General features: G+C 46.0%; 1 protein-coding gene across 1 annotated transcript; it reads left to right on the forward strand.

The window, feature by feature from the left end:
* The first annotated feature begins 2,224 nt into the window (after positions 1-2,224).
* PDGFB (platelet derived growth factor subunit B) lies at positions 2,225-43,296 on the forward strand. Its single transcript, XM_029590189.1, has 7 exons — positions 2,225-2,855; positions 10,472-10,568; positions 29,956-30,048; positions 31,265-31,464; positions 37,645-37,786; positions 39,235-39,420; positions 41,193-43,296. Exons 1-6 carry the CDS (start codon positions 2,781-2,783, stop codon positions 39,387-39,389), a joined length of 762 nt encoding a protein of 253 aa, XP_029446049.1. The 5' UTR covers positions 2,225-2,780; the 3' UTR covers positions 39,390-39,420; positions 41,193-43,296.
* Positions 43,297-72,089: the final 28,793 nt, after the last annotated feature.

Below are 72,089 nucleotides of genomic sequence, written 5' to 3' on the forward strand. Positions count from 1 at the left end.
TATAAAAACCTATAAATAAAATAAAAATAAATAAATTCATAGCCAATCCATGTCCACCTGATTCAACCCTCAAGCTCCTCCTGCATTAGATCCCTCCTTTCAAACTGTGTCCTCCTCCATACATCCCCCTGGTTAAGAGTCAGCAGCAACATTTTCCTATGGGCCCTGGGCCAAAGGTGTATGACAACTGTTGGGAAGAGAAGGGAGGCTGATAAAAGGGGCAATGTTTTCCTCATGGGTAGATTCAGTGACGAGCGAGAAGAGCAGTGGCAATTTCCACCGGCCCATGCTTACTGAGCCTTCCTCTCCCCCTCATGGCAACAGTGATCTGCAAGCGAGAGCAGCATTAATAATGAAAGTCAGTGTAGAGCCTCCGAGCCAGTCATGTTCACAGGACTTGTAATGGTCCCAATCTCCCCTCACACACGGTTTTGTGAAGGCAGGACCACTGCAGGGCCTGTGAATGTTTGCTGTCTCACAGGCTCCATGCTGATATCCACTAATGTTGCTGTTGGTGTCGGAAGAGCGCTCTTGATTGAGGTATCTGTGCCCCCCCCCCCCCCCAGCTGAAATTTTTGTGACCCCATTTGCAGTCCCAACCCACAGTTTGGGAAGTCCTGGTTGAAATGCTGAAGTGAATAAACAGAGTATGTGAAAACAGTGCCTTTCACCAGAGAACCAAGCAGCTTTTCACACATTTCATTTTCACCCACCAGAGGGAAGTTTCAGATCCTGCCTGGAGCCTAAAAGCTCCATCCAACGGGGGATGGGGAAACTAATTTTGAGATGCAAATCCTAAGTGAAGATTCAGCAAGGTTTGCATAGCATAACTATCCACAGGACGTTTGTGAATAAAATTGCAAATGTACATTATTTTCATTGAATGATTGTTGAATCGAAACACGATGTCATTCCTGCGCGATAGCTGGCTTGATGGGTTTATTTTTCTGTACCCGAAGGCACCATCTACCGCCACTGGTGGAGTTTATCTCGGTCAGATAGTATTTTGGCATGGAACTCTCTGCAGCTTTTATTACCGAGGAGGGCGATTCTCGGTGAGCCCCACCTTGCTCACCGCAATTTCCCTTTGGATACTGCAGCAGGGGGTCTTTTCCCCGACGTGTTTTGCGGACACAGGGTTTTCAAAACATCTTCCCCTCCTTGCTTTTCTGTAGCCTGTCGAAAACTGCCCCTCCGATGACCGATGGAAAGCAGGCTCGGGTTTCCATAGCATGTGTACCTATGACCAGGTTAAAGAGCAACAGCATTTCGAGTTGTGCATTTAATTTGGTGTTGTGTGTGGGGGGGGGGGGAGACAACGCGTGCACCAGCCATTTGCAAAAATGCACGCGCTAGGTCGCCCCCTTCCCTTGCACAAACAGCAGGTGCAAAGCAGACACGTGCTCTTTACCTTCACGAGTTGAAAGAGAAAATGCCTGGCTAGGTTGTTGAAAATTAGCTACAAAGAACTGGAGGAGAAGCAGCATGTACTCGTGGGATATTCCAAATTGCTCCCCTCCCCTCCATAAAAAAAAACTCGGGCTCCACGGGACTTCGGATGCCGACAGCCTTTCGGTGACGTCCCGGCAGTGCCCCATAATCTGCCCCGCTCCTAGCACTGCCGGCAGGGCCACGCCAAGGCCGTCCGGACTTCCTACCCATGCCACCTCTCGCCGGGCAGGGGCTCGGTCAGTGCCCGGTTCCCCGGAGGGTGCAGGAGCTGGGTGGGGGTGGGACCCCTCCGCTGGCCGGGCGGCACAGTCACTGCTGTCCCCGGCTTTCCTGCTCCCTCTCCTCCCGCTCCCTCCCGGGAACTCGCTCGCGGCCTCACCCCTCTCCTCTCTCACTCCGGGCGGCGGCAAAGGGCGTTTTGCAGACTCGAGGGAGGAGGAGAAGGCCCGGGCCCGCCGAAACCCCCTAGCAAAGCTGGCACTCATCTCCCCCCGCACTTCTCTTTCCCCACTACCTGTTTCTCTTGCCCTCTGCCTTTCAGTAGCCTGCAGCTCGGCTCCTCTCCCTCCCCTCCCCTCCCGGGACAGATAAGGTTGCCCGCCCTTTGATACGCGGCCAGCAGCTCCGGTCCGCCCCATGCCATCCCGCCGCTCGCCCTTTAATAAGCTCCGGGCTCTCCCCTCCCTCCACGCTGCCTGCCGCTCCTCCCTTCCCCCCCCCCCCCCCCCACACACCCCCTTACCTTGGCTCGCCCTCCCTCCCAGCCGCTCTATAAAAAGAGGCGAAGCGCCGATCGCGAGGAGTAGTAAACAATAATAATAATAATAAAAGAGAGAGAGAGAAAATAAGCCGCAGTATGAGCCAGCGGCAGGCCGGCAGCCCCCCTCGCTGCAGCGCGCTGACTTCAGAAAGGGACGAGGACGCGGCATAGCCACCGCCCCCCCCCCCCTCCTCAGAAAGGGGGCATCGGGGACCCCCCTCTCCAGGGCACAGGGACACCGCGCCGGCTCGCAGGAATTTCTCTGGCTCGCCGCCACAGCCGAGGATCTTATGTGAAGCAGCAGCAGCAGCAGCCCCGCCGATCCCAGTTACATGTCTGTTCCCTGCCCCCCCCCCTGGCACGTTCCCTGCCCGCCCGAGTGCCCCCCGCGGGAGACCACCCAAGGTGTCTATGAGGCGAGCCGCCTCCCGTCTGGCTGAAGAGCCGGCCCGCGCCTCCTCCTCCTCCTCCGGCCGCTGACCCCCACCCTTCTTTCATCCGACTGGAAACTTTCAGCCCGGCTCTCGGTGAATGCGCCAGAAACCGAGGGGGGCGAATCGGAGCCAGTATGAATCGGGGGGCGCTCGTCTTCTCCCTGTGGTGGTGGTGGTGGTGGTGGCACCTGCCTCTGCTTGCTGCTGAGGTGAGTTTTTTCGTTTGCTGGGTTTCCCCTTTTAAAAAACTTCAAACTCCGAGACCCGAAAACAGATCCCCTTGCCTCTTATCACGCCCGGCTTGGGTGCCAAGGGCAAGCCTTGGATTTCATCCGCCCTGCGCACCGGGGGCTTCAGCTGGCTTCAACTTTGCAAATGCAATTTATTTGACTTTGCTCCAGGGAGCATGGTGGCTGCAACAGCTTACCCGTTCTGCGCTGGATTTAGGTCGCCGGTGACAAGTAGTTATTTGCCAACAGGAGAAGTTTGTGAGCTGCCCTGGGGAATAGATCGGGCAGGGCTTGATTTACCAGCTGTTTATGCTCAACCTGCTGTTGCGAAATTGGGTTTTATTTAACGTTTTTCAAACAGCTCAGGTAGAATTTGTTCTGGTGCGGGAAAGGTTCTTTGAATTTAACAGAGGGTTGCTAGAATGTTTTTTAGATATATAGGTGTCTATATATGTTGTGTGTGTGCATGTCCCTAAAATCAATGCATGGATATATCAAGAATATCTATAATTTATCAGCATATGCTAAATATACCTTATGCACTCAGGGCCAGATTTAAGATCATGTTGCCTATAGGCAGAGGATTAGGGGTGGGAGATTTTGCCTGCAGAAATCAGACAGCAGCAAATGCAGTCTCAGTTTTTGGGCGCCTTCAGAATTTGGCACCTATGTTGCCTAGGCCTAAATCTGGACCTGAATGCAATGAGTTATAGTATTTATACCTTGTGATCTCACTTGTCACCATAGACGAACTTTTATCAGTCATTCAGTTAACTTGGTGGAGCTATAAACACCTTTTTTGGATCTGGAATATACAGCTAAGCTCTACAGAGAAGGGACCGTCTTTTATGGGTTTTTGTACAGCGCTGCACAGATTGAGCGCCGCTATAGTAGCTGCAGCCACCCAGTCCCGAGTGATCAATGTCACAGAGAAAGAAGGTGGGTCTGGAGAGCAGTGCCCTCGGTGCCCGTCACTTCACAAAGGCATTCCCGAAACAGCCTAGTACATTCGGAGGAGCACTGAATTCACTGTGTTAAGACAGCTTCACTCTGGGATGGGGGGGCCTCTGCTACCTGTCGCGTCCAGTGAGGAGGGAGGCTTCAGAAAGCAGCTCCTCCTTGAGCATGAGGATGAAATCTGGCCTCTAATGGTCAGTCATAGCGCTTCCATTCCAAGCACGCACACAATATCTGTATTTCAGTGCATGCAGAGTATGTAATTCTGTGTGGGTGTGCAGGCACACCTTCATACTATACATGAATCTGCATTTACCCACGCGTAGGGAAGACCTTGCACTTATCCCTGGTGCAGGCAAGGCACTGTTTCCAGAGAAGCAGAGACTAGAGTCGCTGGATTAGTCAATATGTGTGGCTCCAGGGCATGGTAATAAAAATGCCTGCGCAGAGCAGGTTGGATCACTTGGTGCTCTCCAGGAGGCAGAGGTAACTGGCGGCACTAGGGACCAGTGCCAGAGCCTGAGTGAAGGAGAAGGGTGGGGAGGGTGAGAGAGAGACACAGGAGCCTGACAGAGGAAAGCAACCTGGGAGAGAGTTAAAAGTCGAGGTTTGACTTGGCAGGCTCAGAAAACGAGGGGGTGTGAAGGAGCCAGGTCGCCGGTGCAGGTGGCTCTGGACTGTGATTCCGGGGAGAGAATTGTCCCTTTGTTCTTTGTGATCTTGGTGCACGTTTAGAAGTTTTCCTGTGGTCCCAGCTCTGCCCCCATACAGTGACAGGGGCAGAAAAATATGCCTCAGCACCATCTATAGGCAACTTTCCTCCATTCCTTCCTCTTCCCCTCGTTTTTTGTTGGGTTTTTTTGCCTTTTTCAGTTCCTTCTTTCTTCACCTGCCTCCATTTTCCCTCCTTTTATTCTCTTTCTCGCATTCTTTCTTTTGCCTCCCTCCCTGCTCCACCAGCACTCCTGTTTCCCATGCCCTCCCTCTTCCTGGCCTGTCCAGGAGCCCTAGCCAGCCTAAACTCCGGTCTCCTCAGCCAGGTCCCACCTTACATCTGCCTGTCCCTCGATGTCCTGCTCGTGCTACCTCTAATGTCCCTCAGTCCCGCGGTACCTGGTGGTGCACGCACAAGGCCCCCCCACCAGATTTATCCTCCCCTCGGCTGCGTTTTGGCAGCTCCTCCTGCACTGGATTCCCCTCTCTCCTTTCTGTTTGCTGCAGAGGTTGCCATCTGTTTCCAAGAATTTAGTGAAAAGATGGCCTGGCTCCCTTCCAGACTGCTCCAGGTGCCCAAGCCCTGGAGAGCAGACAAATCCGCATTCTGATGGCAGCGTAGAGAGGTCAGAGAAAGGAGTAAAGTATGGAGGAGGTACGGGATTGGTTTGAAAGGTAAAAATGCACACAGCGCTGTCCTGTGCCACGCCGACCAGCACAGCAGGGCAGTCGTCAATTCATACCGAAGCCGCCCCACTTCCACAGAGTTTTCTGGTGCTTCCTTTCAGCTAAGACCACTGCCTGCCTGCCTCACAACCCCTCTTCCTGGTGACCCATAAGGATTTGCCAGTCTTGGTAAAGGTGGCTTTCTTTTTATGTACGTGACTGCCATTGATTGCTGCTACCTCTTTCTTTTGTAAAGTTGCAGTGTTCTGTGACAGCACCTTTTAATGGCAGCAGTGATGATAATTGAGACAGAGGCAGCATAAACTGCATGGCACATCTGCTTTCTCCAAAAACACAAGAGACCTACCTGCAAGGACACACCCATCGTTAGAGTGACATATGTGCTGCTCATCGTCTTACTGACACTTGCATTTTGTAGGTTAGGTTTTCCCAGCACACCCAGGTACAGGTTGTTAGTGAAACAAGTGGATGGGGATGGGGAAGAACCAGATTGCTACAGAAATGCTTTTGATTTCTCTCCCTGCCTGAGGGAGATGTATGAGAACACTGTGTGGGGAAGGTAGTTATTAGCTGATTGTGCTGGACAAAATTGCATTGAACGTTTTGTGGAGCATCCCGATCAATTTGCGTTGGGGTGGGGGTGAGGGGCAGCTGAATGACACATGGGGCTGATATGGGCGCTTTGTCTTGCTGGGGGGGACGACGACGACAAAGTAGTGATCAGATTGGATGGAAGGGATGCTATTGCACCATCCTCACATTAACCTCACAGAGGGTGCAGGGCATGTTCTCAGTAGCTGTAGTGGGACATGGAACAATTTGAATGGCTATGACGGAGCGTTTTCGATGGGTGACTGGAGCTATCCGATTGGCTGGCATGGGAGATGGTGTGGTCCTGCCGGAAAAGAGAATGGAAAGATATAGCTAGCGAGCATGGAGAATCATGATTTCCAAGAAAGCCTCTTTTCAGATGCCACCGGATCAGGGTGTCTTGAGAAGTGAGCGGGCCGTGACGCATTTTCAGCACCTTCCTCATTTAAGGATTTCCACTCTTCACTTCCCTAATTTTAAGTAGCTGGTTGTCAAATGTTTTGCTTTTTGAAAAATCCCCAAAAAAAATCCTCTCTCCTTCAGACACAATAGTGAAACATTTCCTTGCCGGGGCGTTACGCAAGATGGGGGTGACTGGATCTGAGCAGGGCCAGTAGGCAGTTAGCAAACACCCCAGAGCGGTATCCTGCTAGGGACTATGCAGACATACCTGCAGCTCTGCTTTTGTGCCATTTAAGATAGGCGGCACTAATACTGCTCAAATTCCCCTCACCAAAAGCCCTGAGGATAAAGGCCTTGCTCACCTGTACGGACCGAAATCTTTTCATTTTTCAGTGTTGCCAGGGCTCTCCTTGGAGAGGGGTGGGGGTGCAAATAAATGTGACTGCCCTGGGCCCTGCACCACCATGGTTAGCCCCATCCCCCAACACTATAATTTCAGAGTTCCAAAACCCCTCTGCAGGTTGATTTGGCCTGGGCCCTGCACCCTCCTAAGGTGAGCTCTGAGTGCTGCAGTGGCTGAAGTTTCTAGATTAGTGCACAACACAGGGGATCATGTGGAGAGAGCCAGCTGTTTGGGGTGTGGGTATTTTGGGGGGGAGGGGGGGAGGAGGGGGAGAGAGAGGGAGGATGAAGCTCCTGGATAGGATAGGATCTGGCATGCATGAATAAGGTGGCAGAGGAAGGCCACTGATCCCATCCGGTTTTGCCTATTTATCCTTCCCTGCTGTAATACTGCACGGTGTACTTGATCTCTGTCTTTAACATCGTTTCCTTTCAACTAAGAAGCCTCTAGATTTCTTGAATTCTGTGATTGTTTTTTGCCTCCACCATCTCCCCTGGAAGGCCTTTTTGTGCATCCACCACCTCCCTTTGACGTGAAGAAATATTTTCTGATGTTGCTCCCGACTCTACCCGCTTGGAGCCTCATCCCGGGGTCCTGTTCTAGAACTTCCCTTGTGCTGGAAAAAAGGTTTTGCTTCTTGTGTTAAGGTACTGGAATGTCTTACTCGTCACATCTTCCCCTCCGCTAGGGTATCACACATTTAGGCCTTAGAATCTTATCCTTGATATCGTACTGGTGAATAAAGAAATCCGAGCTCTGGCTCTCTCCTGCTGCCTCTTTGGAGACGGCAGCCATGCCCCTCGTGATCCTCATGGAATAGCTTGGCTATTCAAGCCTGCAGAAATGAATGAATTCCATCGCTCCGGGTAAAGGTCCAGGCGCGTTGCCCGAGGCTGTCGGATAAGGTAGCAGAATTTTTGTCAGTAACCATCTGATGACGTCTGAAATAAGAGCCAGAACACATCCTTGCGCTTGAGCAATTCATTCTCGGCAGGCAGCCGCAGCCAGCACACTCATGCAATGGCACGCAGGTGGACCGAGGCTCTTTTTGTTGCAAAGCGTGGGGGTGAAACAGGGGTGCCCTGAGAAAAATGCAGGCTCTGTCCCTTCCCCCTCCCTTTCTCACTTGGAAGCCAGCAGAGCGGTGGGGGAGGAGGGGGTGGGTGTCACATGCCAGTTGCAGGCATGGAGCAGTTCAGCGAGCAGAAACCCGTGAGCAGAGCTCAGTTGGATGTAGAAGCGAGAAGCCAGGGAGTGAGCTGTGATCTCCAGCAACGGGACAGATCAGCTTTGCAACATAGGGGGAAGAGGGGAGGTAGAAAGCTAAGGGGAGGAGGAGGCCAGGCTTTTAGGCCTAGTTTTTCTTGTGACTGAAATTGAGAATTTTTACAATATTGGGGGCGGGGGCAGGAGGAGCAGGCCATGGTTTAATGCCCTGCCACCTGATTCCATTAGTGGACATGAAACAAACTGCGAGGATTAAATCTCCCGTAAAACCCATCCCCCAACCACAAAACATCGGATACGGGACTTTATCCACTTCTGCTGAGCACAGCCTACAGCATTACTAGGGTTATAAACAGGTGCAGTTAATGCTGGATTTTTGCCCCACTGCCTGCAATGGAGAGGCAGTTCTGCCTTTCTCAGACTTATCAGACCTACAGCGCCGTGCATACTGTGGGCAAGACCAGGGCGGGATTGGTCTAAACAGCAAAAAGGGAGCCAACCGGCAATCCTAATCATTTCTCAGATGAAGGGGGCCCCTGAGTGAGCTACCTTGGGTGTAAGGCCTACAGGACTGCTGGGCCACACAGCGCTGTGGAGGTTAGGGAGGGGGGTAAGAGACCGAGCTAGGAAGGCCTGGAAGATGCAACGTTTGATTAACTTAGGTCAAGGAATGCCTCAGCTTCCCCTTCCACCCTCTCTCTCTGTCACCCCGTTCATGTCTCTCCCTTACTCTTTCCTAACAGGCTTCACTCTGTGGGAAGGAGGAGGGAGAGGGCCTTGGGGACACGTGGGAGAGCATGTGTTGGTGCTAGGTACTGTCATTGCATCTTCCCTCATGGGTTTTGTTTTTTTTTTTTCCTTTCTTTCCTTCCAATGACACATTTCCCCACCTCCTCCTCCTCCTCTGTCTCTTTCGCTGCTTCTCCCTTCCTCTTCTCACTGCTCTCTTCACTGATCCTTCTCTTCTCCCTCCCGCTGCAGCTGATGAGAAAGTCCCTTGACCTCCCTTCTTCGTCCTGGCTGAGGAATTCGGAGCGTGTGGTGCGTGTTCCCTCATTCCAGCGCTCTGGAGAAGGGCCTTGGCTGCCGTTCAGCAGCAGGGAAGGCTCGGTGCTTTCAGACTGAGGGGGAGGCTTGGGCTAGGAGGCTGAGGAATTTCACAGGTCCATCCTTTCCCTGGGGCGGCCCGGCAGTTCAGCATCTGGAAAGACATCCAGCCTACACTGCCACTCCCCCCCCCCCTCACTCCACCACCTTCCCTCCAGTGAGCCAGAAACTTGTGTGCGTGTGTGCACGTGCATAACCCAATACTCCACCGTGACACGGGAATCTTCCTCTGAAAAGCAACTCTGTGATCTGTGTTGTTCTGTCTGTGTGGCCCTGGTCCTGCATCGAGCTTAGTAGCAACCTGCAGCGTGGGTGCACCACTTTGGCACGTGAACACATATTCAGAGCCAGAGGGGCAAGGCAATGCCTGTAACCTCAGACTGAAGTTTGCTTCTTTCCAGTCTGTATTTGGGTTTGGGTTTTTTTTGTTTTGTTTTATTTTACTACTTTTGTATAGGTTTTAAAGTTTCAGATCCTGCACAGCTTTGGAAGATTTTCTCTTTCCCTTCCATGGTTTTTGCATTGCAACCAGTGAAAAACAAAAAAATCAATAATAAGTCCTCTCAGATTTGCGGGTCTTCTTTAGTTTTCTTTACAGTGGACTTGCTAAATCCAGATGGTGTGTGTGGCAGATTTGCTGAGGAATTTATTTTATTTTGTGTCTGTGGTAAAAAGACCTTGGGTGAATCTCTCTTTGTGTATCTAAACAACATTACCTGCTCCTGCCTGTACTATGAAACCTGGGAGCCTTGTGCATGGGGCAACATTTGGATATGGATTAGCAACTAACATTGCTATTACTAAATGAGCTGTCATTTAAGAGAACTGGGCAAAATAAGGAGGACACTTGGCTAGGCCTCACATGACAATGATATGTTACAGATCGATCACCTACTTTTGTAAGAATGGCTCCTGCCCAAAAGGTGGCGAGTGCTGGAATAGCAGGGGGGTGCTGAAAGTTAGGCCTGAGGAGCACTGGCAAAGCTGCATGTTGGGGCTCCAGTACTGGAATAGCAGGGCGGGGGACGGTAGCAGCAGGGCAGGATTGAGGTGCCCTGATAAACCTTTACAGCCACCTCTGCTGGAAAATCTGGTTTACTTCTCAAGAGTTTTAGTCATTGTGTAGTGATAAATTTGCTCATGCCCCTCCGAATGTTTCTTTCCCTGGTGGTGGTGGTGGTTTGATTACTACCGAAACGAAGCCCAGCCTTCCCAATGTGACACTGCGCTAGGAGGTGCCGAGACTTATAGTCCTGCCTCTTTTGGGAAACCAGGCCTACAGATCCCATAATGCACTGGTACTAAAGAAAAAAACAAACAAACCCCCCCTCTCCCCACCAGGCTGTGCTCAGGCGCCAGACGCCTGAAGACGTCGCCTTCTCCACACAAGCCCTCCTCCTGAGTCACCATGGCGCGCTGGATACAGAGGGATGATTTCATAACATGGCTTCCTCCATGGGCATCTTTAACACCTGTTTATTTTTTTTTTTTTTTCCTTCTTTGGCAGGGTGATCCTATCCCCCAGGAAGTTTACACGAAGCTGGGGGGCAGTTCAATCCGTTCCATCGCTGACCTCCAGCGCCTCCTGCAGATAGACTCCGTAGGTAAATCTATGCTAAGCGACCTTTTCTCTCTTTGCCAGGCTCCCTGCTCCTCACAGCCACAGCGCCCGTGCACTTGGGTCCATATGTCTCACCTGGGGAAAGGGGTGTGGGGGTGTGGGTGGTCTCCTGGCTCCGGCACGCCTGTTCTGTCACAGGAGCCGTCTCGCAGCACGCAAGCGTGATGCCAAGTCACACACCTGTGCGAGACAGCATCCTAGGGCCAGACGGGACTCATGTAATATTTCCGGGGGACAGTTTTTGTCCCCCTAGTTATGTGGTTTGTAGAGAAACGGTGGTAAGAAGGGGGGTTGTGGGGGGGGGGGGTTGTGAGATGGATCAATCCTGAAGCAGAGGGACAGAAGAAAGCCTTTGGCGGTTTTGTTCGATGACTCATAAGTTGTGACACGAATGCCCAGGGCGCTCGCAGGCCCCCCCCCCCCCCCCCCCCCCCCCGGCCTCTGCTTGCCTCTGGACCTGGCATCTGTGACGGGGACCGTCCCTGGCGTGTGGGAAGCGTGTACATGTGCAGATGTTAACACGCGCCGAGCCAACAGGCCGGGTCAAAGACTTATTTTTAATGCTGCTCGCAGGGACTTCTATTCTTTTCTGACCCTTGCAGCGCTCTCCCCCTTTTGTTTTGTCTGTTGGTTTGCTTTGTCGATGGCTGCCGATGTGCTATCTGTGAAGGAACAGAGCTTCCTGCCTTTGTTTCCTCTGCCAGTTGGGCCACTGGGCTTGTTCTCTGAAGCATTCCTGCTCCCTCCCCAGCCCCCACCGAGTGAATTTTGAAAACCGCCGTTTCCATCCTTGGAGCTGAAGTTGTATTTTGTCCGCAGCACCAGCTGCATCGGTTGTTGTTCCCTTGAGAAGAGAACCACGCAGAGTGTGGGCCCCCCTGTCATCCACATAACCGAGCAGCTTCCAAAATTAACTGCTCCGAATTATGCAGGTTTTTCCTTTGGATGCTCTTCCCAGTCCCTCCTCCAGCCCACCTCAGCTATCGTGCCCCCCACCCAGTTTTTAGGAAGAATAGCATAGTGGTTGGAGGGTGGAGGGGAACTGGAGGGTCCGGGAGCTCAGTGCTGTGCTTGTTTCTCACTGGCACTGTTTCTCCCTCTGACCGACTTGACCTTCAGCTGGCGGAGCATTGGGGAGTGGAAGAGGGTCATGAGGAAACTGCAAGGTGACCAAACAATGGTGAGGTTTCTTGGTTTCCAGGCAGTGGTACAATAGTAAGCATTTCAAATTTAGCTGTGGAATGCGTTCCCACGCCCAGCTGTTAGGGACCAAAGAGCCACACCTGCTCCTCCTTCCAGAGCTGCCAAGTGTCCCAGGTTCTGGAGGGAAAGTTTGGGTCCGTCCTGGTTTGTTTGTTTTTCGGTTTGTTTAAATGCCCGCCCCAGTGCACCGTGGTGTTTGCATTCTGTTGTTGCTTGCATTTGAAATCGGCACTACAGGTACCAAACTCCATCAGAGAGGGTGTTGAAAAATCTCAGACTGGTTCACAGCACCTGGGGGATGGGAGGCTCAGTCGTTGCGCTCAACGGCTCGGGAATACAATTTCGCCAGGTTTTGGAGGGAACAGCAGCCAGTGCCTCTTGGTTAGCGACCGGCTGCTTTGATGGCTGGTATAAGTAGGAGGAAAGGAAAAGGAAAAAAAAACAGGGAAACCCTCCTCCTCCAAATTGTGGTGAGCGCAGGCTCATCTGGCTGGGGCTGCCGCAGCAGGATCTGATTGAGCCAGGACCAGGAAAGGAACCTCTGATTTTTTCTTCAGAAGCTGCCACTTGGCCCCATCCGCTCCCCTAGGTGATGGTTTCATTACCTGCCATTACAGGTGAGGCCCGGCCCGTGGGCTCATGCTGTATAAAGCACGGGGGTAACCTGCATGGAGCGACAGTTACTGCTACCCTAAGCCACTTACTGGGCCGACCGGATGTACCATTTGGTCTTTGTCTGCCATCATTTACTGTGTCAGGCTCACAAGATGTATTGTAATGGGTAAAGCATGCAACTCCCTGCAATGCCCTAATGCTCATTTTGGGGAAGTGTAGGGGGGAGATGCAATTTGTGAGCTATCCATGTCAGGACAAAAAACCGCACACGTACTTTGTGCCAGTTTTTAAAATAAAAAAAATACCAAGCACGCTTTTGCCTTCCGGCATCCCACGGGCACAAAGCTTTCACTGGCGCCTGCTTTTCTTTTAATTTCCCGTGGGTGGAAATTTTGCGAAGATTTCAAAATGCTCAGCCACATGCATATCGCCCCCCCCTCGATCCCACCCCAGGAATAAGTCCTCACAGTGCGGCGAAAAGCGTACGCGCTGTGGAGCTGCAGTGAGTGGGGGCAATATTCAGATAGCCTATTAATGCGGGCAAAACTTTTTCGTTTTTTTTACCTACTCGAATGGCTTTGAAAATTACCCTCCCTCAGTAAAAAATTGAGAACCGGCAGGTTTCCAGAACAGGGCTGATTCCTGCCGGCAAGCGTTCTCCTAACATCCTGCTGGTGAGCTGCCACTGAACACCAGCCCAGCCTTTATTTGATCAGTCACAGTGCCTGGTCTGGGCCCCTCCCCCCCCCGGGGCTGCAGCCTAGGTGACACATGTTCCTGTCTCTTGCACGTGGAGAGGAGGAGCCTACTGCTGCAAGGACGCCCCCTGCTGGCCCTGGCAAGATCAGGCTTGGAAGCGACCGAGCCAGCTTTCGGTCAGCCAGGGAGGGTGGGGGGATCCGTTTCATCGGGGAGCTAGAGTAGGCGCAGAGGGATTAGAGGGAATAAAAATAAGACTCTTCCTCCCAGTGCTTGCTCTGAATCCTGCTGGTACCGTCCCTTGCCATCCCCACATGCTGCCTCTCCCTTCTAAACGTAGACTGCCAGAGAGTCAAGGGCTGGCCTTGCTGTGCGCTACGTTATGGCTTGAAGGAGCATCGTCCCATGCTTCCAGGCGCTTTCTTTGACGTCACCTGCTGTCACGTCGCGGCCCCTGGATCTTTTCAGCTGTCTCGCGCAGGCGGCTCAGCTGAGAAGGAGTACGTGCAGCTTTCTGTTCTGTTTTCCACCAGTGCAGAAACCGAGTTTTAAAAAAGTGAGGGTGGGAAAAGAGATTTTTTTTTTTTTTAAACTTGAAATCCAAAGAGAGGCGTCAGCTGAACGACAGGGAGGGCTCCGGACAGAGCAGAGACGAGTCTGTGGCTCAGAATCTCCCAGAGCAGCTTCTCCTCAGAGGGGGCCGTTGGGTGTATACTTAGCTTTCAAGAAATGTTATCATTCCAAGGCCAGCACACCATTGGTTTCACTCCCTGGACCTGTGGGAAATTCCCAAAGCATGGTGAGGGATGGAGGCTGGGAAATTAGAAGCAACTAAGAACCCCACCCCAAGCTTCTGCAGCTCCCCGCCTCCCTCCATGTGTCCATATATGCATGTGTGCATCATGGAAGCCATGCAAATTACTATACATGTCCTTCCTCTGCTTCGCTAAAAGTATACAAGGGCTTCCATAGCGCATGTCCTTTCAGGCAGATTAAAAAGAGGCATTTCCGAGGTTGTTTGTATGTCGGGGGTGGGAGAGAGGAAGTACAATAGCGCACATAGGTGGCATTTTCAAAACTACGCACGCTATTTTGCCCCTTCTTGGCCATCTGCACAAATAGCCTGTGCGAAGTATTCGTCCATTTCTAGCCTGTGAGCTCTGCAGCTGGTAATACTCAAACATCCAACCCAATGGGTGTTGGTTTTCCTTTAAAAAAAAAAAAAAGTGATGGCAATGGCTGCCAGCTAAATGTTCCCCCATACACTGCAGAGAACGCAGGCTATTCAGAATTACCCCCTGATGGTACACGGTCCTGAACTGGTGCAGAGCTGACAAATGCACCTTCACAGATAGCGTTGCTATGCCACATTCAATGGTGAGGATTACTTTTTTAAAAAAAATCCTACTGAATCTGCAGACCTGTTTTTTCCCTGGCTGTGTAATATTACTAAAAAGCAAGGAAGATAGTGCTCTGGTTGCCACACTGCTGTTTGGTTATATGGAGCAGACACTGGGAGAACTTGACCTTTGAGTTTCCTCCCCGCACCACCACACCCTCCCAAGGGTGCACACGTGCTACAAATGTGGCACTGAGAAATTCACCTTTCCTGAAGTGTCTTGGAACATCTTGACATTACTGCTTTACAAATGCCCGCCTGCCTGCCAGTCAAAAGATTACTTTAATATTTATTGTCCAACTACAGTAGACAAGATATTTAATGCCCTCAGAAACCCGGCAGAATTGACATAGTAACATAATAAATGACGGCAGATAAAGATCCAGATGGTCCATCCCCAGTCTGCCCAGTCAGTTGCTCATAGTAGTAATTGCTGCACTATGCAGATTACTCCCTATGTCTTCTGTTAAAGATAGTAACTGCCCCTCTGTGCAGGTCATCCTCATTCAGGAATGCTACATCTACATTTAATGAAAGATTACCCCTTTTCTTCATTTCCATCCTCTAGCCATTAGGGATCCTCTGTGTTTATCCCTCGCCCTTTAGCATTCCTTTACCATTCTTGTCCTCACCATCTCTTCTGGCAGGCATCTGTAAAGCTCTGTCTGCATTGTCCTGTCCAGTCCTATTTTAGCACTCCCATCCCAATGCAATGTGCAAGATGCACTGGGATGTCAAGTAGAAAACCAGGACTGGGTTCACATTCCATAGCACATGGAGTTAGTTAAGCCAGCAACCTGGCCTATGGGATGTGAGCCCAGCCCTGGTTTAATACGTGACATCCCAGAGTAATACATTCTTTATTTCCTTGCAAAATGCATTAAGAGAGGAGTTATAAAGATTGGACTAATATTGCATGAGGTCCTAGTGGCTGGTTGGCAGCTCAGTGAGGGGTTGCAGGCTAGAGGCAAGACTCCTTCCTGCTACAGGGCCCTCCCATCGCATGCGGGCAGTAGCAGTGGAGGAGAGACATCAGCTCATCCATCCTGTCTGCTGAGAAGACCTTTTTGCTTGATGCATTGCCGCTTGTACCGGGTGGACATCTGAATGCAGCAGGAAGGAGTGCCAAATTGTTGCTGGTACTTATTTATTTTAAAATGTATATTATACTCCACCTGCAGTGTCTGATACTTAGTGGCTTGCTAGCAGGAGTGTCCAAAATGGGTCCCTTCATCTGGCAGTGCGACAAGCCTGATTTAATATGGCAATAGGAGATGTGCTTTAAAAAGGTCACAGACCCTCAGAGTTGCATACATTTCTTCTCTCCTGGCTTCCATTTCCATACTTGCAGTATGGCTTTCATCAGTCTTCGGAGCCAATCCAATAGAGAGAGCGTGGCTTGGCTTCTTTCTCCTTTCTTGCTTGTTTCATTCGAAATCAGTAAAACTGCTGATGATCTCCTTGGGCTGTACTGCAGCAGTTCGCAACATGGTCCTTGAGGATCACCCAGCCAGTCTGGTTTTTCAGGATATCCATAAAGAATAGATGTCAGATATTTGCATTCAGTGCCTCTATTATATGCAAATGTATCTCATGCATATTCTTTGTGGATATCCTAAAAAAAACTAACTGGCTGGGTGGTCCCTAAGGATTGGGTCGAGAGCCGCTGCTGTAAAGGATTTGATGGAGCATTACAAATCTGCTTTGGTTTTACAATAGTTACCTTTTTCTTAATTTTTTTTTAATTTTTAAAGACAATACTGTTCACATAGTAACATAATAAATGATGACAGTTAAAGACCTAAATGGTCCCATCTAATCTGCCCAGGAAGTTCTTTAGGGTAGTAACTAATGCATTCAGAACAGTATCTCAGCAAACAAGTCTTTAAGATTTGAAAATATTCTGCAAATAAAATATCTTGCCTAGCATGACATTGTTAATAGAGGCGAAACTTAAATATTTTTAAATAATTCTTGAACGCAATACTCCTAGTTAGCCCTTGGTAAAGATGCTGTCACTTTTCTGCGCCATGCCCAATAGGGGGCTTGCATGGCTTCTTATAAGAGTCCAATTCTTTCTTTAAAGCTTGGGTGAGTTTCTCCAAGGGGCGCTCTCTGCCACTTTTCCTTTCAAAATATCAGGTTGTGAGTCAGGTTTCCAGAAGCAGGCGATGGTTCATCTTGCTGCAGGGAGCAAGGTATTTGGGGGGGGGGGGGAGAGAGAGGTCACCAGCTTTTTAGTACCATGAGATAAGGACATCGCTACCCAGTGTCAAAAGCAGACCAAGAGAAGAATTTAAGGCAGAGCTTAAGTGGCGGTGGGAGGGATAAGCAGGGCAATTGCCCAGGACCGCAGTGCCATGAGAAACTGAGTGGATGTCACTGAGGCAATTTCAGAACGCCCGGCATTGACTGGGCTGCACACTCCTTAGTTTCTGCCTTAGTGAAAGGCCCAGAGTCAAAATATTATCCCATTTCACAACTTTCCCCAAAATTGTGAACTAGAATACAGTTCTACCACATTTGAATGTAAGAACACTCTCCTACAGCCCCTTTAGCACAAAGCAGTGGTAGGCAACTCCGGTCCTGGAGGGCCACAAACAGGCCTGGTTTACAGGAAATACACAATGAATATGCATGAGAGAGATTTGTGTGCACTGACTCCATAGAATTGCTCACCCTGGCCTAGAATTACCGAATTTAGAAAAGACAAAAGGGTAGCTATAAGTTAAGATGAAGAGATTGATATATTAACTCTATGATGTTTTCCAGAGAAGTTGCCAGTCAGCAATGTATAACTCAGTGTAATCTATGAGTTAGTGCAAGTTGGATTTCAGTATTCAGTCTCATACTTGGGAACTCTCTGGATTGTACTCAGAGGTTCCAGGATTCTGTATAGTAACATAATGTCCAGCGTTATTACTGACTAAGGGACCAATATTCAAAAAAAGCTGAACTAAATTTAGGGGACTAATAGGGTCATTCATCAAAATGCAAATTTTTTGAAGGGGTAATATGCATGCCATTGTGGGGAGGGGGGGAGTGGGAGAGGGAGAGGACCTCTGGGGAGAGTGTTACAGTATTCAACTATTTATATCTCTATAGGAAGGCCAGCTAATAGCTCAAGATGAGGTGTTGGTGGTGGTTTAGGGTCCAGTTTTACATGCAGAGTGAGACGTACGAACAGCACAGTACACCTCGGTGAAGATTTGATATCATTTGGAGTGAGAAAAGTCTCACAAAGTTGAAATTTCAATTATGTTCTCTCGTCCTAGCTTGATGGACTCTATAACAGGGTACTATCAAGCTAGGGTGAGACAACATAGTTGAAATCTCAACTTTGTGAGACTTTCTTCACTCCAAATGATGTCAAATCTTCACCAAGGTGTACTGTGCTGTTCGTACGTCTCACTCTGCATGTAAAACTGGCCCCTAAACCTCCACCAACACCTCATCTTGAGCTATTAGCTGGCCTTCCTATAGAGATATAAATAGTTGAGTACTATGAAGTGCATATAAATAGTCTCTTTCTCTCTCTCTCCTTTTTATTATAGCATTTGATGAATCTAGGGGTATGAACTTTGGAGCCTAGGTTTTCTTCTGAAAAATCACCGAAATTTAGGAACATAAATGAAAAGAAGTGCTAAACTCCTAACTTTATCTCCCTGCCCAAACTCTGCCTCCCCCAACTTGTAGCCATCCACTTTTTAAACTCCTAAATTTAGGTCCTAAATTCTGAAAATTGGCCCCTAAGAATAATATATTAAAGAGTCTTCTAGTGTTATTAATTGAAGATCTTCCTTTCACAATGAGAATCTGTAACAGAGAGTATAATGTTCATTCTGAGACTATTAAAAAGGGTATAATGTTTTCTAGTCAAAGCTATAAATTTTGACAAAGAATTAAATGTTCAATGTAGGAACTACATTGAGTAATGTCTTTATCCCAGTGTTTCCCAACCGTCTCCTGGAGGCGAACCGAATCAGTTGGTTTTTCAGGATATCCATAATGAATATGCATGAGATAGATTTGCTTACAGTGAAGACCTATCATATGCAAATTTATCTCATGCATATTCATTGTGGCAAACCTGAAAATCTGACTGAATAGGTATACCTCCAGGAAAGCTTTGGGAATCACTGCTTTATCCTTTATGAGGGTATTTTCCAGCAGTCCACATAAGGTTAAGTTTGTGAGTACAAAGTATCAGCAGACTTCAGCTCAAATTTTCAAAGTGGACTTAAGCACTTAAATATACTTTGAAAATTTCCGGATTGTGCCAGTACACACATGCACATACTCGCAGGAAGTTACACCTGCTCCTGAGCAAGTATAAGTTTCTGCCTGTATGTTTACTCACCAACTTTCAAAAATCGAAAATATGCACGTAACTGCTTTCCCTTCTCCAATTCCGCCCCCTGGAACACCTACCACAAGTGGAGGGAAAAATACGTGTAGTTGAGTTACATATGTATTTTTCTCCACACAACCCCATGTATAAGTTTCAAAAGACGATTTACATGCATAAACTGGATTTAAGCACATAAAATGTTTTAAAAATTACCCCTTTTAAATATTAAAATTATTATGGCATCTGCTGGTGAACTGGAAGAACCCAGTTGCTGAGGCAATTTAATAATTTGCTGAGGATAGGTGAAGTCTCAGATATACATTTTCTATAAAAATCTAAGTGAAATCCATCAGGACCCAGAGCCTTTCCCAATGGATAAGGCTTGAATTGCCCTATGCACTTCAGGTATTGCAATAGGGGCTATCAGAGCATCTTGGAGGGCTGGTGGTACAACAAGTTGATCCAGTTGATTATGAAATAAATCTGGGAACCAACCTATCTTGTCATCATGAGCATAGTGGAGAGAAGAAAACTTTTTAGAAATAAAGCAACATCGGGCAGATGGCATTTCATATTACTAAACATAGTAACATAGTAAATGTTGGCAGATATGGACCAAAATGGTCCATTTAGTCTGCCCAGCAAGTTTTTATTTAGAGTAGTAACTGCTGCTCCATGCAAGTTATTTCCATACCTTCTGTTTAGGGTAGTAATTGCTGCTCCGTGCAGGTAACCCCCAAGCCTTCTGTTAAGGGTAGTAACTGCCTCTTCATGCAAATTACCTCCAAGCCTTCTGTTAACTTGTCTCTGATCCCACAAATTGAAAAACTCAAGATATCTTTCTTCACAGCACATGCCAAAAGGGACCCAGTTGTATTACCATGTGCATAAAATTTCGGCCATGTCAACACAATTGAAAAAGCAATCTGAGACATCTGAACAGTTATTCTATCTAGCAAGCATTAAAGCTGTTAGTGTATTATTTTTTGTGTTTGACTTCAATTTCCAAGATAAGGGGAATCAAGGAATGCTGGCTGTTTTCTAAGTTTTGGAAGCTGATTCATATGGCCTATAAACATTCCTCTTATAATTGCCTTCTGAGTATCCCATTTTAGGTTGGGATTACATTCAGAAGAAGGGTTGGGATTACATTCAGAAGAAGGGATTGGCCACTTTTGGAAGCAGAATGCTGGGCTTGATGGACCCTTGGTCTGACCCAGTATGGCATTTTCTTATGTTCTTATGTATATACCGAAGTCAAGACAGTATTCTCAAGAATCCCATGAAGAATTATCATAGTTGGACAGCACTGTAAAAAAAGTTATGAAAAAAGCTATTCTGGCCTGTATTGGATCCATACATATTGATTGGCATAAACTGTCTTGCTGAGAAGAATGGCCATGCTAGAAGGCAAAAGTAATAGAAAGACTTGTGAATCATTAGACTGACTCATAGGAGTATAAGATGCAGAGCAAATTTGGCCTATGCAATTTGTATGTAAATTGAGAGTGCTATGCTTGAAATAAGAGCATTTCTTGTAAACCGCGACTTGATGCCTTTTTGTTTTCAGAATAACCTAGTTCTTTTCAGAAGAAATGCTGTGCACATTTAAGCAGATAATATTCGACCTAGAAGTTGTATCAACCTAGGCTGTGCAGGGAAGAGGGATTCAGTTTTGTAAGGAACTGGTCAATCTTTTGGAGATAGGGGAGTCTTTTCCAAAAGGACAAGGCTACACCTTAAACGTGTTGGAACTAGGCTGCTGTCGCTAACCTTTAAAAAGGTGATAGAGCAACTTTTAAACTAGAACAAGGGGGAAAGCTGACAGTCACTCAGTAGCTCATGATTCGGAGGGAGGTATCTTCAAAGGATATTAACGAAATGGTAGCGATAGGGCACCCCAACACAGAGGTTCCAATAAAAGCAAAAGTAGTCCTTGTGCCTATAAATAAAAAATCACCTGAGTTAAAAGATTCCAAATTATCCCTGTCATCTGAAAAACAGGTTGTTAATACAAATAAAAAAAAACCATACTTTAAAATGTCTGAATGCCAATGTCAGAAATCTAAGAAGATGGGAGAGTTAGAGTGTATGGCACTGAATGAAGAGGTAGATATAATTGGCATTTCATGGACTTGTTGGAAGGAGGATAACCAATGGGCAATTTGTACCCTATACCAGGGTACAAAATATGCCACAATGATAGGGTTAATCAACTTGGGGGTGGGGTGGCACTTTATATTAGGGATGGCATAGAGACCAACAGGATAAAGATCCTGCATGAGACTAAATGCACAGTAGAATCTTTATGGGTAGAAAACCCATGCGGGTTGGAGATGATTCTGGAGCATCTATCCTCATCCATCAAACCACTCCAGATGCTCATCCATCAAACCACTCCAGATGCTCCAGAATGTGGCAGCCAGAATCTTGACTAATTCCAGAAGAAGAGACCACATCTCTCCCATTCTAATAAATCTTCACTGGCTGCCAATACACTACAGAATCCTACACAAGTCATTCACTATCATCCATAAATCCATCCACTCCCTAGCCCCCCTCAACCTCCAAATCCCCCTCAGACTTCATTCATCATCCAGACCCATCAGAGAAGCATACAAAGGTTCACTGACTGTTCCCCCAATTAAAGCGACACACCCTATCACACTCAGAGACCGGGCCTTCTGTACAGCGGGCCCTGCTCTTTGGAATTCCTTACAACCTGATCTCAGACTTGAACCTTGCCTGCTAACGTTCAGAAAAAGGCTTAAGACTTGGCTATTTAAACAAGCCTTTCCCGAGTCTAATATCCAAGGAGAGATCCTACGACACGCGAACCCTAAAGACTCTACCACCCATTGAGACCTAACGGGACAATGTAAATATTAACCACAAAGAGACATTACTGCACAATGTTAATAATCTACCTCTGTAAAGTTTATATTTATTCCTATCTATTCTTATCTCCTTCATTCCCCAGTTTCAACGACCTTGTTATATTGTAACTTTTTTGCTTCTTCTGCACTGGTTAAATGAACAAAGTTTTCACTCCCCTGTTATCTGTAAACCGGCATGATATGATTGTATCATGAATGCCGGTATAGAAAAGCCTTAAATAATAATAATAATAATAATGATGATTCTAGCAACAGAATTATACTACTGTCCACCTAGTCAAAATGATAAGACAGGTGATGCTAAGAGAAATAAGGGAAGCTAACCAATTTGGTAGTGCAGTAATAATGGGAGATTTCAATTACCCCATTATTGACTGGGTGAATGTAACATCAGGACATGCTAGAGACATAAAATTCCTGGATGGAATAAACGACTGCTTCATGGAGCAATTTGTTCAAGAACCAACGAGAGAGGGAGCTATTTTAGATCTAATTCTTAGTGAAATGCAGGATGTGGTGAAAGAGATAACAGTGGTGGGGCCACTTGACAATAGTGATTATAACACAAAACTTTCAAAAGGGAGACTTTGATAAAATGAGGAAAATAGAAAAAAAACTGAAAGGTGCAGCTACAAAGGTTAAGAGTATACAACAGGCATGGACATTGTTAAAATATACCGTCTTAGAAGTGCAGTCCAGATGTATTCCACGCATTAAGAAAGGTAGAAGGAAGGCCAAACAACTGCCGGCTTGGTTAAAAGGTGAAGTAAAGATGCTATTTTAGCCAAAAAAAAGTCCTTAAAAAATTGGAAGAAGGATCCATCTGAAGAAAACAGGAAAAAGCATAAGCATGGGCAAGTTAAATGTAAACATTGATAAGACAGATTAAGAGAGAATTTGAAAAGAAGCTGGCTGTAAAGACAAAAACTCATAATAAAAACTTTAAAAAATATATCCAAAGCAGGAAGCCTGCTAAGGTCCATTAGATGATCAAGGGGTTAAAGGGGCACTTAAGGAAGTAAGGCCATCATGGAAAGACTAAATTAATTCTTTGCTTCGGTGTTTACAAATGAAGGTGTTGGGGAGATACCGGTTCCAGAGATGGTTTTCAAGGGTGACGTTTCAGATGAACTGAGCCAAATCACGGTGAATGTGAAAGATGTAGGAGGCCAGATTGACAAACTGAAGAGTAGCAAATTGCCTGGACCAGATGGTATATGCCCCAGGGTTCTGAAAGAACTGAAACATGAAATTTCAGATTTATTACTAGCAATTTGTAACCTATCATTAAAACCATCTATTGTATCTGAAGACTGGAAGGTGGCCAGTGTAACCCTGATATTTAAAAAGGGCTCCAAGGGTGATCCAGGAAACTATAGACCTGTGAGCCTGACTTCAGTGCTGGGAAAAATTGGAGAAAATATTTTAAAGAACAAAATCACAGAATATATAGATAGACATGGTTTAATAGGACACAGCCAGCATGGATTTATCCAAGGGAAGTCTTGCCTCACAAATCTGCTACATTTTTGTGAAGAGTTTAATAAACATGAGGATTAAGATGAGCCAGAAAATGTAATATATTTCGATTTTCAAAAGGAGTTTGACAAAGTCTCTCATGAGAGGCTCCTAAGAAAATTGTAAAAAGTCATGGAATAGGAGGCAATGTACTTTTGTGTATTGCTGACTGGTTAAAATATAGGAAACAGAGAGTAGGATTAAATAGTCAGTTTTTTCAGTGGAGAGAGGTAAACTGTGGCATGAATATAGGGAAAACTAACCCATGTTGTAGTTACACAATGTTAGGTTTCATGTTATGAATTACCACCCACGATAGAAATCTAGGCGTCATAGTGGATAACACATTGAAATCATCAGTTCAGTGTGCTGCGGCAGTCAAAAAAGCAAACAGAATGTTAGGAATTATTAGAAAGGGAATGGTGAATAAAACGGAAAATGTCATAATGCCTCTGTATCGCACCTTGAATACTGTGTACAGTTCTGGTCGCTGCATCTCAAAAAAGATTTAGTTGCACTGGAGAAGGTACAGAGAAGAGCAACCAAAATGATAAAAGGGCATAGAACGGCTCCCCTATGAGGAAAGGCTAAAGAGGTTAGGATAGTTCAACGTGGAGAGCATATAGCTGAAGAGGGATATGATGGACATCTACAAAATCATAAGAGGACTAGAACGGGTAGATGTGAATCGGTTATTTACTCTTTCAGATAATACAAGAACTAGGGGGCATTCCATGAAATTAGCAAGTAGCAAATTTAAAACTAATCGGAGAAAGTTCTTTTTCACACAATGCACAATGAAGCTCTGGAATTCGTTGCCAGAGGGTGTAGTTAGGGCAGTTAGCTTAACTGGGTTTGTAAAAGGTTTGGATAAGTTCCTGGAGGAGAAGTCCATAAACTGCTATTAGTCAGGTTGGCACCTATATTGTGTCTAGTTTGATATAGCCCTTAAAACTCTGTAGCAGGTAATAAAAATGTATTGCTTATAATGTGATGGCAGTACAGGGCTGGTGCCATAGGAAAACCTATGGTCATGCACTCTCCTCCCCCAACTTACCTCCAGCCCAGTGCTCCCTTCATTGCTGGTATTGGCTCTGGCACAGCACTCCCTTGGGCCTCGTGCTGGTGGGATTTTGCCGCCCCCAGCATTCTGGTGCTCTAGGCCAGTGGTTCTCAACCTTTTTTTGGCCGGGACACACCTGACAGATGATTCTCACATGCGTGACACACTGAACACGTGACCAACACGGGGCTAAAAGTAAACATGCACTCTGCATCCACAGGAATCCCCTCAACCCCCAGCAATGAGTGCAGAGCAGATCTAGGGCATTACCCTGTACAACTCGCCATACAAAAAAGATATTCTGGTTCTGATGACATCCCAGTAAAAGCAAAACAAACTCCTTTTACTACCAGGCACAATAGTCTTCCTTATGAAAAGGCAATAATTTACCACTAATGCATATCCTATTGAGAAAGCACAACAAATAAGAGTGATACAAATGCCTACATGCTAGTAAAATACCTCCCCTCGGTCACACACCCAGAACTGACCTTCACCAAGTACAGAAAAACCACCAATTATAAATATGGAGACAGAAACTGGAATGGAAAACCAAAAAAGCCACTCTGCATGCAGTGCGAACCTGGAGAAATGGAAAGAGAAATATGGCACCTAACAGACTGTCAGGATTTGCAATAATGCACACAAACTAACCCGCACAAAGTTACACCTGTATTATGGAACACGCTCAACAGTAACAACCCTATCTAAGAAATACAATTATTAAACCAGGCCCTAAACACTAATACATTTCCTTTTGGGAAAACAGAATAAGCCAAGCTGCTATAGAGCCCCACACAGAAATAATTGTAAAGCTATACAAAAAATGTTACAAAACAGCTGCTGAACAGAATAATATCCAACAATTAAAAACGCATAAAAATTATTAAAACATGTCCAAATATCAATAAAATATTTCAAAACAGCAGACCGCATAATACTCAATAATTAAAATGGCAGTCAATCAAGAAAAATACATTTAAAAAGCCACCTTTACTTACCCTCTCCAGCAACTCTCCTACTCCTCTTCCTTAGCGCCCACAACCAGTCACTCACACACACACACACACACACACACACCCCAATTAGACCCCATGACCAGTCTCGGTTTCTCTCACACCAGTCATCTTCCTGACCAGTCTCTCTTTCTCACACAGAAACACATCACCTTCCTGACCAGTCTCTCTCTCAATCACACTCATGCTTTCTTATATACAAGCTCTCAATCACACATAATTGCTTTCGCATCCATTCACACCAGCTCTCACCCAGGCACTGATTCACACCCACAAGCTCTCACCCAGGCTTCCATTCACACCCACAAACACAAGCTCTCACCCAGGCATCCATTCACACCCACACACACAAGCTCTCACCCAGGCACCCATTCACACCCACAGACTCCATCTCTCATCCAGGCACTCATTCACACCCACACACATCATCTCTCACCCAGGCATCCATTCACACACACACATACATACACACACACACACACACAAGCTCTCACCCAAGCACTCATTCACACCCACACACACAAACTCTCACCAAAAACCTCTTCTTCCTTCACTGCAGGGATGGGCTTCAGTTCCACCGCGGCTTTATTCTGGCGGGCCTTTTTTCGCCGCCACAGGAATGGGCTCCCGTGGCCTCGGTCGGGGTCGGGTTTCCTCTTCACCGCCACAGGGATGAGCTCCCATGGCAGCTTTGCTTCATCGGAGTTCAACACTGCCATTCCTCCCACCCCTCCCCCGGGCTATGTGATGTCTGCCTCACCGGCCAATCAAAGGCTTCCTCACTTCTTCCTACTCCCACTGGCAGGTAGAAGGGAGGAGGTTTCTGATTGGCCTGCGTGGGGGCAGGCAGAATGAAGGAGGATTCCCATTGGGCAGTGGGGGTAGGAAGAAAGGAGGCTTCCAATTGGCCCGCGGGGGCTGGAAAAAGGGAGAAGGAAAGTACAATGGGGCAGTGGGACACCAGGAGACGTGACATAACTGCCGGTGCTTGGCGACACATTGGTGTGTTGCAACACACCGGTTGAGAATCGCTGCTCTAGGCAACCACCTAGTTTTCCCAATGGATGTTCCAGCCCTGTAGTGGTAGTACCAGACATCTGAATAAGAACATAAGAAAATGCCATACTGGGTCAGACCAAGGGTCCATCAAGCCCAGCATCCTGCTTCCAACAGTGGCCAATCCAGGCCATAAGAGCCTGGCAAGTACCCAAAAACTAAGTCTATTCCATGTAACCATTGCTAATGGCAGTGGCTATTCTCTAAGTGAACTTAATAGCAGGTAATGGACTTCTCCATGCCCTTCTCATTGAGACTGGGGAAGAAGCAGGTTAACATACACACGCTGGCCGAAAGAAACCAAAATGCACAAGAAAAGTAATCAAAACTGCCAAACACACCAGAAAAAAAGCACACAGAGGAGAAAAAGGAGGTTAAGAAACTCTCTGTTTGCGTTGTTCATTAAGCTCTGCAGCACCTCGAGTTGTTGCCAATAAAAACCAGAAGAGAGTGAAGAGGAGAGAAAACAGCATTGGTAGCTCGTGAAAGTCACCTTGCTAGGTGTCCCTTACATGAACAGTCCCAGATACATTTTTATACCTATTACTGATCTGTTTGCTTTGGTGACTTTTAAGCACACAGGATATAGTACTGCATAAAGGGCCAGATTTAAGATGATGGCGCCCATGGGCAGGGGACCGGGGGTGGGGCTGGGTGCTTCACCCCCAGACGTCAGAGAGCAGCAGGTGTACTAGTTTGTGAACGCCTTCAGAATTTGGCACCCGGGGCACATACCTATGTTGCCTTTTCCTAAATCCAGCCCTAATTGCATAGGAGAGGCCAAGTTCTTGAATTTATAGTTTGTTTGTTTTTTTAAATTCTTTGAATCCTTGCCTCTTGTGTTCTGCAGTTTCTAAGAAAAGACCTGGTAAAAGAAGATACATTGGCCATCATGCTCAATTCGCCATGCCACCGAACGAAGGCTTTGTCTTGCAGCCACATAATTATCGCGCACAGGCAGCTTCCTGGGCTGGGCGCCAGAACCAAAGCCTGAAGCGAGCGAGCTCCATATTAATGCGATTGTTTTTTATGTTCAGCCCGAGAGTGCTTAAGAATGATCTAGGAAGATAAAATGTTTCTCAGATCAGAATCTTTGATCCTGATTATCCTGATGTTTTTCTGACAGCTGCAGTTTCCCCGTGTCCTGTTGATCTTTTTCTGTGAGAAAATGTCACTGCCTATCTAACAGTTTTATGCTGGGCCTTGTTTTGTTTTGAATGTAATCCACTTCACAGTGGATTACATTCAGGTACTGTAGATATTTCTCTATCCCCACAATCTAAAGACCTGATTTGCTACGGCTTTTCTCTCATTCTGTGTCTAGGGGGAAAAATGCTTTGTAAATCAGGCACTATATTTGTATCTGAGGCAATAGAGGGGGAAGTGACTTGCCCATTGAGCAGCAGTGAGAGTTGTACACTGGCTTTCCTGGTTCATAGCCCACTTTTCTAACCACTAAGTCACTCCTCCACACAATAAAGCCTCTTCTCTCCTGTGCATATGATTCTGCTTCTCCCAAGCATGGATTATTAGAACATTTTTTTCATCAGGATTTCTAACTTTGAATTCATGTTAGCTGTAACGATCTTGTCTGATGGCTCGTCTAGCATTTTTTTTGGAAGGTATGCCTGGGGATCGGTGTTTCTGAAGAAAGAATCCAGTTTTTTTTTAGTCAGAATCTGAATCCTTGGGCTTGGCCAACTCTCTCTGCCTGCAGCTTTTATTCCAATCGCTGGGATTTGACTGCTTGCTCTTCCCACCAGGCGGAGGATTAATCCCTCCCTGCTTCTTTTAACCATCATTTCTATTTATTTTTTATTTATTTAAAATGACTTATTAGCCACTCCCTCCAGAGCTTGGGGCGGCGGTACATAAAAGCACGTACAAAAATACATCATTACGTACAACAGACTAACAGATTATGCACTGCTGATGCGTGCTATCGCCCTGAACACGTTTGTTTATTCAGCAAAAGGATTCAGAAGGCTAAATTAAACACGGAATGCCAGGGAAGCTTCTGGGAGCCACCGCAGCTGCCGTTGCTCAGGGCGTCACATGACAGCTTCCCAACGAGTTAGCTCTTAAACCTTTGCCAACTTGTTCAGCTGACCGCTTTGAAGATAATGTGGTGCCCGTGCTTGGCGCGGCGCCATCAGATGCTGCTTTGCCATGGGGCAGCCATCAGCACCTTATGAGTTGGCTGTAACGAAGCATTTTGATGCTCAGTTGCCCGATGCTGCTCCTGATGCTAGACTTTATTTCCCCCCCCCCCGTTACTTGTATGGTTTATAGGTGATGAATGCACACCGATATATCAACTCTGATGACGTAGTGGGGGGGAGGGATAAGTTTTGAAATAACACGCATGCTTGTTTTGAAAGATACCTGAAACGATGCGATGTGGGTTTCATCTCCAGCCACCAGATAAGTATGGAATACAGAATCAATGCCCGTTAGAAATTCCTCCCCTCGCTCACTGAGAATCAAATGCATCTGTGAGCGGAGAGTAGCAAAGCCGTGAGCCGATGGGACTACCTCTGTGCATTCCGGGGGGTGATTTTCAAAATGGTGCAGCCACTTGCAACAAAGCCAGTGGGAAATGTTACCCACGACTTTGCAATGGTTCTGATATGCGCACTTTCCCTTTGAAAGCTACCTCAGGGACACGGATAAATACCTGCAGAGATTTGCACCTGCTTTTTCTACAGATATTTTTTTTCCCTGCAAAACGGCTTGCCTGGTTTTGCAAATGTAAAACTACATACAGTGAGGTCCATATTCAGAAACAGACCGGATAGAAACTTGGAAGCATATTCAGTAGTGCAGTTGCAATACTGAAATCAGCTGGCTCTTTGGCCCGACCAGACTTGGCCAGCTGTGTCATCTGGCTAACTCTGAATACCGGAGTTAGGTGGTTAACTTAGTTGGCTAATTCAGTTCCTCCCAGTTATGCCCCAGAACGCCTTGTAACTTAGCCGGTTAAATTCTAGGCCTCTAACTTACTAGCTGGCTAGAATTCAGCCAGACAAGTGCCCAAATAATTATTTAGCTGGCTAACGACTCAGTTAGCTGGCTAAGTATTTTTTAATATGGACTCGTTGTTACCCCTCCAACCCCTGACCTAACTCTGCCTCTGAGCCTACCTACTTCTCCCCTGGGTAATAGTATGCATGTTGTTCTCTGTGCCTACTTCCACCTGCATACAGGGGGGGCAGTTTCCAGGCAGATGAGTTACCCGGATAAAAGGCTCTTGAAAATTGCCCTCTCTATGAATTGCCACTTGTGCAGCTGTCTTGGTCCATCCGTTGCTGTCGGTGTGCCTTTGGTATTAGCAGTCTCTGAGAAAGTAGCTGGCTCAGCATTGTCCTTCATGTGCAGTGAGTGAGAGGTAGCCCTGTTGTGTCACTGTTGTCCAGTTCTTGAATGTAATCCTTTCCTGGAAGCTTTTTCACATCCAGTGATTACTGAGCCCATGCTTGGAACACAGATCTCTCAGTGCTTTGACGTACGGATGATGATGTGATACAAATCTCCAGCTTCTTTTCTGTTACAGAGAACGAGGACAATCATTTGGACCTAGGCTTAAACTCAACGAGAAGTAGTTCCAGCCAGAACAGAACAGTATCACGAATCAGACGCAGTTTAGGTAGGTGCACAGTCCCCTCTGCCCTTCAAAGTCTTTTCATATGTGTGTAAATTTGTATTTTGTGTCTTTAATAATAACATTTCAAGTAGTACATTTTACACCTTAGCAAAATGAAACTCTGATAGTGGTAGATGAGGGGCTTCTCTCTCTACAAGTACACTCCAGCACACACACACACAGATACACACATATAGACACACACACACACACACACCCCTACCTCTGACCTGCAGGCACCCTGTGATTCCAGAACTGAGCCCCACCCCCAGGGTACAACTCTGCCAATGACCCCGAATGCTGATCTGCTACACCCTCTGCTATTCCAGTACTGGGAGGGAACACACAGCTCTGCTAATGCACCTCAATCCTGCAGCTCCCTCTGCTATCTATTTATTTTTAAAGATTTATCACCCAGAGGGTTATAAAGCTCAAACAAAAACAACATGCATATAAAACATAAGTAGCAATTTCACAGAGAAAGAACAAAGTTATCAGTGAGGCAACAAAAAGAGTCAGAGAGAGACAGTATTGGCAACATGAAATCATCTATCGGCGTCGACTCTTTCAAATAACAGAAGCCAAGGAGAAGTCCAATGTAAAAGGTGTCAGGAACGTACATCTAGTCTGTTAAATCGAAAACGTTTCTAAAGAGAAAATGTTTTTTTAAACACCTGTGCATCGATCATTGTACAAAGCTGCTCGGGCAATGAATTCCAGAATAGAGGCCCAGCGACTGAAAATGCCCAGTCATGTTTTTCAACGAGATGTACAGTTTGGGCAGAAGGTACCTCCAGCAGACCCCTGCAGCAGATATTAGGGATCTGAAAGGGATATAAATAGGTAATATAGAACCAGGCCAGGGTGCATTGACGTTGTTCAACAGTTTATGAGCATGGCAAATTTGAATTTCACCTGCCATTCAACAGGAAGCCAGTGTAGTGTGCAAAGCACTAATGTTATGTGATCCCTTACACTGACTCCTAGCAAGAGCATGTCAGATACTGACTTCATCTCATTACAGCAATGCAGTATAATTTGCATTTTGAATGTTTTTAATTTTCTAGCAGGCTTTCAATCTCTGCATGTCGCGCCCCCCCCCCCCCCTCATGTGTTCATCTATCCCCTCCACCTTTTTTTTTTTTTTATACTGTAAATCTCACAGAATCACATGATAACCACCAGGTCACATGACTGTATCTGTTTGTTTGCCCTTCAGTCGCAGGAGCTAAGCCAGCGGTGATTGCAGAGTGCAAGACCCGGACAGAGGTGTTCGAGATTTCACGGGGCTTGGTGGACCCCACTAACGCCAACTTCGTGGTGTGGCCGCCGTGCGTGGAGGTTGAGCGCTGCTCAGGCTGTTGCAATACCAAGACCATGCGCTGTACACCTTCCCGTGTCCAGCTGAGGCACGTCCAGGTATGGCAGGGAGCATATGGCTTCATGCTGGAACCTGTTTGTGTTCTGCTGGTTACCTTCCTTGCTGCTTACTTGTCTTCATTTCTTTTTTTTTTTTTTTTTAATTTTATTTTTATTCAACTTTAGAATATTATAATATTACATTATAAATTTGAATACAGGCATTTAAAGCAATTACATAATTCTGTAATAACCGCTACCCTGAAATAAATTGCCTGTTCTTATTATAGGAAATCCACAAGCTATTTATGACGGAAATCAGGCAGTCCAACAGATATAAACTATATTGTTTATCCAAAAGAAAAGAGAGTACACTGAGTCTTAACTGAGTACATGCTTCTAACCGCTAATCTGTGCTAACTGGGGTGTGGGAGCTCAAGAACTTCTGAAGCTGAGATACTTCATAAAAAACATATTTGTGGTTTGAAAAAAAGATCTCACATCGACAAGGAAACTTTACAATCATTTTAGCAGCAATTGCTTTTACGTCAGATCTAAGGCTCAAGAAACTTTTCCTTCTGGTCTGCGTTGACCTAGACAGATCCGGGTATATCCAAATCTTTTGCCCTAAAAATAATTGGTGTCTCTGTTTCAAAAATAATCTTAGGACAGAGTCCCTATCAGTTGTAAAAACAAAGGACACTAACATAGTGGCCCTTGTTTTTATTTCCGTATCGGTTAATATCTCTAAAACCTCAGAGACACCAAGGGGGTCATTTTCAAAGGAGTTACGCATGTAAATGTGACATACTATCGTAGCAATTTTCAAAAGCTATTTACTCGAGTAAAGTGCACTTACTTGAGTAAATCCTATGGACAATTCAATGGCATATATTGTAGCAATTTTGAAAAGCCCACTTACTTGAGTAAAGTGTATTTACTCGAGCAAAAACCAGTTTTGCTCGAGTAAATGCTTTTTAAAATCAGGCCCCAATTGAATTATCAGTTACTCCTTGTTCCTCTAAGTTACCAGGAACAGGTTTTACTGGTAAATAATAAATTCTTGAAGTTATTGCTAAATTCTTTTCTGGCATCTTCAAAACATTCACTAGATATCTATTAAACATTTCCTTAGCTGATGTTAACCTAATCATTGGAAAATTTAGAACCCTGAGATTCAAGTATTTAATTGAATTTTCCAGATATGCAATTTTCTTATCATTTATCAACTCAGATCTAACGTATTTTTGTTGAAATACCTCCACTTGTTCTAAACGTTTTTCAGTTTTTATTATACTTGTTTTATTCAGGGTTACTAAATTTTCTAAGCAAGGAAAAACTCTGCTGTGTTCTACCAACATTTTGAATAAGATCCACAATTGCTTTCTCGAGAGACTTTATGGCTGACCACAGTACCCCCATAGTTATCTCTGGCATTTCAGATGGTAGAATTATTTTCAGCTCTTGCTTGGGCCCCCCATTCCCCCCCCCCCCCCCCAGATTGCTGTCCACTCATTCCTGTAGCTAGTACCGGCAATATTGATTTTCCAGGGCTATCTGCCCCCAATAAAGAGTCCCACTGTTCCTGGTTTAACTGCACAGGTGGTGAGGGAGTGTTAGGAGCTCCGGGGCTAAGCGAGATTGTCTCAGCCTGAGGTACTGGCTCCCGCTCCAAGTCAGATACCACTGCGGCCCTGACCTCCGGATTCATTCCCAGTGTCGGGGCAAAGAACGTAGATATTCTTGGTTGAGAGAGCACTGGATCAGAAGTAGATGTTAATATTTCCCTGAACCTAGTCTTTCTTTTGGTGTGGGGCATACCTCAATAAGATTAACCCCCACCTCAGGGTATAGGTATTTATTCAAGGTATAGAGTATGAACGTATCTTTGCCTCTGGCTCTCACTTTGCAAGTTAATAGCTCGTGGTTACTTGTCTTAATTTCAAGTTAGTTTTCCATCTTAAGTAAGGCCTGTCTGTTAGCCCCGTAGAGTAAAAGTCCAACGCTGGACTCCGGGACATTCACATCTCAAGACCTGTTTGGAAGTGAATTAACTGATATTATGTAATCTATATTGACATATGGTGGCATGCCACTTCCCGATAAACCACAAACCTAGATGTTTCTCTACTGTCTTATGACCCACTGCCTATTGTATTATCGCCATTTGAATGCAGTTTTTGAGGGTATTTTTTTTTTTTTTTTTTTGTGGACAAGCTGGTCCTGGCTTGACCAGTTCCTGAAATGCATTGGCCTGGGCTATAATTTTGGCTGGTAAGAGAAACAGAAGTAATGCGTCTGCTGGTCTGACCCCCCCCCCCCCCCCTTCCTCAGGTGGGGGAGTAAAGGGATGGGGGGGGCGGGATTTGGGAGCTCTGCATCATTGCTGAAATGACAGTTGCCAAATTAGGGGGGGGGGGAGTGCTTTGACAGTACTTCAGCCCATCAGAGAGTCACTGTACTTGACTGAATCACAGAGAGCGGGGGAAACATGCAGCTCCTAACGCTAAAATCCATTTGCTGTAACTGTTTCTGTACCTAGGAGCCTGCTTTTTTTTTTTTTTTCTTTTCAACTGCATTAAAGCGGCTCTACTTAATTCCTCCTGTCTCATTACGTCGGACACATCGTTATGTAATTATACTCACTGGTAGCTGGCAGGCCAACGCACCGAGCTGTGCTTTCCTGGCAGCATTATGCATGCCCTGTCGCAGCCAGTCAACTTTTTATTGATTTACAGTTTCTTCGCCCAGGCTCCCCACTGCTCAGATATCACAAAAGAGGGGGTTATTAAAGGCCACACAAGTTCCCATTGTACTAGTTTGGCAAACGGGGGCGCAGGCCATGTTTCTTGTAGTGTTACGAGGTGTCGTCCTGCAGTGGTGGGGGTTAGAGGGCCAGTGAAGCCGGGCACCTCCTTAACGCATAACCAGCGCTTCTCCCGCCGTGCGCTTTCCTCAGTGCGTTCCTTCTCCATCTGACCCCACTGACCCATTCAGCTAATACTGACCCACTCAACACTTCCTGCCAGACGGTGGAGTGTAAAAATAAGTCACGGTCTGTTTGGAAGTTGATTTGGGCCTGGCAGTGATGGCATGCACGCGGCCTGTTTTTCAGGAAATTCCTTTGGGTTGGAAAAGCCGCAGCATGTGGGGGAAAGCATGCGGGAGGGCTGAGGGATGGAAGCAGGCTGTTTTTATGGAAAAAAAATGGAATGAAGGTTGCTGTAACGTTTGGAGAGATAACAGCTTGTTTTCAGTGTTTGTCCAGTGAATGGCCAGGAACATGTTGGAAGGGGTTTGTTTTTTTTTGTTTTTAACTTTTTAGGATAAGAGGGTAAAACATTAGAGAACGTCGTGCCTAAAAACTTGAGCAGTGCATGTGTGTTTGGTTTTGCCTCTGCGGCAGTTTCACAAAGATAACGTCAGTCTGCCAGGTTTGCTCTCACAAGTTACAGAGTCCAGAGATTGTTTGCACACCTTTCTGACTTCCCAACTTGTAAGCCTTTGTGAACTGGTGTTCAGGAACACATGGGCTCTTTAAGAATCCTACATTCCCTCAGCCACATGGTCTGGATTCAAGTGGTCTGTATTGATCCTGATGTCACAATTAACTTCCTGCCTACTCTGTGACCCAATCAAATACCAGGCACATATAATGTCATTGGTGACAGCTCCCAGGAGTACCAGCTGAGGGACTGCTTACTGACTTTTAAAAATAATGCTGGTGAAGTATTCTATTTTTTTTTTGTTTTACTTAACAAAGAGTGTTACTGTTTGCCACAGGTATTTGTGAAATACTGCAGTCAGGTCCTTAGGCTGAAGTTGTTTACTTGGGAAATCTCTGTGAAAACGTTTACAAATTAGAAAGTGGAGGTAGCCAACTTTTAAAATGTGCTTATTCCTTTAGAACAGGGCTGGGGAAACAAGAAGATGAAGGGCCGCATTAGCAATCATGAGCCCCTGAGCGTGGGGCGCTTGCATTAACTGTTTCTGGGGATATATGGGGTATTCCCTCACCCTTTATGCCCAATGACTAGGAGGGGATGGGGGGTGTCTTCATTTAGAGAGAGAGCTAAACAGCTGATCTTGGGGGAAGGGGAGGAGTGAGAGACCATGGCAGGAGATCTTGCTCTGATCCCACCAGCAACAGCTGATTCTAGGGAAAAGGGGCAGGAGGAGCGAGAGATGCGGTGGGAGCAAAGCCAGAGCTCTCGTCGCAAACAGCTGTGCCGGAGGTCTTGCACAGTCAAAATTGTAACCGAACCCATGCGCACAGCATGCAGAGGGGCAGCTTGAAGCAGAAGCCAAAAGAAAGGACAAAAAACCCCCCCCCTTGCAGACATATAAAGATTTGGCTGAATTTTGTGTTTGTGCCAACCTTGGGAGTTGCACAACAAATATTGCACCTTAGCATTCTGCATTGAAAATCAGCGTGCAAAAAAACAAACATCAGAAATGCCAAATAGAGATTTCTCATTGGCATGGTTCTCATTCGAGGCAGGATAGGCAGTGGGAGTAGATTTGTCTACGCTCTTGGTCTTTCCCCATACATTTTTTGCAAGCTAGAGGAGTGCTCGGATCATGTCGCATGGCAGCTCGTGCAGTTAAGGCGGGAAGATCATTTATGCAAAGGCATCGGGATTCTGTGTGAAACACCCTCGCCAGTATCCTTACCGAAAGATATCCCAACCTCATCTGTTCATATATTCAGTTTGGAAACTGGTGATTGGTGCTTGGGGCAATGATTTCTGGGTCAGCTCTGGGACGAGGACGATTGGATTTCATTGAAAGGAGGGTTAGAACTAAGAAATGAATCCCGAGACATGCATAGGAGGGATCAGAGGGGCTTTAGCGAGAACTCGAGAAAGCTGGCTTGGCATAGCAGGATGCCCTCCAGAGTGGAGCTGATATCAAGGCGAGAGAAGGACAGGTGCAAGGCTATATCTTTGCTGTTGCAGAGCCATTACAGCATCGTATGCAGGAAGGGATTCCCTCTTTCCCATAATAACACAATGGAATGCAGACTTAGATGAGAGAGGCTGGAAAGGAATCTGGAGGGCAGCACACAGTGCCCATTTGTGGTCGTAGAGCGGAGTTGATTATATAACCTGTTTATATAGGACATACAGGTGTCCCCTGTTCGTTGCCAAGATATCGCGCCCATCCTCTAGACAGCATTGAAGGGTCTGTGATGAAGAAGGATTCTGTTTCCATGTGTAGCAGACCTGTGTGTGGATTAAGGCTTTCTGGGGGGGGAAGCGGAGAAGGAGGTGGGGAAAATTTGTAAAAAAAAAAAAAGAGAGTGAGTTTCTCACTAGCATTGTGTCTATTGGAGCTTTCGGGGAGGATTCAAATCTGAATGTGTCCCAATGCAAGCCATGCAGTCAGCTGCAAGCTTCACAATAGGTACACTATGACAATCTCCACTGTGGATGGCACATTAGCACAAGTAAATACACAAGATTGCCTTAATAAAAACTTTTAACATATACATTACGGAATGATCTGGGGCGTTTGACACTATATGGGGAAGCTAGTGGGTCTATATGGGAAAATAAGCTATATCTGAATCTGGGAATACATGAAGGGTAAAGAAGCAATCTAACTTTAGAAGCTGAATAAAGCATTGAGAGGTGATAAAGTTAAAATTTCTGTACTGATGTAAGTTAAATGTATGCAATATTATTGCTGTATGCAATAATCCCATATGTAATATCAATCTTTATATGTAATCAACTAACACTCAAATCCCAAAACCACAATCCAACCTCATGACAATTTGCTTTGATGATATCTATTTATCCTTGTTTCACGATTCTGTAAACCGTTCTGATGGCGAAACCGAATGACGGTATACAAAACACGTTAAATAAATAAATAAATAAATAAACATGTACAGATCTGGTGCACAGATCCTAGCTGTAAGATGGATGCTGTGGGTGAAGTCTTAACTGTTCAATAAAACATTTTAAAACAAATGCTGCAGATCATTTCATCTGCACAAGTTTGAAATAGCACAGGGCTTGCTCAAAGCAGAAATCTGGCCATGTGGTTGCTTAATTTCTTGTCATTAAGAAACTTGGCCGCTTCCCACAGATTTCCTTCTGTATCTTTTCCTTAAGTGTCCTACGTGTGTTATTGACGACTGCCCCAGTGTCTGAAGCCCTGACTGTGCCTCTGGTTTAGCCTTGGCTCCCCCCCCTCCAAATTAAAGTTTCCTTCTTGCTTCTCCTGGAACAGGTGAATAAAATTGAGATTGTGCGCAGGAAGCACACCGTCCATAAGGTCGTGGTGACTCTGGAGGATCACCTGGAGTGCAGGTGTGAGGCTGTGGCAGCTGCTCCGCCGCAGGGCCAGAACGCAGAGTCCCCTGAAGTGCGAGGTAAGGTTCAGGCGTGCAGGTTTGCCGCTGCCCGCAGAGTGTGCTTGTGATGTCCGTGTTGCTTGTCTTCTGCCTCCGTCCCCTGTCTCTGATGCTTGAAAATGCAGCTGAAATCTGGTTAGGTGGGGGGGGGGGGGGGGGAGCTGGGGTTTTCGCTCTAACGACTCAGGGATGTTTTACAGTCCCGACTTCTCCCTCCTCCTTGCTGTACAGAATGGACTGAGTTGGCGATTCAGAGTGATAGCAGAATTTGTCATTTCCCCTAATTGTGTGTGCATCGTAATTGCCCTAGCTGATCTCCTCGGATAAGTTTCTCCAGCCAACTTTAGGACAGCTCTATGGCCCGACTTTGAATATGAGAGTTAGTCAGAAAACTTAGCCGGCTAACCTAACCCCTCCCAGAAATGCCCCCAGAATGCCCCTAAGTACGCAGTTAAATTGTAATCTGATAATGAGATATCCGGCTAAAGTGCAGCGGGTAAGTGGGGGAAATATTCAAAAGTCAGTATTTAGCCAAGATAACTTGTGAGTTATTCAACTAAGGGGCCGATACAGTAAAGTGCGCTCCAGCAGAGCGCACTGTTGGCCCGTGTTTGGCTGCGTGTTTTCGACGCGCTATTTTTACCCCTTATACAGTAAGGGGTAATAGGTCGAAAACACGCGGCCAAACCCCCTCCCCCCCCCCCCGAAACTAATAGCACCCGCAACATGCAAATGCATGTTGCGGGTGCTATTAGTCATTCCCGCGCGATACAGAAAGCAAAATGTGCAGCGAAGCCACACATTTTACTTTCAGAAATTAATGCCTGCCTAAAGGCAGGCATTAATTTTGGCCGGCACCAGGAAAGTGTACAGAAAAGCAGAAAAAACTGCTTTTCTGTACACCCTCCGACTTAATATCATAGCGATATTAAGTCGGAGGCCCCAAAAATAAAAACAAATTAAAAAAAAAAATTTAAATTCTGCCCGCGGCCCACAGGTTGGAAGACAGATGCTCAATTTAGCCGGCGTCCGTTTTCCAAACCCGTGGCTTCCAGCAGGTTCGAGAACCGGACGCCGGTAAAATTGAGCACCGGCTGTCAAACCCGCTGACAGCCGCCGCTTCTGTCAAAAAGGAGGCGCTAGGGACACTAGCGTGTCCCTAGCGCCTCCTTTTACCGCGGGCCCTCATTTACATATTTTTCTTTTCTGAATCACGCGCCCAGGAGAGTGGCCTGGGCGCGCGCCGTGAGAGCGGGCGCTCGCCGGCTCTCCCGCGGGCTTTTCTGTATTGGCCCGTAAATGCCTTTGGAAATGGACCTCTGTGTTTTGTTTTGTTTTGTTTTCGTAATGCGTTTAGTCGTAGGGTGCTTTGTTGACACATAAATAGTGTAAGGACAGTAATGGGAGGCGCTTTCTGTGGCCGTTGCTCACTTGTGTCTGCCTCTTCCTTTCTCCTGTTTTGTTAGGCCATTCTCCAGGGAACACCGGCCACCAGCCCCACATCCCGGCCGGACCCCCCCCGCTGAAGGAGCAAGCTTTCCTCCGACCACCCAAACGGAAACACCGAAAGTTTAAGTACGTCCCCGACAAGAAGATGCTGAAGGAGCTGCTCAGCACATAAGGGGGCACGAGCTGCAGCGGGGTACTGCCAGGTACGGGACAGGCTGGGATCGAATCGGGACACTTTCAGCAGCGCTGCGCACCTGTCACCTCAGAGCTCTCTCTCTATATTAGAAATGCGCTTGGGGATTTTGAAGTCCTGCTGTACAAATTCAAAAGACATTGGGCCTTATTCAAAGAGGATTTTTTTTCCCCCATTCCATGCCTAACGGTGGCAAGTGTGGTTCTTTCCATTGTCCTGTTATTTATTTACATTTTGGGAAGGGGGTAGGGGGCAACAGCCTGCTTACTGTCCATTTCTGGATTTTACAAGCTTTTCTCCCCTTCCTCCTATTTTCTCTCTCTCCCTCCCCCCTTCGCCCGGAGCCCGGCTATCACAGCGACGGTCCTTGGCTGAGAGGCACAGAGCTTGGCTCACCTAGGAGCCCGGGGGCAGGCGCAGTTTTGAGCCAGCCGATAGATATCTCTGATGTGCAATGGCTGGGATTTCCCTCCCCCCCTCCCTCCTCACTCCCTTTCTCCCCAGGATCGTGAACGCTGCCCCCTTGTGGCATCTCCAGCCCCATTTGGCCTGGAGAGCAGGAACTGGATCTAGGAACGGAAACCGGGTCTCCTGCGCATGGACGCATCCGACATTATCCTATCTGTGAAAGAACTGGTCGGACTAAAAGAGACAGGCGAACGTTAACACAGGAAACTCTTTCGGTGCTGCTCGGGGACTGCAGGGTCAGCAGTGTGAGAGCAGGACTGTCCCCCCCGGTCTTTTAATGTCAGAATCATTTTTTATCAAAAGAGAAGAGGCCTATAAACATGGAACCAAAAACCCCTGAAGCCCTGGTCTTTTAATGACATTTGAGTGTACACATGTGGGCCTCTGGTGTTGCACAGGGTTGGACTCTAGAACGCTCTTTACAAGCATTCTAGAAGCTCCTTTCTTCTTTGTCTTTCTTGCTTGCTCATCAAAGCAGCTCGGCCTAGCAGGTTGGAAGTGCTCACTCCAAGGCCGTCCTCTAGGCATCCTGAGATTTGTAGCTTGGGCCTTCCTTAAGGTAAAGCTGCACTTCCTCATTGAGAAAAAGACAAAGAAAAGAAGGTCCTTTAAGAAGTATATATTTTTCTCCAGATTTGCTACGCTCCCAAATGATAAGATAAGAAATACTGGCGTTTGTCAAAAAGAAAAAAGTAACTTTAAAATCATGCAAGTCACCAAGGGTCTTGTAGAACGTAGCCAGCTGTAGACATTCATCCTCCTGAAAACACTTTTGGCTTCACAGTAGCAGAGGAAAATCAGTCGTCCTAGAGTTATACCCGGATAAGCTATTTCAATGCCTTTCCCCTCCATTCTCCCCAAGGCAAGGCAAGCCAAAGAAGAATTAAGCTGGGTTTCTTACCCTAGTCAGTCCCGATGCTACCTGGGGGGCAGGGGTTACCATGCTTCTGTCTCTGCTTTGGCCCATTGATGTTGCCCCCTTGCTGCTGGCGATTGCATCGCAGCATGCCCACAGAGGCAGAAACACAGCTGCACGGTGCAAAAAAAAAAAAAAAGCACAGAAAAAGCACCGGCAGCCGTATTTAAACCGAGTCCCCAAAAAGTTGTCCCTGAAAATATTTGTCTGCCGACTCCTGGGAAACACAGGAAGGGGAGGAATTGGCTGATTTATCGAGCCAGAGGGGTGGAAGGATCGCTGCGGGCCTCCATCAGATTTGGACAGAACGAATCGGGTACTTGCCACTGCCTGCTGCGCTAAGTAAATACATTTTCAGTTTGCTGGCAATGAATAGTCTTTCTTGTCTTTCTCTCCAGGTTTCTGAATGTTATGTTTAAGCAGCCCCTATGGGGTCCTCGGAGCAATACTCTTGTGCATTTTACTTTTTTCTTGTCACCTGCTTCAAAACGCCTTACTCGGACGTTACTGGTGCTGCCCGGACAGAATCCTCCTCCAACCCGAGCCTTCCTCCTGCCCTTTGCTGACTTAAGACTTTCCTGGAAGGGCACGTGCCAGCATGAAGCAGAACCCGAAAAGCAAAGAGCAGCAAACTGCTCAGGGCAGCTGGGTTTATTTTTAACAGGGAAAGGGGGAAGCATTTGTTCTGCACGTGGGGAGGGAAGGGTGGGCAAGGAGAAGGAAGGATGCAGCCCCCGACAGCATCATCCGAAAACCGCAGCCACGGCAAAGACAATGCACTGAAAGCAGCCTGCGTGTCTTTCCTATCCTGCAGCACAGCTGGGACTGTAAAAACCACTAAGCTCTCATCTCAAGAACCGGAACATTTATTACAAACATCCTCTCTATGTATATTATATATACTGTATGTGTGTATATATAGATATATATATTGCATCACATTTCACTGGAAGTGTGTGTGTCCTTGTAAAGAGAAATGAAGTGATGGGAAGGACTGTGGATGGATAGCAGTGTTTCTCACCCAAGGCATTGAATGTTCATTGTTTCAGCACTGGATATAGATTTGTTTTTGCTTGTAATTTAATGTCCTATATGTGTGTATATACTCATATATATATATATATATATATATATATATATATATATATATATATATATATATATGTGAGTATATATGAGTATATATATATTTATTTGTATGTATATGCTGATGGAACCCCAGGCTTGTAAGCTGATTTTTGATTGGTTTGGAGAGGGTCACATGACTGAAAATAGACTTGGCTGTTGTGCTCTACTAAGATGGCAATAAGTGACTTCATGACCTCCTCAGAACTGTTTTCACCTAGTTTGATGGCTGTTTCGGGAAGCAAAGATAGACTTGATACTTTTGCTCCATATTGAAAAAAGAAATACTGGTTCCCTTAAAAGTACATGGTATCCTCCAGGGGTAATATTCCTTCAGCTTGCAGACCTCTAATCATCATGCCATCTCTTTAAGGTCAATATTTGTTCATTATAAGCCTTGCTGGGCTGTGTTTTGTGTGTTTGTATGTGTGTAGAGAGAGAAGGTTCAGTAATCATTGAATCAATCCACAGAGATTTTGGGATTTGAACCTGTAGTTTTCCGACTCCAAAACCAGGGACTCTACCACTGAGTAAAAGGAATAGCTGAGTTAGTGGGGAAACCCTATATGCTTCAGCAAAATTGATCTTGTCCCTCTTCTTATTCTGCCCCCATCACTGTATATAAGTGCTTGTGTTAACAGCCACCCTTATGTATTCCAGCATGGCAGTTTATTATTGGGAAGGGTAATCTAGAGAGTCTTAACATGAACATCCACAGCCAATCTAAATCATTAACCATGGTGAATCTACTCCGAATTCCTCCTCCTCCCTCCCATGATTGCTGTGCTACACAGTAAGGTCACTTGTCAGTTCCAGATCACCAGGGACAGGCTCAGGGAGGTGGTTGGTTTTTTGTTTTTTTTTCTCTCAAAATTGCGATCCCATTGCATGCAGGGACTTGTATGCCTGCTTTACTTGGGTGAACTCAGGACTATAAATCCCAGGATGCTGTGGGACCCGAGGGGGAGGAGAAGGGAGGTTAAGTATTGGAACTGGCTCACTCCATCCCTGAGCCGTCTATTTTCTCCATCGCAGAGGGAATCTTACAATTTCCTTCAGTGTTCCAAGTCCTACAAAGTCAAAAGCTAGTGTGATAGGACCCAACTAAAGAGAGAAAAGATGACAGAGGGGTTTAAAGTCCAGAGGTCTCATGGTGCTAGGGGTAAAAGTCCCCACTGGAAGCAATTTAGAGCCCCTGTTGCTGATTCTACCCACTGAAAGCTGCCTCCTATCTCTTTAAATGCATTCTCCAAAGGTTTTACAGATGCTCAGCTTATACAGAATTTTTTTTAAAATGTAAAATTAATTTATATACTCTATTTAAAGTTGTAAAAAATTGTGCTATGTCTACTTTGTATTAAAAAAGTGAAACTTTCAGTTTTGTTTTTCGTTTTTGGTTTTTTTTGTTTGTCAGATGTGAAAGACTCATTTCCCAAAAGATGACTATGCCCAGGAATAAAAAGATTAGTATCTTCAGACAGTGAGAGACTTCTGGCTGGAATGGTACTTCCTTTCCCTAATTCTTTAAGTCCATTCCTCAGGAGCAATTCATCCCTCAACAGGTTCAGTAGTTTCTGAGAATCAAAGATTTTGTTTTCTGGCCCAGGAATAGAGCCTTGAAATAATAAAGAAGTATCAGCGGACAGTAAAACCAAAGACATGAAGAAAACCAGTCAGCAGGCTAGGAAAACAAGGATACAGGTATAAGGAGGGATCTCTGTGAATGCCCCAGGCGGAGTTGTTGAGGGAGGTAATGAGCTTTGTAGTCTTCCGGCACCAGGGCTGCGAGCTTCCAGCACCTTGCCTCGCAGTCTTCATGCCTAAAATCACAGGGTAATTATTGAGCCAACACAATGTGCACCCGTGCGGTATGTGTAAAGGATGTGGGCAGATTGACTTGCCTGCGATAGCTGCTTTGCCCATCTTTCCTGCAGCTTGCCCTAGCAGGGCAATGGATGCTCACTCTCTTGGGCCTGGAGGAAACGCGCAGCCTGCCCTGGCGGACCGAGGAAAGCCCAATCCTAGCTTCTGCACAAGGATCATGCTTTGGCACCTGCTAGTGGCATTGCCATTCTGGTTACATTAATCAAAAGTGATTCCTCTCCTACAGTGTTATGAAGGAGCTATTACTAGGCAGGACCCGGTTTCGGTACGGCGATTTCCTTTATGTAGCTAGTTTAATTCCCAGTGCTGAGGAGCCACATGTTGATAAGCCTCCACTTTTATCTTTCCCACCCTGTCTGAAGCCACCCCATAAGTTTCTTTCTCTGCTGAGTTACTATCAGCCTTGGCTGTCATGCAGTTGGGCATGGGGGGGAGAGGGTTTAGGGTTCCTTGCTGCAGAACCTTTGGGTCACAAATTCTGGTAGCTAGCTGTCAAATTGCTGACCAAGGCTTCCCAAAATGTTAGCAGTCAGCCTGCGTGCAAACAACTACTGGACTATTCTGCAGACAGGTGCTGGAATGTCCTGCTGAGGGGGACCCTCGCTTTGCAAACATTCTGCTGCAGACACTAGGGCAAACTTTCGCAAACCCGATATTGTGACTTGCAGCAGTGCAAATTGCTCCTCTTACCCCGATCAAGCCAGGGTCTGGGCTGGAAAATATGAGGCTGAACTTGAATCATCCAGATATGTTTCTGCCTAGCTCCAGTTTGACAGAAGTTTTGCTTTACCTGAGAAGCTCATTGAAATGTTTTTCCGAACAAAAACTGAGGGAAATCAGGCTGCTTTGATGCAGATTTGCTGTTTCGAGGGAATCCATGTTGAATCTGGCTGCCGAAGACCCTGCAGATCAGGTGAACCCTGCATCGGATTTTTATTCTTTTTAAGTTTGCTGAAATCATGCAACAAACCACAGACTTTTTTTTTTTTTTTTTTTGCAGGATCATTAAACTAGTTCATAGGTTTTTTTTTTTGTTTTTTTTAAAGTTCACACACCCTTAGTCTGGGACACTGCATGACACCAAAAACCCCTTCAGATAGTGCATCGAGCCCAGTTCTACTCAGATGATTTAAATCTGACTGGTAGATAAGTGTTTGTCTCTATATCTATCAATATCTATCCATAACACACATATGCCACTGGTACTATTTTCTAACCCGAGTGGCGGTTATAACCCTAAAAGTGGTAAGAGTACGGTTGCATCAAGCTTCCAAAAAGGCTGGAGTAATCATGGTCATGGTTAAAACCCAAACATCAATAAGCAGGGGGAGGATGACTGTCTTTGGACAATGGCCTCATTATTGTTTGTGACCATATACAAAACTTGGTGGGATAAGAAATGGAAGAGGGCTTGGATGTTGAATTAGATGGAAGAGGGTCCCAAAACGATTCCTTACTAATGTGGCGTCAGAGTCTCAGCAGGCGCTGCATGAGGCGTGCAATGTCAGAGTAGAGTAGATATGGTAGAAGAGATTGGACACTTTCCAGTGGGAGGTGTCATGAGTTTAATAAAACTTTGCCCTCCTGGTTCAGAGTTCTTTGGGGTGCCTTTCTGGCTAGTTTAGGTGCTGGTGGGGGAGGAGGGTGTCTCTGCAAGAGAAGAGGATTACCAGTCCTGTCCTGGGAAGCTGGCTGGAGCCCGAGGTCAGGGGAGATCTTGTCTTGAGATCCAAGAGGGATTCCTGAGACTTTGCTGAGGATTCCAGAAATAGGTCTCTAAAAAGAGGGGAGTTGAGCTCCCTACTCCTTATTCTAAGAGAGATTGGAGAAAGAGGATTTTGATTTTGCAGGAGTTAAGAGAAAGGACTGCCTAGCAAAGGGAGAAGCTCATCTGTATGTGGATTACAAGAGAAGCAGAGAGCTGCATCTGTAGAAGCAGAACCCAGGGGACAAGCCCAGGGAGAGTGTGCCTGACCCAGAGTGCTTAAATGTCAGGATGTACAACATTTGCTGCTGTTTTTAAGATCATGTTGTGTTGTTCTAATGGACTTTATTTTTCTGCACTGTGTGGGCACTAAAAACCTTAGGGGGTAATTTTCAAAAGGAGTTACATGCGTAAATGTAGCTACTATTGTAGCAATTTTCAAAAGCCATTTACTCAAGTAAAGTGCACTTATGTGAGTAAATCCTATAGACAAGTCAATGGCATATATTGTAGCAATTTTCAAAAACCTACTTACTCAAGTAAAGTGAATTTACTCCAGTACACCTGGTTTTTACTCGAGTAAATGCTTTTTAAAATCAGGCCCATAGTGTACCTGTAGCAGCTTTTGTTTCCTGCATTCAAGTGACCAGTAAAGGATTTTATTTTGTAGACAATTCCTTTGTAAAATGTGTTCCTTTTTTACTAGACTGTTTGCAGAGGAGCTCCAGAAAAATCCTACGAATCCTGAAAGACTGACTCTCGCCACCTAGGTGGGAAGAGCATGGAAAACGCGAGTCTGGTCCTGACCCATGACCACCTTTGTAAGCCCCTGTATGCCAGAAGAAGGTGGGGCAGGGGGCTTCATAAATCTGAGACTGTAAGAATCAAAGAGCAAGATCACAAAGCCTGGAATAACCTACCAGTGAAGGGGTGGGGGAAACCGGCACTCGTAATAGACTCTGGACATGCTTAGGTCAAATATGGAGGGCAGTGGCAGGAACAGGGCTGAGAGGTCAAGTAAACCTTACCTGGCGATGAAGCAGGCCTTGGGGTAGCTGGGTTGGTACCAGCTGGCCGCAGCTTCCCGGAAAGCAACCGGGTCAGAACCGACAGGTTGCTAGTGGTCAAAGTGATAAGGATGAACGAGGTGGACGAAGAAAGCATGAGCTAGCAACATTACAGATCATGGGACTAACCAGGCCATTACCAGCAGGCTACACTCCTCAGATACCAAGCGAGTCAGGGCTGGCAGGTTGTTGGAGCCAGATGCTATATCCAGCAAGGCCAAGGGGACCTAGGAAGAGTCCCCCCTGCATAACTCCCTCTTACTCCTTTCTGCAACCTCCCTCACCTGCAAAACTGGTCTTGTCTCCCTCCCCCCCCCCCCCCCCCCCTTCCTTCCCCCACTGCTAGGCTATCTCTGTGGACTTCCACTCCCTTCCTCGCTTCCATTCCCCTACTTTGGATCCTCACTCCCTCTCCCTCCCCCCTCCCCCCACTCACCCCGTCTTCTATGCGGAGAAGCTGCTGGTGATGGCCCCAGGCCCGATGGCTGCTAGGAGAGGAGAGGGGAAGGGCGCTGCAGTGGCAGCAGCAGGTTGCGAGTGAGCGCCGGCTTGTGAGCCAGCATCTGCACGCTGTCCCTGAGGTGGGGGACGTGTACCCATGCACGTCGACAACCTACCGTCACCTCCACGCTCTCTTAGCAGCCAGGTCAAGGACTGGTGCTAAGACATTCCCTGCTTTGGATGAAAGCGGGTGTGTGGAGGAGGTTGGGCCCATGCACACGACCTGGCTTTCCCCCCTCCTGCCACTGTCCCACACTCCAGGGCCATTGGTACTGGGCCCGGGCAGGGTGAGCACCGTAGGGCACTTCCAGTTCTGGGGCCTGGGGAGGCCCTACCTCTTTGCCCTTGCTTAAAGTCAGCCCTGCCTCCACAATATGGACAGCCAGGGGTGATTCTCTGCCAGGGTCACCCATCGGGTACCTTTTCGAACTCGCTTCCTTTTCCCTGTTGGGAAAAAAAGTGGAAGATGGGAGGCAGCCACTGGCCCTGACCCGATACCTTTTTATTTTATTTTTTTTAGAAAATTGCCACAATTAAACGCCCACAAACAGTACCACAAGAAGAGTGCCTAAACCAAGCAGCTCTCTCTGTCAGCCAAACTGAACCCCCTTTTCCTAACAAAGCTACTTTTGTTAATGAATTTATTTGAGAAAGATCAATGCTTTTTGGGGTTATAAAAAAAAATCACTCATTGTTTGCTTTATTCCTGCTGCACATGCATCCAGTCCAATGATTTTAATTGGGTACAGGATGGGTATGATATGATATGTGGGTATGATATGATATGGCGGGAATACCTGCTACTAGGTATTCCCGCCAACACTATCAAGCCATTACAGATGGTTCAGAATTCAGCGGCTAGAATTCTAACTAGCACTAACAAAAAAGACCATATCACCCCAATCCTTCGGAGCTTACATTGGCTCCCCATTAAACAAAGGATACTCTATAAGGTATTCACTATCATCCACAAAGCGACAAACAATCTAGCCCCCATCACATTAAGCTCTCAACTCCAACCGCACACTTCCTCCAGACCAATCAGAAGCGCATACAGAGGAACACTGCATACTCCGCAAATAAAATCATCATTGAGCAAACGTGCGCTATCTTCAGCAGGCCCACACCAGTGGAACACCCTTCCCCCAGATCTTAGACTAGAACCCAGTTATCAAGAATTCAAAAAAAGACTGAAAACTTTTCTCTTCCAACAAGCTTTCCCAGACGCTTAATCTTACTATGACTGACAGACTTCCATCCCTTAACTATGGACACTGTATAAAGTACTACTTTTAAGAATCTGCAACTGGACAATTATCTGTGAGCTCAAAAATTCACTTTAAAAAAAAAAAATTCACTTTATTTCATATATATATTAGGCATTGCCTATATTTATATTTATTGCTACGTTAAATAGTTATACTTCTTATATAAAATATTATATTTCTTTATTTATTACCAGTTAAAATATTATCACTTTATTTAGCACTATGTTAAATTGTCAACCAGTTATACTGTTCCATATGTTATACGGTTCCATGTAAAGCTCCGCTATCTGTTGAGCAGTTCTTCGTTTTATGTAAACCGGAGTGATTTGTAGTCCCTACTAGAACTTCGGTATATAAAAATTAAAAATAAATAAATAAATAAATATGTCTTTTTAATTCTCCTCCTCCTCCTGCTTTCAGTTTCCCCACCTGACACAGGGTGAGGTGAGAGAGGTCTGATCTTCTTACTCCCCTTTCAAACGTTTTCACATTAAGAAAGGGCCTGATACAGGAGCCCAAAGCCCCGGGACTCACTCTGCTGTTCCGCATACCCAAGAAGTAGAGGGGGAAGGGGGAGAGGAATCATTCTCCCAGCCATACACATTTCACCCCCAAAATGACCCTTCTCATGGCTGGCAAAATCTGAAAATGCTAGTCTCTGTGAACTTCCCAAACCAGTCTGAGAGACAGTCGGCTTTTCAGGACATCCACAATAATTGTGAACGTAAGTCGATTTTACACACCCTGGGTCTCTAATATTTGCAACTTGATCTTATGCATATTCACGGGGGATATCCTGAAAACGCGATTGGCTGGGCAGGACTCCAGCACAGGTTTGGGAAGCCCTACTTTCAAGTATAATTTTGGAAGAGCCATTCCAGATGTGTCTGCCGATGCTCTTCTCAGAGGTTCTCAGTGTACACGCAAACGTCTCCCTCTGCTTAATGGAATGTGGGACCTTACTGACTAACCAGCAACCATGCAGTGAGAGGTCTGGGGATATCACAAATACACTTGGAAGAAGGTGAGAGTCAGAGATGTGTGGCAGCCCCAGAGCTTAGTGGGATTGACTGGAAAACAGGACACACTAAAATTAAAGATGCAAAAAAAAAAAAAAAAAAGATTCCATTATAGGAAATCCAAAATGTTCCTTATGAAGGCGAGGAAAGACATTTGGACAACTTTTCAGTGTATATGCCCATAGGAGACGCTGATGTTTTAAACACAGAACCGTGTTTCTTTTACTTGCTCAAGCAGAGCAGCAGTGACAGCTGCAAAGGTGGGGTCTGAGCCCATCTGGATGGACGGGCGGATCAAGTAACACATGGAGACGGAGGAATGTGTGGGTGAGGGAGACGAGCAGCGCAAGATGAGGAAGGAAAAAGGAAAAATTGAGAAGTGAAATTAAAGCAGGAGCGACAGAATTGCTGAGCTCAGTGTTTCAGCCAAGATTCCAGTGTGTGCCTTAGCGCTCTTATCCTCCATGACCGAGCGCGGCCCACGCTTTTCCGAAATGATTCTTCCTGCTTGCTAAAGGCCTAGCTCACATTTCAGGGACAGGGGTTACCAGGGGCCCATGTGTTTTTTTTTTCTGACTTTTGCTAATATCTGACAAGATCAGAGGAGAAATGAGTTTGCTGGACCTTAAAGAAAAATCCAAAACTGTTTGCCCTTGATATGGGCCGTAAAGTGACTGACTGAGTTAGAAACTGATGATCTCAAGGTGACCAAACAGGTGGATAAGGCAATGTCAAAAGCCAGAAAGATGTTTGGCTGCGTAAGAAGAGGAATGTCTGCAGACATAAGGAGATACTATTGCCCCTGTATCGGTCCCTGGTGAGACCTCACTTGGAATACTGTGTGTACAATTCTGGAGACCATACCTTCAAAAGGATATAAACAGGATGGATTCGGTCCAGAAGTTAGGTACTAAAATGGTCAGTGGTCTTCACTATAAAGCTCTAAACCTGTTTACTCTAGAGGAGATAGGGGAGACATGATAGAAACATTGACACATCTCCAAGGTATTAATGCACAAGAGATGGGGGCTCTTTCAATGGAAAGGAGACTCTGTAACGAGGCGTCATGAGATGAGGGTGAAAGAGAGTAGTCTCAGGAGTAATCTAAGGAAATATGTCTTTAGAAAATGGTGGTAGATGCAAGGAAGTGATGGAACAAGCCCAGGAGATCTCTGAAGGAGTTGTAGAAATTGTAGAGCTGAGTAGGTGGTGTAGACGGGCAGACTAGATAGGTCATATGGTCTTTTTCTGCCCTCATGTTTCTAAATCCCTTTAAGTACAAGCATGTTCACTGAAAAACAGACATCACAGGAAACCAAAGTTGATGGTAGCAAGAAGTAAAAGCTCTTATACCTTGATCAAAAATACTTCTGAGAATAGGAAAGCAAATGCAATGAGAACAGGAAAGCAAATGCAACTATTTTAGAAAGTATAAGACCCATATTTTTTAAACTTTTAGATGAAAGTTGTATGGAAGTCCCATATCTTATCCTGTTAGGATGGATGCTAAGATTGAATAGGCTATGTTACTAGATTGCAACTGAGTGTGTTTTAAGATGTGATTACAGTCAATATAAATGGCCATGTGATTTTTTTTCCAGTTTTAAATAAAAAAAGTAAATAAAAATAATTCTTAAAAAATAATTATGAATTCTTTAAGTATTATGCAGGAGCATTATTTTGGGAATCAGTGATGGACATCATACCCATGCTTCATCCACCCAAGAGAGGGTTAAACTGTTTAATATGCCAACAAGTAGAGCCCAGACCCTATACTGGGGGTTGTGAGTTTTATATTATAGGAAGCCACAAAAGAGTAATATAGAATGGTCTGTATAATAATCCCACTGAATGCTGAAGCAGCCATACGCTGCCCTCCTCAGCACTATGATGGCAAACCCTATAAAACCTATGGTTACAACAAATTAGCAAGAATTATTCTTTTATTAAACCCTAGCTAAAAGAATTAAGGAACCAAACATGTTATGTTATACTTTTATACCACCTTCTTTGCAGGCCTGCATTTGTCAATGGACACACTAAGGGGTAGATTTTAAAACCCCTGGGCCGGATTTTAAAAGCCCTGCGCGCGTAAATCTGGCTGGATTTACACACGCAGGGCACTCGCGTGCCGGCGCACCTATTTTGCATAGGCCACCGGCGCGCGCACAGCCCCGGGATGCGAGTAAGTCCCGGGGCTTCGTAAAAGGGGCGTGCCCAGGGGCGTGTCCAGGGTCAGGGGCGGTTCAGGGCGGGACCAGGGGCGTGGCACCGGCCCGGGGGCATGGTCGAAGCCTCCGGATCAGCCCCCGGGTCAGGTGATGGCGCACCAGCAGCCCGCTGGCGCGCGCAGATTTACGTCTGCTGAAAGCAGGCGTAAATCTGCCAACAAAGGTAGGGGGGGTTTAAATAGGGCCGGGAGGGTGGGTTAGGGAGGGGAAGGTGTGGGGGGGGTGGAAAGAAAGTTCCCTCCGAGGCCACTCCGATTTCGGAGCGGCCTTGGAGGGAACAGGCAGCGCGCGCCAGGTTCGGCGCGCGCAAGTTGCACAAATGTGCACCCCCTTGCGCGCACCGACCCCGGATTTTATAATATATGCGCAGCTACGCGTGTATCTTATAAAATCCAGCGTACTTTTGTACGCGCTTGCGTAAATTTATAAAATCTATCCCCCTGCGCACGTAAATCCTCCCGGATTTACGCACGCAGGGCACTTGCGTGCCGGCGTGCCTATTTTGCATAGGCCGCCGGCGCGTGCAAAGCCCCGGGATGCGCGTAAGTCCCGGGGCTTCGTAAAAGGGGCGGGAGGGGGTGTGTCCGGGGGCAGGGGGGCGGTCCGGTGCGGGTCCGGGGGCGTAGCAATGGTTCGGGGGTGGGCCGGGAGGGCGGTCCCGAGTCCCCTGGCACTGCGGCCTGTGCCGGGGGATGCCGGGGCGGTGCACGCAAGTTACGCCTGCTTCAAGCAGGCGTAACTTGCCCAACATACAGATCGATACAGTAAGGCCGCAGTAGAAACAGTGCGGCAGTGTCAGGCGCACCCTTCCTCCCCGCACGCACAGTTCTCTAGACCTAGCGCCTGATACTCTCTTCTAATCGCATGCAAATGCAAGCCGAGGCTGTGAAGCGTTAGGGAAGGGTTATGCCCGCGCAACCCATTTTACTGTATAGGCGCTTAATACAGCGCCTATACAGTAACCTGGGTGCGCTGGTACCTGTCATTTCAAATGTCATTTCAAATGACATTTGAAATGACAGGCACCGGGAGGAGGGAGGCGGGAGGCAGCGAAGCGACTTACTTCCTGCCTTTGGTTTTTTTGCTTTGCCGCTGTGTCTCACCTCCTCCCGGAGCAGGGCACGAAAGCAGTCTTGCTCCGGGAGGAGGTGAGACACAGCGGCAAGCAAAAAAAAAACCAAAGGAAAAAAAAAACTTTTCTGAGCCATCAGCAGCGGCGGTGGGATCTGGGGGGGGGGGGGTACGTGTTCGATCGGGCGAATAGGCAGGTAGGCGGCGGCGGCGCAGCAAAAAAAACCAAAGCGACAAAAGTAACTTACTTTTCCGCGGCAGCGGGGCAGCGGCAGCAGGAGCGGGATCGGGGGGGGGGGGTAGGCGGCGTGTTCGATCTGAGCCATCAGTAGCTCCCCCGACGAAGATGGCCGCCTGCACGGGGAAAGCGTGCAATTGGCCGCTGAAGACGTGACGTCACGACGTTTGGCGTCACGGGGTGTGACGTCACGTCCTCAGCGGCCAATTGCACGCTTTCCCCCGTGCAGGCGGCCATCTTTTTGTCTTTGTCGGGGGAGCTACTGATGGCTCAGAAAAGTTTTTTTTTTCCCACCTACCCGCCCGCCCGATCGAACACGCCGCCTACCCCCCCCCCCCCCCCCCCCGATCCCACTCCCACTGCCGCTGCCCCGGAAAAGTAAGTTACTTTTGTCGCTTTGGATTTTTTTGCTGCGCCGCCGCCGCTGTCGCCTACCTGCCTACTCGCCCGATCGAACATGTACCCACACCCCCCCCCCCCCCCCCCCCGGATCCCGCCGCCGCTGCTGATGGCTCAGAAAAGTTTTTTTTTTCCCACCTACCCGCCCGCCCGATCGAACACGCCACCGCTACTGATGGCTCACGCCGCTGCTGTCGCCTACCTGCCTACTCGCCCGATCGAACATGTACCCACCCCCCCCCCGATCCCGCTGCCCCTGCCCCCTCGCTGCCTACCCTATGTTCTTTAAATTATGTGGATCAGTTACAGTGCAGATAAGTGTGGGATTGGGGAGAGGTCCCCCAGAAAATTAAAGAACCCCCCCAGTGTTTAAAAAATTATAACAGTTCTTAATAAAAGTAAAACCTCTCTTTTCCCGTTCCCTTTCCCGTGCGATTTTGGCACTACACATCACTAACACCTACTAGGGGGAGGCGGTAAACTAACACGTTAAGGCCGCGGCAAAACAGCGGGTTACTAAGGAGATAATCTGAGCGCGCGTTACGGTATCGGAGGGGAATAGCTAATTCCTTCATTATACAGCTTTTTCGTTCATTTACATGCTGGGTGCGGAAAGGGTTATGTGTTTATTTTAGGAAGCGCTAAGGACGCGTGAAACTGGAGACTGTATTGCTGGACCGCCTTACTCGTCTGTATTGTGCGCTCCCAGCACGTTACAGACGGGGAATCTTTAACTGAACGTTACCGTATCGACCTGAAAGGTAGGGGGGGGGGGGATTTAGGTAGGCTGGGGGTTGGGGTAGATAGGGGAAGGGAGGGGAAGGTGGGGGGACGTGGAAGGAAAGTTCCCTCCGAGGCCGCTCCAATTTCGGAGCGGCCTCAGAGGGAACGGAGGCAGGCTGCCAATTTTGCGCAGCCTTGCGCGCGCCGACCCCGGATTTTATAAGATACACGTGGCTACGAGCGTATCTTATAAAATCTGGTGTACTTTTTGTTCGAACAAAAGTACAAGCGCGCGTATGTTTTGAAGATCTGCCTCCTAGCCCGTGCCTAGGGAAAGAGACATCTGGGGGGAGCAGCCTAGCTGAAGATGTTCTGCTTTCCAATAAAAATAATATAAATTGTATTAATAAATACAGCGAAAAACTACTTTAGTTTCAAAATGGAATATATAAAATGGAACTGTTTGCCAATTTGCTTCAGAATTTTTACATTTTTGCCACTGAATCTACTCCTGGGCTGCCACAGGAAACTAGTGGGGGACTGTGCCTTTGACCTTCCGCCCCCGTTGCCCAACCTTGGACCTTGGGAGGGCGGAGGAGGAAGATGATGGGTGGGGGAGCGAAAGCACCAACAGTGTCTGGGGGCACCAAATTCCTAAATCCATCACTGCTTCTTTGCAACAAGTTAAACCCAACGCGGTTGATATCAAGCAAACACAACAATCAAAGACCAACATATAAATAACACAGTAATGAAAGAAACAGACCAAAGACATAACCCTCTAGGTAGGTGTTTACAGCAATGTGGTTAGGCATGTGAGAACCTGAAATCCCCAGCTATTTTAGGCTCTGACAGGTTCGTAAACAGATGGCATCGTCCGATAAGCCCGCAATGTCAGAAGCATGCCTCTCAAAGTCATGATCCAAACAGCAAAGAGGTCTGCCAGCTCACCCCTGAGCGGAATTGTAGTGCGAGCCGTGGAGCGGAGCTGAGAAAACACTCTCCCCACTTTTGATAAAAGCCATATGCCCACTTCTGTCAAACAAGCAACTTAATCAAAAGTTTCAGGCCGCAGACCGATAAGAGGCAGCAGTGCTGATCCAGCATAACACTGCACATTCCTTAGCAACAGAAAGTCACCCCCCTGCTGCCTTTTAACGTGGAAAATGTGTTCTCTCTTCCGATGAGCTGTTTATGCTTTACTAATTGATTGAGAGGAGAAAGAGAGAGAGAGAGCGCTGGGCCTCCCCTGTGATACATACGCGGGACATTTTTTTCCACTAATCAAGAAGGAAAACAAAGGATTCCCCCTCCCCTCCCTGAGAGGTATGTCCCAAGTGGGTCGTACCACTAATGGCAGGGACAAAACACTTGTAAATGGAATGTGCCCTGGCTGGAAAGTGTGAACCTCTGTCCAGCAGGACTCGGGGTAGTTGGAAGGGAAGAACCTGGCGCTGCCTGCGCTGTGTACACGCCCTGCGCTGCAGCGGGCCGCATGACAGTCTTTCAACTTAAATACACAGCTTTCAGTCAAAATGAGCACGTTTTAGACTAACAATGACACAAAGGAAGAATTGTACCTTGAAGTGAAAAGAGCAGGGGAAATAGAAACGGCCGGGTGCACGCAGAAGAGGGTAACGGGCAGGCTCTGCCAAAACCTGGATCCGAGTAATGGCGGACTGGCGGGGGCTGAGAAAGTCAGGCTAACAGGCAGAGGACGGCTTCCAGGGAAGGTCTGCAAACAGAGGGAACGAAGCAAAGGGGAGGAAGGGAGGTTTTCCTAGCGTTGGAGACAAAACGAGAATATTTTTCCAGCGACAAGGATGCACAGGCAAGAGGTCAATGAAATAAAGGACATTTATTTATTTATTTTATTTATTTAGAGATTCTTATATACCGTGGTACGTGTAGATATACATCACCACGGTTTACAGTAAACAATAAATTAGCAACAGGCTTTACATACAACAGGTTATACCGGAAGTAAACAAATAACAGCCACAGGCTTTACATAAATAACAGGTTTCAGGAGTACATACTATAACTCCTTTAACTATAAAAACCAATGCATATTCTATTTCAACAACGAAGGAGGAGTGAAAATATGCCATTAACCTGTTAACGGCCTGTTAACGACATGGGTTAGTTTAGAGATGTGAATCGGAACTGAAATCCGAACCGATTCTGGTTCCGATTCACATCTATAGAGATGTGAATCGGAACTGAAATCCGAACCGATTCTGGTTCCGATTCACATCTCTAGTTAGTATGATGCAGGGATGAGGTCATCATGTGTGTGTGTGAAGGGGGGATGTATATGGGGTATGGAATGTGTGTGGGGTGTACAGATATGCATATGGATCATCTTCTCCTCCTGTCCATGCACCAAAGAGCACAGATATTTCCGCGCTTGTGAGTTGGTCTCAGCAATATTATCCTGTACTGTGCAAGAGCCCTCAATGGGCAGGCCATGAAGTGTTGCATGGTCTGCCTCTCACCACAATCACAGGTCTTAGGATGGTAAAGTATGCCTATTTTGCCATGTTGGTTCCTGACATGCTGACTTGAGTACAGAAACGATTAAGGACCTTCCAGGTGATCCCTACTTCTTCTGCCCCTGCAGAAAGCTGCTCAGTTGATCTGATACCCATGTAATCCCATAGGGGCTATACATATATAGGAGTCATGGGAGTTTATGGGAGGGTGTGCAGGCTGTGAAGAGAGGTATGTGAGCATGATCATAACCTTGTTTTCTGTATGTACATTTATTTTCTGAAGCCTCATATTTGTCTTTCCTTTGTGTCTTGACTACATTGTAAGCTCCATTGAGCAGGGACTGTCTCTGGTGAATTTATATATAGCGCTGCATACCTAGTAATGCAACAGAAATTATAAGTAATAGTAATGGATGTATGTGCAGGGTGCATGAAGAATGTATGACGAGGTAGGTGTGAACACAGTGGATATATATATGTTAGAGTGTGTTGTACAGAGCATGTAGAATGCTTGGGTATGTGGAGGCAGCGCATGTCAGAGTAGTTGTGTGTTTACATATGTAGTGCTGACTAGAGTACTGTCATACTGAGCAGCAGTGAGCCCTTAGACTGCTATTACGTTGATGCAGCCTATCTAACAGGCGGCGGCTGACTCGCCACAAAACTTGGTCTTCTGCCTGACTCCCCTTGGGTTGAGTCCGCAGATTCTGGCAACCAGCAGGACTTAGCAGCAGAACCGAGGTCAAGATAAGCTGAGGGTGACGCGGAGTCATGGTCCGGTCCGAGGTCAGGGCAGGCAGAGAATGAAGAAGAGTTGACGTCTGATCTGGGGACAAGGCACCAGGAGACAGAATGGAACAAGGCAACACAGACAGACTGGGGAGCAGACATTAGACAAGACTAGGACTCATAGGCAAAGACCTGGGAATAAGCAAGGGCACGGGAAAAGATAGGAACACAGGAACGCCAGGAGCTGGAATGCAGGAAGGCAGAGCAGCACCCACTGTAAGAGTGTGAAGGCGCCTGCTGGTGAATTCGTTAGGGTTTAAATGACCCGCTCCCAAGATGTCACCTTGTGGCACCACCATGGCCAGTTTCCTGCTGCAGCACCGATAAAACACGCTGAGGAGAGAGCGCGCACACCTAAGGAGTCACCGAGCCACAAGAGGAGGATGGCGTCCTGCAGGTCGGATAAGTGAGGCCAGCGCCGGAGTCGTCCTGTGGGCGGCTCATCGTTAGAAGTACATGTTATTGTTAGCATATAATTGGGAGACTATAAAAAAACTAGGAGGCTGATATTCAAAGGGGTTTTGAAGTTACAGTGCCCCCTCCCCGCCCCAACTTATCTGGTCAAGTTGTTAACGGACTATGGGCTGGCAGGGGAATCCAAGTTGGAGCAAAGTTATCCAGCTAACTTAGGGGGTCATTTTCCAAAGCAATCACTAAATGGGGGCGGCATCAAGACCGGAACAGGAGGAGGTAAGAACCCTTTTCGTTGCCAATTTTCGCGCCCAATAGCACCACCTTTTATGATGGCACTGTTGGGTGCGAAAGCCAAAGGTGCGATCGCTGCCGGCTTTCGCAGGCCCGCCCCCCGCTTCACCCTCCCGCCCCCCTGTACCGCGCGATTCGAAGAGCCCGGCGGTATTAGTGAATCTAGGCCTTAGTTGATAACACCTATATTTGGCATTGTCTGGCTAACTTTAGAACTTCCTCAAATCAGGCCTAAATTTATTTTATTTATTTGTTGAGTTTTATATACCGTCATTCGGTAGAGCCATCATAATGGTTTACAAAAATATACATTTTTCTTAGCAGTTGTGCAACAATAAAAAACAATTTGAACAATATCAGAAATAAGCATATTAAGTCCAGAGAGCATTATTAGGTTGGATGAGGAGGGTATGCAGTTCAGGGTGAAGAGAATGTATTAAGAGGTTTATAATTGAGAGTTCAGTTGAGAGTTGGAATGATCAGACGTCTGAGGGTCAGTGTAGAATTTGCGGAACATTAGTGTTTTTAGATCCTTTTTGAATATTTTTAGGTCGTGTTGGGTTCTCAGGAATTTAGGTAGGGTGTTCCAAAGTTTAGGTGAAGGAATTGAAAAGGCTGTTTCTCTTGTGGTTGCCAGATGTGCATCTTTGATAGGGGGAATGTTTAGGTAGCCTGAGTTATTAGAGCGTAGGTTTCTTGGAGGATTTTGAGGGATTATGTTTAGGGTGTTAAGACCTTGATGATCATTGTTTAGAATTTTGTGGATTATGGTCATTGATTTGTAAGCAATACGTGCAGTAATAGGAAGCCAGTGAAGTGAGGTCAATATTGGTGTTATGTGTTCATTTCTTTTTGTTCCAGTTAGGACTCTGGCGGCTGAGTTCTGCAGTATTTGGAGTGGTTTGAGGGATGAAAAAGGTATTCCAATTAGTAAGGAGTTGCAATAGTCGAAGGTGGAGAAGATAAGAAGTTGAAGTACAGTTCTGAAATCATAGGGGTTGAGAAATGGTTTTAGGTGCCTTAGGGTTAGGAGTCTGTGGTATCCTTCTTTAGTTTTATTTGCTATGTGATTCTTGAAAGAAAGTTCTTTATCAATGATAACTCCGAGGTTCCTGGTGTGGGTGGTAGGGAGTATAGTTATCATTTGTTTGTCAAGTATTGTCAGGGGTGGCGGAGTTGGATTGGGTTTTTTATCCATGAGTATTATTTCAGTTTTGTCAAACTTGATTATGAGTTTCAGGGAATTTAGGAGATGTTTGATTGATATAAGTAGTTCTGAGGTTTTCTTGTAGGTGTCTTCAATCGAATTTTGTATGGGAATGAGGAGCTCAATGTCATCAGCGTAGAGGAAGTGTGTGATTTCATATTCTTTTAGTAGTTGGCAAATGGGGAGAAGGTATATGTTGAAAAGGGTGGCTGATAAAGCTGATCCTTGAGGGACTCCAGTGTTGAGGTTGATTATTTTTGATAGGTTGTTGTTGATTAATACTTGGTATGTTCGATCAGATAAATAGGAAGAAAACCAACGTAAGGTATTGCCAGTTAAACCAATTTGGGATAATCACTCCAATAGTATATTGTGGTTCACTGTGTCGAAGGCGGCTGAAAGGTCAAGAAGAATGAGCAAGTATTTTTCACCTTTGTCAAAGCCTCTTATAATAATGTAATTTAGAGAGATGAGGAGAGATTCTGTGTTTAGGTTTTTTCTAAAACCATATTGGGATGGAGGTAGGATGCTGTTTGTCTCCAGATAGTCATCTAGTTGAGGGTATATGACTTTTTCAATGGTTTTGGCTATGAATGAAAGGTTTGATATGGGACGGTAGTTGGAAAGGATTTCCGGATCTAGGTTGTTCTTTTTAAGGATTGGTTTGATGACAGCAGATTTGAGGCATTTGGGGTAGTTGCCTTCGGTCAGTGATAAATTGACAATTTTGGTGATGGTTTTTGATATGGTAGGTTCAATTGATTTGAGGGTTGTTATTGGGATGTTGTCTGATGGATGGCTGGCGGGTTCATTTTATTTATTATAGATTGAATTTCAATGGTGGAGGCAGCGTCAAAGTTTGACCATGATGAGGTTATCTTGTTGTTAAGTTTGGTGTTCTGGTTGTTGTTGGTTACGTTGAATTGGATTAGATAAGATATTTTGTTGTTGAAGAAATCAGCAAAGTCGTCACTTCCATGTTTGGTGCATGAAGACTGTTGGGTGGTTTTGGTAAGTTTCTGGGGTTATGATGAAATTTGGAGATTTTGTTGGAGAAGAATCCCTTTTTCGTATTGTTGATATTTTTATATTGAGCTAAATTGTTCTGATAATTATTTAGTGTGGTAGTATTTTAGTTTTTTCTCCATTCTCTTTCTTTTTTTCTGAGTATGCGTTTGGCAGTTCTGATATTTTCGTTTATACCATTGGTTGTTGTGTTTGGGTTGTTGTTTAGTCTTTGTAATAATGGGATTGATGTTGTCTGCAACTTGTTTTGTGATGTTTAGCCATGATGAGGTAGCGTTTTCGGAGTTAGATATATTGATGTTGTTTAATTCGGATTGAAGATTTTTTTGTAAAAGTTCTATGTTGAATGGTGGACGGTAGGATATTTTGTTTGGGGTGATTTGAGGAGGTTTAATATTGAGGTTGGTATGTAAGTTAGCTTGGATTAGATGGTGGTCGGACCAGGGTATCTCTGTGGTGTGGGTAGAGAATAATTTCTAGATTTCAGTGTTGACAAAAATGAGGTCAATTGTGTGGCCTGCTTTATGAGTTGGAGATTGGATTATTTGTTCTAGATATAGAGTTGAGAGTGCATCAATGATAGTTTGGCAGGTTTTTGAGTGAGTTGGTAAGTTGAAATGTATGTTGAAGTCACCAAGTATGATTATGGGTTTGCTGAGGGAGATGTTCATAATATATTCAATTAGAGGTGAGCAGTTTTTATCGAGTGCTCCTGGAGGACAGTAAATGAGGCATATTTGAAGTTTTGGTGAATCAAATAAAGCAATTTCAAATGGTGGAGGAATGTTAGATGGGCGAAGTGTTAGTTGCAGGCTTTTTTTAGATATAAGCATTAAGCCACCTCCTTTTTTATTTTTTTGGGGGATTGAAGAGGTGTTGTAATCTTGGTTGGATAGTTGGTTTATTAGAACGGAGTCCGTGTTTTTGAGCCAGGTTTCCGTAATTGCAATGAAATCTGGTTTGTGGTCACTGAGTAGGTCATTGAATAGAGGGATTTTTTTTTATTATAGAACGAGTATTGATGAGTATGAATGAGAGAAGCATATTGTTTGAGAGTTGGATATGTGTGTTGTTTTTGTAGTTTATTGGTTGATTTAGTTTGTGTGGAGGTTTCAAGGATGAATGTTTCTTAGAGGATGTAGGTTGATTGTTTGGAGATGATATCTTGTTGTTCATCTTCATATCTTTTTCAGATTTTGAACTGAAAGTTGATTGAGATAGCAATATGAGAGTATAGCTTGCTTTTTAAAGGCAGTTGTTAGTGATGCAGTTTTGTTTTTTGTTTTTTAATTTAGTGTTTGGGAGGAGCGGGTGGAGAAGGCAAGGTTTAGGAAGGGAGTGTCTTTGAGGGCTGCGATGAATGGGCTGCGCGAAGGGGCGCACAAAGGGGCCTGCTCCTTTGGATGCGATCCTTCGGCGCACGGCATGCGGCGCCTGGGGTGAGTTTAAATTTAAACACCACTCACCTGGCCCCTCCTCTGACGTCAGGGGACTGGCTTCGCTTGTCAGGTGCTGGCTTCGCTTCAAGATGGGTGGTGCTGCTGAAAGGAGGCCTTTCTGAGGTCTGTGCTGCTGGTTGCAGGCGATTTCGAGGGGGGGTCGGTTTGTTAGGCTCCCTCGAAGCTGGTGGAGGCGTTCGGGGAGGCCCCTGCGGAGCTTGGCGTCAGTGAGATGTTGAGATGAGCTTGGCAGTGCTAACTATCCAGCTAACTATCAGATAGCTGGTTATATTCAGTAGCATACAATTCTGGATATGGATATCTGATATGAGATTTATCTGGCTAACTTACAGAGTCATTCTTTATTGTGCGATGGGCCGTTATCACATGCGATAACACCCTACCGCACGCGATACCGGCTGCATCTGTTATGGTTTTGAGGTGTTTGAGTGGATTCTTGGGTACTGTGGAGATGATTACACCCACAGGGAGGAGCCCCGTGGGGAGCCACAGTACTGGGCTAAACTCGTGACACACAAACACAGAGATTTGTCTTTTATTATACAGCTGATGTGTTCCACCAGAGGTGGCAGTAGTGAGGTGATCCAGAGGTAGCAGTCCTGGGACCCTCGGCAGAGGAGACCCGTCTCACAGAGATGGTATAGGGAGATCCGGTTGCAGGTTCCCAGTGCAGCAGAGTTGTAGATAAGACAGACTGTCAATGTTAGATTACTCACTGAGTTGGTAGCTGTATAGGTGGCGATTCCAGCAGGCAGAAGTAGTTGGATTACAGGCACCGAGCCAGGGAGAGCAGGCCCTCGAGCAGCGAGTACCTGATCCCAGATAGGCACCTGAAAGAAAGTAAAGGGTCCCCGAGGAGTGGGTACCCAGGTTAGAGAAATACCCCGAAGGGCAGAGAGAGCTTCCAGCGGCAGCAAGGAAGCTGCAGAGTAGCTCAGACCGGAGGCTTTCCATCCAATCACGATCCCAACATGATCCTTGCTAACTCGATGAGCTAGCAAACAAGGGCAAGCTAAATACCCGGATGGTGTGATGTCACTTGAGGGGGACGCCCCCGAGGTTCCCACCATGACGTGGATAAAGACGTGGGTGGCACCCACGCACCCTAGGAGGACCTTAGGAGAAATATGGCGTGAGACTTTGCCATAGCCGTTCCGAGGACGCCGGAGAGAGCGGCTTGCAGACGCAGCGGTGACCATCTTCCCAAGGCAATTGGGGAGAGCAGAGAAAAGGGTGAGGCACAAAGGTCGAAGCCGTCCGAGACCGACGGATGCAACAGCATCGCGGTGGTAAAATGCTAATTAGGGGAAGGGGAGGAGTGTGGGCGGGGTTTGGGCGGTATTATGACCCAGTAGTGTTGCAGGCGATAATGTTTTACACATTATTGCCAGCAGCACCACGGGAAATAACACCACCTTTTCGCGTGATGCTATTTATAGCAGAATGATGAAACTAGGCCTTAGTCGGATGCCTCATGGCTGAATACGGACTTCCTGGTCACTAGGCATAGGATATTTCAGTACTGATTTTAAAATTCTTATTTCAGAACATTCTGAGACTTATCATGTGACCATAACTGGAAAAGTAAAATCTCAGAAAAGGCCACCAACTGTTCCTCAGCTGGATGGATGGTCCTGCATTTTTGATTAAAGAAAAATATGTCCATATTACTGCTTTAACTTGAAAAAAATCCAAACCAGTTCAAGAATATTTCAGCAGGACCATGAAAAGTGGTTATGATTCCAAGAAGGCACTGGGGTAACCGGTCTGCAGCAGTTTCCTGTGGCAGATTTTTTTTTTTTAACATTCTGCAGTGAGTTAGAAAATTCTGTGGTAGATTTTTAAAATTTCTGCAGCAGATGGAAAATTTGCATAATTTTGCATTAAGACTCACACCTTTGACTATGCAAAAAAACGCCATTCTTTATTACAAACATCCACATTGTTTTTAAACCAAATTTAAACTATGTACAAATAAAAAATATACCAAGTACAAAAATTCAACAATTTATCAAGTTAAGACAAATAAGGTACAAACTTTTAACTGTGAAATGTCAGTTTGTTTTGAATTGAAATAGTGCAGCTATCCTTTTTATATTTTCTTGAGAAAATCCTTTCAACTTTCTGAGTATATGAGCTTATTATGTATGATATAAATACCCTCAACATCAGTAGTTTGTCATACTGTTAAAATGTCACAGAATGATGTGCGTACATATATTGGGCACGTGGCAGCATTCACACAAAGGGATTGAACTAAATACAAATTTGAAACTTGTCAGCAGTAGTTCCAGTCATCAAGGCTCCTATGAATTGAAATTAATGCCCTCTCTGTCAACTGTGAGACATCAGCAGTTGCAGACTTCTAAAAACACAACCAGGATGTCGTAGATGTTGAATTACTGGTCACATAGGCAGATGCAAGAACCTATATTACAAATTAGAAAGCGGATTTCATCTGCTCCAGCCTCAATCTTACACCCCTTTTCTCCCTCCTCCACAACCTAAAGAGGAAAGGAGCTGAGCAGGAGTGAAGAGAAATGAGATTGAAGACAGGCAGGCAGACAGGCACCCTGCAATTTTCTCCAAAAGATTGAATTAAGAGGTGCGAAAGTTTCTGGTATGTTGATTCTGTGGCAGGTTATCAATTATGCAGCAGCAAGCTAATTATGTGGTTTTTGTACTGCTGACAATCCAGCAGTGGTATGGATGCATCAGACATCCAGCTTGTATGGTGTGACCATGGTTAAAGCCCAAACTTCAATGAACATGGGGAGTCCAAATATTTTGTAAACTGGCCTCAGTAGCTTGGTAGCTGTGTAGACTATTAGCAAACTTGGTAATAAGAAAGTAGGGAACTTGGATGTTGGATTTAATGGTGGTCTTGTAAGAATCATAAAGAAGATGGCAAGGCCTTAAATGGACTATTAGTAAGGATGGTGGAAGTTAGTATTTTAACAAGTTCTGTGCATGCCTGAGACTAATATGAATGGCAGAGGTGGGAAAAAAGGTTGAAAGTTCAGGTAAAGGCGTTGGTGTTGAGTTGAGTATGAGAATTGATATACTCATCTATCCAAAGTGGAATAATCGCAACTGGGCAGATTAGCTAGGATAGTTTGGACTTTTTCTGCCCTCATTTACTTTGCTGCTAAGACAAATCCCTCATGACTAGCCAATTGATTCAACAACAACTTTTGAGAATAGGCTGCCTTATCCCAGAATGCACTGGGATAGAACGTTAAGGGCCTGGACAGATAGTCCCACACAAAAACGTAGAATATGACCCTAAGGCCAATCCAATCTGCCCATTTTCCCTCCTGCTGCAACCCCGATCTCTAGCTTTACCCTCACTTTACCACCAATCCTCTGTATTTATCCCAGGCCTTTTGGAATTCTAATACTGGTTTTCCTTCCTCTATTGGGAGTGTATAACCTAAACCTACTGTCCTTCTGCAAAAGAAATAGTTTCCTGTCTTACTCCCAGAGATGAAGGCAGGTCATAACAGAACAGCCTGTCATTCTGGTATAACATTTCTGACCAGACTGGTATTCTCGTAAAATAACAACAGCAAGAATTATTGAAGACTGCAAGGGCAAAGAGGAACTGCTTCCCCATCCTGTGCTTCTGCTGCTCCCCTCCTGCCGCCTCCCGTATTCCCACGGAGGACAGAGAATCAGTGGGGCTGTGGGAGGTAGGAGCAGCAGCACCAAATGGAGAAGGGCTTCCTTTCTGTCCTAGTGGCAGTTCCTGCCAGCAAAACAGTTCCACCCCCTCATCATCCCTGCATGGGCCCCAGGAAGAAGAGCTGCCACTGACCCCGCACAGGCTGCAAGAGAAAGAGCTGCTGCTGCTGCTGCTGCCCCGTGCAGGCCACAGGAGGTGGTGTTACTTCCAGCTCTGCGTGAGCAACCTCTAATAGAGCCAGCAGAGCTAGAGAGATAGGAGCTATTGTAATGTGGGCTTTGAGGGTGGTGGCGAGGGAGGGATGTAATATAATAATAGCCGACGGCAGAAAAGGCCAAGCAGCCCATCTAGTCCGCCCAGTTATCCTGCCCACATTGCTAAGGATACGTCCCAGCTGCCAGCCACAGAGTATGACACTCCCCCCCCCCCCCCCCACCACCACCACCACCAGCAATCTCCCCCCTATCCAGTACAGTCTTTTTTTGTCTACCTCCCTCGTACTTCACCATCTTGGGCAGAAGTGTATACAAAATCCCCACCTAGTTCCCCCAGCATCTGTCCATCCATGTCGAACCACAGAGTTTTGTAATAATCTAAGTAGCCAACAATACAAAGATGGTCATTGCCCAAACCTCCGGCCTTCTAAGTTCCTGTGTAGCCTGCCAGACAGACCCAGCTACATAGTGCCTGCATTTCCACTAATTCTGCTAAATATTATTGTACGTACAGCCTGCCAGACAGACTCCTCTCCCCCCGAGCTGCTAGTCTGATTCTATCCTCACAGCCTAAGTAAAATGGTTACCATTACTCGTGAGAGCCTCCTAGGATTTCTGCATAATGAGTACAGGAGAGCAAAGTTAAGAGTCAGAGGGCAAGGGAAAGTGAAGGAAAGGGGAGAATGCATCCAGGAGGAAAGATAGAGGAGAAAGAGAGGAAGGGAGAGAAAGACGGAGAAAAAGAGAGAATGAGAGGAGAAAGGAGAAGATAAAAGAAAGAGGAAAGGGGATAAAGGAACTGAAACTTAACATGTTGTTCAATGCTCTTCTCTGATTGAATTCCCTGGCCATTCAAGCAAAGGAAACTGATCATATTTGTTTAATATGATTTCCTTCTGCTAAAATAATTTAGAGAGTGCAAAGTCTCAAAAGCCAAATTCCAAATGATCTAATACTCATGTAGCCCCTCTTCTAGTATAATATGAGAAGGCAGGGGTCATATTCAGTCTGAGACCAAGCCCTCATCAAGTCCTACAGCCCAGGGTGTTGATTCTTCAAATTGGGGGGGGGGGGGGTGACAGATCTCCAGGGCCTGAAACACAGGGGGAGGGGTGACTCTTGCTGTGGGTCCATTATCACTAGGTGTACGCTATAGAGGTGTTGGTACCTGAATTAACAGCCTGGACACTATGGATGGGTGCTCCAACTTAAAACTTTACTGCAGACAATCTTCAGATGAAATGAACTGGCATCATACACATGTATTCCATCACATCCATGTTCAGACTCAGATTTCCAAAATTTCTCTTTGTCTGTGCCTGGAGGGTGAGATCTCAGGGATATCTCACCCTCCAGGGCATGGAAAAGTAAGAGACCCGGGTGGGCAGGGCTGAATTCCCTCCCCCAAAATACCTAAGATTCTGTTCTTCATCAGAAAATCCAACTCTCTCAACTTCTTTTTTTTCCCCAGGGTGAAGGCTCTGGTGGTTTCAATATAAAAAGAACTCTTACTCATAGTTCTCCTTCCTAAATGTCCTGGGACCTTTAGATGAACAGTCCCTGATAGAACAGCAGTGAAACCCTCCTTTCTTCCCCACTCTGGGCAGGAAGGGTGATAGCAAACTTCCTCCTGAAACAAAAAGACAAAACAATCTCTGCAGAAATACTCAGCCCCTCAAAGAGAATCATCACTGTCCATGCACTGGATCAGAGGGAACAGTTCTCTCCAAAGCACAGAGCCATGTTTGTTCATACTCTGGATGTGAGCTAGAACAGCATGTCTTCTCGCTTCCTATCCTGGATAGCCAGGGGTATAAGGCCTAGCCCCCCAGGGATAGAGAAACCAGGAAATAAAAACAGCTCCCTAACTAAAATTGCCTCACAGATCTCTGATGTAGCCTGCCCTTGAGTGGGCTGGAACCTACCACTGCAGTCTCCATGCAGGGGTGCTGTAGCAAGTGGTTTCTTCCACTCCTCTATTCTAGGTCTGTTACTTGGGCCATTTGGTGAAGATCCCGAAGGATCTCTACATTCACATTTCTACAGTCACAAAATAGCTCCTTCATCTCTTAACTGCATAAACATATTAAATCATTTGGACTTACATACTTCTGAGCTTCATGCTCCCTGTATTCATTATAGAATGGATTTGGACAAATTTTCGCTTCATCCATATCTTAATGTATTTGAAAGGCATAAACAAGTTTTTGCTTAGCAATTTTGCATCCCTCTGGTAAACCCCACTGCCATAGATCCTATAATCTGCTGGATTATCCTTTCTTTTAGTAATGACTCCATTAACTTCCCCATCACTGAGGTCAGACTGACTGGCCTGTAGTTACCAGCCTCTTCCCTATTTCTATTATTATGAAGAGGGAGAACACCTGCCTATCTCCTCTCCTTTGGAACCACTCTCATCTCCAAAAATTAATTGAACCGAACTGTCAATGAATCTTCTTCTCTCAGCTCTCTTAATATCCTAGGATGTATCCTGTCTGGACCCATTTCCTTGTTCACTTGCAGTTTTGTTACTTCTGTGCAAATGATCTGATGGGGGGGGGGGGGTCTCTCTCTCTCTCTCTTCCATTTGTATTTCTGACATGTTTTGAAGCTCTCTGGCCGTCTCACCTCTGTAGACTAGAGCTACCAGCTGGCTCCATGCCATCTGCACAGGTTAATCCAGTCCTGGTTTTATTCATGGCCTGCATATATGTGTGAAGTTCCAATTGTTCTAACAAAAGCAGGACTACATATCCATGCAGGCCATGGGGTAAAATAAGGACTGGCTTAGCTTATCCAGATGGCATGGAGCCAGCCAGTATCTCTACTATGGACCACATCCTGAGACAGTTAAATTTCTGTGCCACCAGGGGGTGCTGGGAGAAAGAGAGCAAAGCATTACTGGGAGAAACATGCACAGCCAATTGTATATTTATTTGTGTCAACATTAAAAATTCCTGTTCACTAATTCACGTCTGACAGTATTCATGACACACTGTCAGACGTGAACTAAGTCTGGACTGGTGAAGCTATTGATATAAAACCCTAGTGAGAGCTTTCACTTTTATAAGCTAATGGATTGATCTGACTAGAAACAGGGTTTTACACACTTCAGAATTGTCAAAAAACTGAATGCTAATCACAGGAAGTCCAGGTGTATTCTTTCATTTATACAGTGGGCAGTGAGACAGAGAACACCGATAACTCCGTCACCTTTGCTGCAGAGGCAGTCAGAAATAATTGTGATGTGATGAAATTGATGAATATTTCAATCCAAAATGCAATATCCTCCATATACACATGTATATCCATTAGAGACAAGGGGAGACAGCAGAGGCATACATCCAGTTTTATATGAACTTGTGAATGTAAAGATCCAAAGGACAAATACATCAGGGACTGAATGGTAATTAGGATCTTGGATAAAAAGTTGTCCCAGAGCCTACAAATGTAAGCAGATCTTACTCTGGAAAAGGCAATTCGTCAGTTAGATATGGTTTAAAAAAAAAAAAAAAGTGCTACAGCAAGAAGCTGAGCCTGGCAGAGGTTAAAATGAAAACACCCTCCTGGAAGGCTAAACAGCAGCAGGAAAAAGCATCGTCATACGACAGTAGTGAAAAAATACTTCAAGCTGGCAATGCTACAGATGTGGACAGCCGTGCACTAAGAAGGTGAAACGTGTTCAGCAAGGATGGTCGATGCTAGAAGAGCAAGAAAGAGAGTGTGCCAGTTGGCATGCAGTGAGGAAAAAGAGCCAAAAGCAGGCGCCTACTCAACAGTCATTCAGGAAGATCCATACTTTCTGGCTCACTCTGAGGCAGCCTGGATTGGTCACCTGATGGTCAACAGAGTGGCTTTTAAGATCGATTCAGGAGCAGACGTAACCATACTTTCAGAGGAAACCTACAAGGGACTTAGCCAATGCCCTTTTCGTCAGAGCCCCCAGGTACATTTGAACAGCCCCGGGGGACAGTAGGAATGTCTGGGCTAGTTTGTTGTCCACAGCACCCACAAATATGTGGATTATAGATTTCAAGATTTTATTTATTTAAAACATTTATATTCCGCTCTTTCCTATATCTAAGAACATTCATAAAACTACATAGGAGCAGACAAATCAAACGAACAACACACACTGACGGTTTGTGGTGAAGGGGACAATTCAGTGACCGCCTTTTGGCATGTAGGCTGGCCACAAAGATGGGGCTCATAAAAGGCCTGGCATAAGTTGTTAATGTGGGTCTTGTACGTGGGGATCCAGTAAAAATGTCACTGAACGTGGTACCCTATGCAGTTAGTTTAGTGCAAAGAGTCCCAATCCACCCACTTCCAACAGCACAGGAGGAATTGAAGAAAAAGGACACTCATACCTTGTGTTTATAAACTATTTTTCGAGGTTCTTGGAGATCTTCTCTATGACCGATACCACGAGTCAGCAAGTAGTGACCATTTTCGGTCATTTTGATATTCCTGCAGAATTTATGATTCATAATGGGCTTCATTTTATTAGCAATATGTTCCAGCACTTTGGCAGAATGTGACATCAAACATGTCATAATAAGCCCTCATTTTCCCCAGGCCAATGGCCAAACAGAACAAGTAGTCCAGCTGGACAAATGCAATTTACAGCAGCCAGGCCCACTGCTAGCCCTCATAAAGTACAAAGCAACTTTCCTTCCGACGCAGGGTCCGAGTCCCACGCTATTGCTGAAGGGCTGACACGAACAGCTCTATCCACTTTAAAGGAGAATCTCTCTTCCAAAATGGCCAGACTTGGCAAAGGTATATGAGCAAGACGACAAAGCCAAACAGAATTATGTCCGTTTCTTCAATAGGCGCCCCAAAGCTCGTCCTTCGCCCCATCTGACACCTGGAGACAGCGTTCAACCGAAGCTGGATGGAGAGAAGCACTGGAACACACCAGCAACTGTGTTTAAAGAAACTTCAATACCAAGATTTTACTTCGTGCACATGGAACAGGGTGCTACACAGGGCCGGTGCAGGAATATCTGGTCTCCTAGGCAAACCTTCGGTCATACACCTCACCTTCCCCGCCTTACCTCTGGCACAGCATTTCCTCCTACCGGCAGCAGTGGCTTCCAGCACAGCACTCCCTTCTTTGGTAGCATTGGCCCTGGCACAACACCCTTCTGGGCATTATGCTGGTGGGATTTTGCCACCTCTAAACTTTTGGTGCTCTAGGCCAGTGATCCCCAACCTTTTTTGCACCAGGGACCGGCTTCAAGCAAGACCATTTTTCCATGGCCCGGCGGGGCGGGGTGGGGGTGGGGGTGGGGCAGGGGTGGGGCTTTGGTCATAAGGGGGCGGGGTTATGGATGGGGTTGGATTTTAGTGCATACTTATTTAATTATGACATTTATAAATCCTGCACCTCCAGTTCTGTAACTCTCTGCATCCACTGAAATTCCCCCAAACAATGGAGCTTGGATGTTTCCCTTACAGCTCATCATACTAAAAGATGTTTTCAAATTCTGGTGTCACCTCACAGTAACAGCAGCACAAACACCTTTCACTGTCAGACACATTGTGAACTAACACAAAACCCCGCAAAAAAAGACACTCAAAATCTATACTGCAATCCCATCGTAACATAACAGTAATAACACCAAGTACTCAAACAACAAAAACCCTACCTGTGAAAAAGCAAGGGTAAATATTAACTGGGTCCTAGGATAACAATACACCACCTACTCAGGAAACAAAACAAACCCGATTGCTATAGATCCCTATACAGACACTACATGCTAGCAGAATCTCTCATCATGGTCACACTCACAGAGCAGAGACAGACCCTCACCAAATACAGAATACAAAATAAAGGAGCACAAATTAGACAACAACTGAAATGGAAACCCCAAGAAGTCAGTCTCTGTGTATTAACAATGGAAAAACAGAACCACCATTCCTCATAAAACAAATAAAATCAAGAAACATAAAACATCAGTTATAATAGTAAAACCATACTAACAAAAGAATACCATAAAACTACTGATAAATAGAAATTCTATTAATTAAAATCATATACATTTTTTACAATTCCCAAACACCAATAAAATATTTCAAAACAGCACATATATTAAATAACACACAATAATTAAAACTAATAAGGATTTTAAAAAGCCCCTGCTGTCCATACATGGGAGCTCTTGATTTCCAGTCACCCTGATATTGTCGAGGATTAGGTTATCCTCTCTCTCTCACACATACACTGTCACATACATACACATTCATGCTCTTATACCCAACCATAACCTCTCATTCTCACAGACACTGACACACTCTCAGGCTGTAAGATACTCTCTCCCCCTCCACACACACCCCTCACACACAACACACTCTTACTCCCCTGGATTTTCTCATACACACTCATGATCTCACTCTCACTGGCTCCCTCACAACCTCAGAGCCTCTCTCATTCCTCTGCTGCCACTGTCACTGCTGCCGCGTGGCTATTGGGGAGG

Source organism: Rhinatrema bivittatum, chromosome 2 (assembly GCF_901001135.1).
Source record: "Rhinatrema bivittatum chromosome 2, aRhiBiv1.1, whole genome shotgun sequence".
NCBI lineage: Eukaryota > Metazoa > Chordata > Amphibia > Gymnophiona > Rhinatrematidae > Rhinatrema > Rhinatrema bivittatum.

Excerpts from the sequence above, each read along its gene's own strand:
- PDGFB (XM_029590189.1), top strand. The coding sequence starts at position 2,781 with ATGAATCGGGGGGCGCTCGTCTTCTCCCTGTGGTGGTGGTGGTGGTGG. Across the intron at positions 10,569-29,955 it reads CCTGCAGATAGACTCCGTAG|AGAACGAGGACAATCATTTG; the intron begins GTAAATCTATGC and ends TTTCTGTTACAG. Across the intron at positions 31,465-37,644 it reads TCCAGCTGAGGCACGTCCAG|GTGAATAAAATTGAGATTGT; the intron begins GTATGGCAGGGA and ends CTCCTGGAACAG.